Below are 72,089 nucleotides of genomic sequence, written 5' to 3'. Positions count from 1 at the left end.
AGGCAAGGCAAGCGGAGCTTAATTACGAAATCCAATGTTATAAGCTTTTTTTCTACAAACAGTGCACTTTTTTTCATAATAGACTAATGTGCATGCTGTCTAGATTGGGGTCGACGACGTTTCGATCCTATTACACGGATACAAGGATCATCATCAGGACGAGACAATGAACAAGCCTGGTGTTTAGAGAAATTGCCTGAGGAAAATCATGAAAAAATGAAAGGAAGGGAGAAAAGAAAGAAAATTAAGAAAATTTTAAACCTGAATATGGCAGCGCGGGATAAATATCCGTAATAGTGTTCAGTGCACATGCCACATGTGACTTCATGCAGTTGCTAGAATGCAAACGAGTGAGCTAGTGAACTAGATGGGACGATCTGATATCCAAGGATTGGCAGGCATTAGTTTAGCGCCGGTGGAGGAGTACTCTAGTTAGAACGTAAGGCCGTGGCGTGGCGAGGCGTGGAGTGTGTGGCCGCAATGAATATAAGCAGCCGGTCTCGAAGTGTGCGCTTACCAGGGACTTTCGGCGTGGTCATGTGCCGGAATAAAAATCACGTCTGGAGGTGCCAAGAGGTCTGGAGATGCTGGCGTGTGCGGCTAAGACCGCAACGATAGCTGGGGAAGGAAGGGAAGCAAGTGAGGCAGGGGAGCGAGTGAGAGGGTAGCGCCAAGGTGCCGGGATGCGGACAGAACAGGTACCTGTTAAATTATGTAGACGGGCAAAGGGGATTTCTAGCTCCGGTCCGTGGTCAAAGTGAACAATCTGCGAATCCGGGGTTGACAAGCAATCATAATAGAATTGCGGGTAAGAGGAATCCGTGGAAATACACTAGAAGGGAAGGTTACAGTTAACTCAAGGGATCAAAAGTGAGAAAACCAATACGGGGTGGAGGTTCAGGTGCTTACCGTGATCAAGTGGCGTCCTCAGTTGACAATGAACGAGTGACGGGGAGGGCCAAAAAAGCGCGAAGATATACATGCAACGTGTTCGTGTGGTACACTAGAGCGTGAAATTACGCCGCCATGATGGAAGAGGATAGTAAAAATAGAGGAAAGATTGACCAGAAGCGGACAGTTTGAGGGTACATAATTACTACGAAGAGACAATTTTTGCGAATAAGACGAAAATACAATTAATTATAAAGCGAACCAAGGCTCATCAGCAATATGTCATAATTACTTGGCTGAACCCAAGGAAAGCAGTGAAACAGAACATAAGGAAATAATAAAGTGCGAACATCAAGAGCTGTGAGGAGTGTAACAACGAAGCAATCACATTTCCGTTATGTTCGAGTTAAGTATTGTGTGGTGAGAGGCATCATGTGACATTTGTCATAGCAACCGGCGTTCCGATTGAATTTTCTCAGGAGACAGTCTGAGAGAGAATATGGGATCAAAGTTTGTTGTTCAAATGAGATTAGTCCAGTCCTCATTCCGATTGAGACCATCCTTGATGCTGTTCATACGAATGATCATTCTCAGCTCTTCTTTATTTAGAATCTTGGCGATGTCACCGCCCCTTGGGGGTAGTTTGACGCTCTTGATGATTGTCCACTTAATGTCATCCTCGGTGTGTCCCATTTCAGAAAAATGTTCAACAAGAGGAGCATTGGGGGTTTTACAGCGCAGTCTGCTCCTGTGTTGGCCAATGCGTAGTTTGATCTTTTGGGTAGTTTGGCCAATATAAACTTTGTTACAGGGACAGGAGATCAGATAAATGACATTACTGGTATTGCAATTAGAAAATGAAGTCAAGGTGATAAGTACATTATTAAATAGAAAAGTTTTTCCTTCAATAGTCATGCTACACACATTACAATTTCCACATTTAGCATGACCAATGAGGGGCGTGAGCCCCCAATGTTCATCCAAGGTAGTCAAGGGACGAGTGGTTGGCAGGGTGGCCCTTACCAAGTGATCCTTGAGATTGCGGCTCTTTCGGAAGGCAAACAGGGGTCGCTCTATGGAAAGATTGCCCGCATTTAGCACTGGCCAGTGTTGCAGGATAGATTTTCTGATTCGATTGGAGGCGGGGGAGAAGGTGGTGACACAGACTATGCGGTCCGTGTTGCTTTTGTTTTTAGGGGAAAGAAGGACTTCCCTAGGGCAATACCATGCTCGTTTTTTCGCATTGCTTACAAGTCTTTTGGGATACCCTCGGTCTCTGAGTTTGTTGCTAAGGGTAGTGGCCTCAAGGAAAAAATCTTCCTTGGAGTAGCAATTGCGTCTAATGCGCAGAAACTGCGAGTATGGTAGTGAGTCTCTTAAAGCTCTGGGGTGATGACTCTCATAGCGTAGTAAGGTGTTTCTCTCCGTACTTTTCCTGTAAAGTTTAGTGAGTAATTCACCATTACAATGATATATGGTAAGGTCCAGGAAAGGAATGTGTGATCTGTCATGTGTATTGGTAAAATTGAGGCCTGAGCAGTTATTGTTCAACCAATGATTGAACTGACAGAGTGTTGCTTCATTGTGATGCCAGATTAGAAAAATATCGTCTATGTATCGACGCCAGAGGGTGATACCAGAGAGGAAAGGGTTTGTAGGGGAAAGGATGCAGGACATTTCCAAGTGATCCATATACAGAATGGCCAGATTCGGCGCGAAAACTGCCCCCATCGATGTACCCTTCACTTGTTGGTAAAATTCATTCTCAAAAGAAAAGAAATTGCGAGTTAGACAAAGTTCTAATAACTGGATAATGAACAATGTGGGGACACAGTGAGGGCGTGGTCTGGAGTCTAGAACCTGTTGGATTACAAGGAGTGCTGGGATTTGTGGAATATTGGTGTAGAGAGATTCTACATCCATGGTGCATAGGAGATCATTGTCAGGATCAAACGGGTGGTGTTCAATAAGGTTAATCATGGACATGCTGTCTCTGATATAGCACTCAGTGAGGGGGACAAAGTCCTTAATGAAATGGTCTATATATTGGCCAAGAGGTTCGAGAATAGAACCGCAACCCGAAACTATGGGGCGTCCGGGTGGGTTACACTGGTTTTTGTGCACTTTTGGGAGAGTGTAGATGACTGGGGTACGTGGAGCCTTAACATTAAGGAAAATAAATTCCTTGGGACTGAGGAAGCCCTGTACTTTAGCTTCAGTAGTAAGTTGGAGAATTAAGGTCTGTAATTCCTTAGTAGGATTAGTGAGCAGTCTGCAATAGTGATCAGTGTTTGATAACTGTCTCAGAATTTCAGCTGTATATGCTTCCTTCTCTTGCAGCACGATACCACCGCCCTTATCTGCTGATTTGATGATAAGTGATTGGTTCAACTTCAGCGAGGAGATTGCGTTTTTCTCGGGAAGAGTAATGTTATAAGGGATAAAACGTTTTTTAGATTCCAAAGTGGATAGATCTCTTAGAACCAATTTCTCGAAGGTGGGGATTTCACTCGGTACCATACTCGTGGAAGGGGAGAAGGTGGAAGGAGGCCTGAAGGGAGTGTTGCCAGTGGGTGGTGTGGAAGGATTTAGAAGAAAGAAGGTGTGTAGACGCAGTCATCTAAAAAATCTGAGTAATTCAGTGTGCAATTCTAGGAAATTCGGATGAGTCGTGGGGACAAAGGACAACCCTTTGCTCAATAAGGAAACCTCAGGGTCAGTGAGTACATGCTGGGACAAATTGAAAATGGGTATGCATTGTGAATTAACCTCATTTACCATTGGTAGAATTTTTGGCGGGTTTGGCGTTCGCCTGGAGGATTGTACCATCTTTGGTGTTGTTTGACACGGCCACGTTTTGGTGGTTCGTTGTGGCCTCGGCCTAAAAAATTGCTATTGGGACCAGGGTGGGAAGGCCCAGGAGGGCAATTTGTTCCACTGGTGCCCTCACCTGGGTCTGAGTTGTCTGAGGATTCTGCCGATGTATCGGAAAAGCCCACTAGATTTTGGCGTCTGTTGTAGCGTCCCCAGGGCCTGCTGTTTTGTGGATTAGAGTATGCCCTGTTTGTGTAAAAGTCTTTCTGGAGGTATGGGTAGGTGCGTTCAGTGTTGTATGTTCTGATATCTTTACGAACTTTCACTGATTTCTTGTTTTGTTCTATTCTTTGAAAGTCATCAACTGTCTTTTGAATTTGTTCAAGTAATTTCTTACTGTCTGCAATCGAACTAGACTCTTTGATTTGTTTCTCAATTTCAGAAATCTCTTCAGCTAATTTCTTAAGTGACTCAATGGCGGTGTCAATACCTAGAACCAACCAATGGCGGGAACAGGTGGTACCTATATAACTGAAGCTGTTGATGTACTTGGGAATATCGGTGAATATACCAGGAATATTACGCACTTGTAACCCAGTTGGAATGATTTCAGCTTTCAAATATTCAGTGAGCATCCGAACCATAAGTTGAAGACGGACCTCTTTCTTTTTACATTTTTCTAGTTGTTCATTAAGTGATGCATTGGCAGTGGAAGGGGATTCTGTTGTCTCAGAGAATAAAGAGGGGCCTTCACAGATTTTCTTGATGTACTCGTCAGAGTAAAGGGGTGCGTGATCAGACATAACAGGGGAAAGTGGAGGGAACAAATTGGGCAGGGGTATGGACGGACATAAGAGGAAGGGAACCCACTTACTGGTAAAGGGATAGGTATCCTAACCCTTGCAATCCAGCGATTGCGCTTAACATATTTATACAGAACAAGGGAACCCAATAGGTAGTTGAGGACCTTGGGTAATTGTTAATTTTAAGCAAACAGTGGTCCTCAATTTAAGGAATGAGGGGGATGAATATAGCACAGAATCGGAACTATATTTTAGGAATGTCCAGCCGGACATCCAATTTAATTCTTCAATGAAAAAGATAACAATAATAAACAGCAAAACAAAGGTGGGACACAGTCCTGTATCCGTTGGGGGAAGAAAACAAATACAAAGCAAACAAACATTACAGGCAAGGCAAGCGGAGCTTAATTACGAAATCCAATGTTATAAGCTTTTTTTCTACAAACAGTGCACTTTTTTTCATAATAGACTAATGTGCATGCTGTCTAGATTGGGGTCGACGACGTTTCGATCCTATTACACGGATACAAGGATCATCATCAGGACGAGACAATGAACAAGCCTGGTGTTTAGAGAAATTGCCTGAGGAAAATCATGAAAAAATGAAAGGAAGGGAGAAAAGAAAGAAAATTAAGAAAATTTTAAACCTGAATATGGCAGCGCGGGATAAATATCCGTAATAGTGTTCAGTGCACATGCCACATGTGACTTCATGCAGTTGCTAGAATGCAAACGAGTGAGCTAGTGAACTAGATGGGACGATCTGGTATCCAAGGATTGGCAGGCATTAGTTTAGCGCCGGTGGAGGAGTACTCTAGTTAGAACGTAAGGCCGTGGCGTGGCGAGGCGTGGAGTGTGTGGCCGCAATGAATATAAGCAGCCGGTCTCGAAGTGTGCGCTTACCAGGGACTTTCGGCGTGGTCATGTGCCGGAATAAAAATCACGTCTGGAGGTGCCAAGAGGTCTGGAGATGCTGGCGTGTGCGGCTAAGACCGCAACGATAGCTGGGGAAGGAAGGGAAGCAAGTGAGGCAGGGGAGCGAGTGAGAGGGTAGCGCCAAGGTGCCGGGATGCGGACAGAACAGGTACCTGTTAAATTATGTAGACGGGCAAAGGGGATTTCTAGCTCCGGTCCGTGGTCAAAGTGAACAATCTGCGAATCCGGGGTTGACAAGCAATCATAATAGAATTGCGGGTAAGAGGAATCCGTGGAAATACACTAGAAGGGAAGGTTACAGTTAACTCAAGGGATCAAAAGTGAGAAAACCAATACGGGGTGGAGGTTCAGGTGCTTACCGTGATCAAGTGGCGTCCTCAGTTGACAATGAACGAGTGACGGGGAGGGCCAAAAAAGCGCGAAGATATACATGCAACGTGTTCGTGTGGTACACTAGAGCGGGAAATTACGCCGCCATGATGGAAGAGGATAGTAAAAATAGAGGAAAGATTGACCAGAAGCGGACAGTTTGAGGGTACATAATTACTACGAAGAGACAATTTTTGCGAATAAGACGAAAATACAATTAATTATAAAGCGAACCAAGGCTCATCAGCAATATGTCATAATTACTTGGCTGAACCCAAGGAAAGCAGTGAAACAGAACATAAGGAAATAATAAAGTGCGAACATCAAGAGCTGTGAGGAGTGTAACAACGAAGCAATCACATTTCCGTTATGTTCGAGTTAAGTATTGTGTGGTGAGAGGCATCATGTGACATTTGTCATAGCAACCGGCGTTCCGATTGAATTTTCTCAGGAGACAGTCTGAGAGAGAATATGGGATCAAAGTTTGTTGTTCAAATGAGATTAGTCCTTGGGTTCAGCCAAGTAATTATGACATATTGCTGATGAGCCTTGGTTCGCTTTATAATTAATTGTATTTTCGTCTTATTCGCAAAAATTGTCTCTTCGTAGTAATTATGTACCCTCAAACTGTCCGCTTCTGGTCAATCTTTCCTCTATTTTTACTATCCTCTTCCATCATGGCGGCGTAATTTCACGCTCTAGTGTACCACACGAACACGTTGCATGTATATCTTCGCGCTTTTTTGGCCCTCCCCGTCACTCGTTCATTGTCAACTGAGGACGCCACTTGATCACGGTAAGCACCTGAACCTCCACCCCGTATTGGTTTTCTCACTTTTGATCCCTTGAGTTAACTGTAACCTTCCCTTCTAGTGTATTTCCACGGATTCCTCTTACCCGCAATTCTATTATGATTGCTTGTCAACCCCGGATTCGCAGATTGTTCACTTTGACCACGGACCGGAGCTAGAAATCCCCTTTGCCCGTCTACATAATTTAACAGGTACCTGTTCTGTCCGCATCCCGGCACCTTGGCGCTACCCTCTCACTCGCTCCCCTGCCTCACTTGCTTCCCTTCCTTCCCCAGCTATCGTTGCGGTCTTAGCCGCACACGCCAGCATCTCCAGACCTCTTGGCACCTCCAGACGTGATTTTTATTCCGGCACATGACCACGCCGAAAGTCCCTGGTAAGCGCACACTTCGAGACCGGCTGCTTATATTCATTGCGGCCACACACTCCACGCCTCGCCACGCCACGGCCTTACGTTCTAACTAGAGTACTCCTCCACCGGCGCTAAACTAATGCCTGCCAATCCTTGGATACCAGATCGTCCCATCTAGTTCACTAGCTCACTCGTTTGCATTCTAGCAACTGCATGAAGTCACATGTGGCATGTGCACTGAACACTATTACGGATATTTATCCCGCGCTGCCATATTCAGGTTTAAAATTTTCTTAATTTTCTTTCTTTTCTCCCTTCCTTTCATTTTTTCATGATTTTCCTCAGGCAATTTCTCTAAACACCAGGCTTGTTAATTGTCTCGTCCTGATGATGATCCTTGTATCCGTGTAATAGGATCGAAACGTCGTCGACCCCAATCTAGACAGCATGCACATTAGTCTATTATGAAAAAAAGTGCACTGTTTGTAGAAAAAAAGCTTATAACATTGGATTTCGTAATTAAGCTCCGCTTGCCTTGCCTGTAATGTTTGTTTGCTTTGTATTTGTTTTCTTCCCCCAACGGATACAGGACTGTGTCCCACCTTTGTTTTGCTGTTTATTATTGTTATCTTTTTCATTGAAGAATTAAATTGGATGTCCGGCTGGACATTCCTAAAATATAGTTCCGATTCTGTGCTATATTCATCCCCCTCATTCCTTAAATTGAGGACCACTGTTTGCTTAAAATTAACAATTACCCAAGGTCCTCAACTACCTATTGGGTTCCCTTGTTCTGTATAAATATGTTAAGCGCAATCGCTGGATTGCAAGGGTTAGGATACCTATCCCTTTACCAGTAAGTGGGTTCCCTTCCTCTTATGTCCGTCCATACCCCTGCCCAATTTGTTCCCTCCACTTTCCCCTGTTATGTCTGATCACGCACCCCTTTACTCTGACGAGTACATCAAGAAAATCTGTGAAGGCCCCTCTTTATTCTCTGAGACAACAGAATCCCCTTCCACTGCCAATGCATCACTTAATGAACAACTAGAAAAATGTAAAAAGAAAGAGGTCCGTCTTCAACTTATGGTTCGGATGCTCACTGAATATTTGAAAGCTGAAATCATTCCAACTGGGTTACAAGTGCGTAATATTCCTGGTATATTCACCGATATTCCCAAGTACATCAACAGCTTCAGTTATATAGGTACCACCTGTTCCCGCCATTGGTTGGTTCTAGGTATTGACACCGCCATTGAGTCACTTAAGAAATTAGCTGAAGAGATTTCTGAAATTGAGAAACAAATCAAATAGTCTAGTTCGATTGCAGACAGTAAGAAATTACTTGAACAAATTCAAAAGACAGTTGATGACTTTCAAAGAATAGAACAAAACAAGAAATCAGTGAAAGTTCGTAAAGATATCAGAACATACAACACTGAACGCACCTACCCATACCTCCAGAAAGACTTTTACACAAACAGGGCATACTCTAATCCACAAAACAGCAGGCCCTGGGGACGCTACAACAGACGCCAAAATCTAGTGGGCTTTTCCGATACATCGGCAGAATCCTCAGACAACTCAGACCCAGGTGAGGGCACCAGTGGAACAAATTGCCCTCCTGGGCCTTCCCACCCTGGTCCCAATAGCAATTTTTTAGGCCGAGGCCACAACGAACCACCAAAACGTGGCCGTGTCAAACAACACCAAAGATGGTACAATCCTCCAGGCGAACGCCAAACCCGCCAAAAATTCTACCAATGGTAAATGAGGTTAATTCACAATGCATACCCATTTTCAATTTGTCCCAGCATGTACTCACTGACCCTGAGGTTTCCTTATTGAGCAAAGGGTTGTCCTTTGTCCCCACGACTCATCCGAATTTCCTAGAATTGCACACTGAATTACTCAGATTTTTTAGACGACTGCGTCTACACACCTTCTTTCTTCTAAATCCTTCCACACCACACACTGGCAACACTCCCTTCAGGCCTCCTTCCACCTTCTCCCCTTCCACGAGTATGGTACCGAGTGAAATCCCCACCTTCGAGAAATTGGTTCTAAGAGATCTATCCACTTTGGAATCTAAAAAACGTTTTATCCCTTATAACATTACTCTTCCCGAGAAAAACGCAATCTCCTCGCTGAAGTTGAACCAATCACTTATCATCAAATCAGCAGATAAGGGCGGTGGTATCGTGCTGCAAGAGAAGGAAGCATATACAGCTGAAATTCTGAGACAGTTATCAAACACTGATCACTATTGCAGACTGCTCACTAATCCTACTAAGGAATTACAGACCTTAATTCTCCAACTTACTACTGAAGCTAAAGTACAGGGCTTCCTCAGTCCCAAGGAATTTCTTTTCCTTAATGTTAAGGCTCCACGTACCCCAGTCATCTACACTCTCCCAAAAGTGCACAAAAACCAGTGTAACCCACCCGGACGCCCCATAGTTTCGGGTTGCGGTTCTATTCTCGAACCTCTTGGCCAATATATAGACCATTTCATTAAGGACTTTGTCCCCCTCACTGAGTGCTATATCAGAGACAGCATGTCCATGATTAACCTTATTGAACACCACCCGTTTGATCCTGACAATGATCTCCTATGCACCATGGATGTAGAATCTCTCTACACCAATATTCCACAAATCCCAGCACTCCTTGTAATCCAACAGGTTCTAGACTCCAGACCACGCCCTCACTGTGTCCCCACATTGTTCATTATCCAGTTATTAGAACTTTGTCTAACTCGCAATTTCTTTTCTTTTGAGAATGAATTTTACCAACAAGTGAAGGGTACATCGATGGGGGCAGTTTTCGCGCCGAATCTGGCCATTCTGTATATGGATCACTTGGAAATGTCCTGCATCCTTTCCCCTACAAACCCTTTCCTCTCTGGTATCACCCTCTGGCGTCGATACATAGACGATATTTTTCTAATCTGGCATCACAATGAAGCAACACTCTGTCAGTTCAATCATTGGTTGAACAATAACTGCTCAGGCCTCAATTTTACCAATACACATGACAGATCACACATTCCTTTCCTGGACCTTACCATATATCATTGTAATGGTGAATTACTCACTAAACTTTACAGGAAAAGTACGGAGAGAAACACCTTACTACGCTATGAGAGTCATCACCCCAGAGCTTTAAGAGACTCACTACCATACTCGCAGTTTCTGCGCATTAGACGCAATTGCTACTCCAAGGAAGATTTTTTCCTTGAGGCCACTACCCTTAGCAACAAACTCAGAGACCGAGGGTATCCCAAAAGACTTGTAAGCAATGCGAAAAAACGAGCATGGTATTGCCCTAGGGAAGTCCTTCTTTCCCCTAAAAACAAAAGCAACACGGACCGCATAGTCTGTGTCACCACCTTCTCCCCCGCCTCCAATCGAATCAGAAAATCTATCCTGCAACACTGGCCAGTGCTAAATGCGGGCAATCTTTCCATAGAGCGACCCCTGTTTGCCTTCCGAAAGAGCCGCAATCTCAAGGATCACTTGGTAAGGGCCACCCTGCCAACCACTCGTCCCTTGACTACCTTGGATGAACATTGGGGGCTCACGCCCCTCATTGGTCATGCTAAATGTGGAAATTGTAATGTGTGTAGCATGACTATTGAAGGAAAAACTTTTCTATTTAATAATGTACTTATCACCTTGACTTCATTTTCTAATTGCAATACCAGTAATGTCATTTATCTGATCTCCTGTCCCTGTAACAAAGTTTATATTGGCCAAACTACCCAAAAGATCAAACTACGCATTGGCCAACACAGGAGCAGACTGTGCTGTAAAACCCCCAATGCTCCTCTTGTTGAACATTTTTCTGAAATGGGACACACCGAGGATGACATTAAGTGGACAATCATCAAGAGCGTCAAACTACCCCCAAGGGGCGGTGACATCGCCAAGATTCTAAATAAAGAAGAGCTGAGAATGATCATTCGTATGAACAGCATCAAGGATGGTCTCAATCGGAATGAGGACTGGACTAATCTCATTTGAACAACAAACTTTGATCCCATATTCTCTCTCAGACTGTCTCCTGAGAAAATTCAATCGGAACGCCGGTTGCTATGACAAATGTCACATGATGCCTCTCACCACACAATACTTAACTCGAACATAACGGAAATGTGATTGCTTCGTTGTTACACTCCTCACAGCTCTTGATGTTCGCACTTTATTATTTCCTTATGTTCTGTTTCACTGCTTTCCTTGGGTTCAGCCAAGTAATTATGACATATTGCTGATGAGCCTTGGTTCGCTTTATAATTAATTGTATTTTCGTCTTATTCGCAAAAATTGTCTCTTCGTAGTAATTATGTACCCTCAAACTGTCCGCTTCTGGTCAGTCTTTCCTCTATTTTTACTATCCTCTTCCATCATGGCGGCGTAATTTCACGCTCTAGTGTACCACACGAACACGTTGCATGTATATCTTCGCGCTTTTTTGGCCCTCCCCGTCACTCGTTCATTGTCAACTGAGGACGCCACTTGATCACGGTAAGCACCTGAACCTCCACCCCGTATTGGTTTTCTCACTTTTGATCCCTTGAGTTAACTGTAACCTTCCCTTCTAGTGTATTTCCACGGATTCCTCTTACCCGCAATTCTATTATGATTGCTTGTCAACCCCGGATTCGCAGATTGTTCACTTTGACCACGGACCGGAGCTAGAAATCCCCTTTGCCCGTCTACATAATTTAACAGGTACCTGTTCTGTCCGCATCCCGGCACCTTGGCGCTACCCTCTCACTCGCTCCCCTGCCTCACTTGCTTCCCTTCCTTCCCCAGCTATCGTTGCGGTCTTAGCCGCACACGCCAGCATCTCCAGACCTCTTGGCACCTCCAGACGTGATTTTTATTCCGGCACATGACCACGCCGAAAGTCCCTGGTAAGCGCACACTTCGAGACCGGCTGCTTATATTCATTGCGGCCACACACTCCACGCCTCGCCACGCCACGGCCTTACGTTCTAACTAGAGTACTCCTCCACCGGCGCTAAACTAATGCCTGCCAATCCTTGGATACCAGATCGTCCCATCTAGTTCACTAGCTCACTCGTTTGCATTCTAGCAACTGCATGAAGTCACATGTGGCATGTGCACTGAACACTATTACGGATATTTATCCCGCGCTGCCATATTCAGGTTTAAAATTTTCTTAATTTTCTTTCTTTTCTCCCTTCCTTTCATTTTTTCATGATTTTCCTCAGGCAATTTCTCTAAACACCAGGCTTGTTCATTGTCTCGTCCTGATGATGATCCTTGTATCCGTGTAATAGGATCGAAACGTCGTCGACCCCAATCTAGACAGCATGCACATTAGTCTATTATGAAAAAAAGTGCACTGTTTGTAGAAAAAAAGCTTATAACATTGGATTTCGTAATTAAGCTCCTGTTAGAGTCGGGGATCTCTGGTTGGCGCAAGGTTGCCCTTGTGTCAAGCAGGAACCCTCTCCTCCACGTCAGGGCGCAGGATAACCCCTCGCGAATGACCCTTGCTCACCCTCTAGGTGCGTGGCGTGAGCAGCCAAGGCGATTCCTCAGGCGTTGTTGGTTAAGCACTTACAATCATACACACAGTAAATACATCAATCCCCCCAGAAACGGACACCAGACTTGGATATATATAAAAATACGATTCTTTATGTAAAAATAAGGTATATATATCTCAGCAGACTTATCACAAGACCAATAACGTTTTCGCTATGCCACCAGGTTATACAGCGGGCAAATGTTCGTTGTTCGTAGCTTCAAATGGATACTTCGTAGTCTCTTTACTTGTAGTTCCAGTACTTACAGAGATCGGTTCCTGCGAACGGGGAAATAAGGCGTTGCGGGCCCCGAGCCCGATGCTGGAACTTCTTTCCTGATGTGGAGAGTTCGGCACAGGTCGGTGCGACTCTCAGCTTGGGAAGTGTTCTTGGGTCCTCAATCAGCAGGTGTGGGCAAGTAGGCAGGCGCGGCCCGCGACCCTTTAGCACGGCGGTGCAGGAGGGTCTCCACAGCGGGGACGGCGCGGCCTGAGATGTCCGGGGATAGCGAAGCGGGGTCGCAGGGCACGGTTAGTGCAGCTGGGTGACCCGGCGTAGATCACAGTCGTCGGACGGCTTCCGGCAGGAGGGGTGATAGCGCGTTCAGCGCACTCCAATGGCAGGCGGTGACAGGGATGCAGGCGGCCTGGCCCGGGAACAGAGAGCGGCTCGGGACGGAGCGGGGCTCTCACGGGTTGGAGGCAGGCGAGCTTCTGAGTGTCACGGCCCTAGGAGGGGCGATGAGGGGCGCAGTCTCTTTTCCAGCGGGATGCACACACGGCTCGAATTGGAGGACGAGCAAGAAGCACAGAGAACCCACTGTTCCTGGGGTTCAGTTCAGGGGGCAAGCTCAGATCAAGCCCTTGGAGAATGTTCAAGCACAAAGTAGCAAAGTCTTTTCAGTAAGTCTCTTCCTCTCCTTTCTCAGCAAGGCAGGCAGCAGGCCAGCTCCTCCAGCGTCTCCTTCTCCTTCTAGTCGGGCAGAGGTTCTTTGTGGTAAACAGGATTCTGATTTCTTAGGAGCCAGGCTCCTACTTTTATACCAGGATTCTTTTGTTCTTTAGCGCCAGGGGGCCTAGGCCTGGCTCAGTCCAGTTCTGGAGCACTTTGCTATGGTGACTCTGCTCTTTCCTTTCAGCAGCAGGGCAGAGACATCAGCCGCCCCACAGGGGGTGGCGCCGGCTTTGTGGTGGCAGAGCACAGGTCTATTCAAGAGTCAAGGTGTACTCCTCCCACCCATCCAGGTGTAATCTCTCTACCCACCACCTGGCAGCCAACCTGTCTCTGGGGATCCCCCCACCCTGCTCCTTACTGTTGCTGGGCAGAACACACACACACACAGCAGAGGCGGACTGAGATGGTCAGGTCAGTAAATACTAACTTTCTAAAAGTAGCATTTACAAACCCAGGATACTAAAATAAACTTGACTACAAGAAGTATTTTATCATCCTGAGTTCAGGCATACTAAACTTGACACTTCTACCATGCTCTCTGAGTCCACTGGGGTCACAGCGTTGGCGTGATCCCAGCAGCCCATTCTGGCCTATGGAGAGCAGGTAGCCTTCAATAGTGAAAAACGACAAGGGCTGTAATTCACTACTAAGACATGCCACACACACCAGGGCATGTCTTACCTTATGCCTACAATGCACCCTGCCCTTGGGCCTACCAGAGGGGTGGCTAATATGTAGGTAAGGGAAGGTTTAGGGACTGGCAAGTGGGGGCACTTGCGCAGTCAGCGCGACGGTCCCGGACCGCGCACAGGGTCTGCGGTGGCAGACCCTAGACACATTTTACAAGGCCGCTTCTGTGGGTGGCGCAACCAGCGCTGCAAGCCCACCAGCAGCATTGGCATCCACAAGCCCTGGCACCCCTGGTGCACTTTACTGGGGACTGACAGTGAATCCAATGAACCAATCATGGACACCAATTACAGGTACACTTTACGTAGGGAGCACTTGCACTGCGGCACGGATTAGCCGTGGCGCAGGGCCCTGAGCGGACAACACCAGCAAAACAGTCGAGGCACACCATCAAAAAGTGGAAGGGAAACTCACGCCAAGGTGCCAGGTCTAACACGTGTCCCCTCCAGCTGAAATGTGGGGAGAACTACCCTTGCCCAGGGGGTTCCTCGTCACTAAGGCGGAAATACCTGGACAGACCGTCAGCGTTGGCGTGATCTGTACCAGGACGGTGTTCCACCGTAAAGTCCATACCCTGTAGGGAGATGGACCACCTCAACAGCTTCGGGTTCTCACCCCTCATTTGCATCAACCATCTGAGGGGCCTGTGGTCCGTCTGAACCCGGAAGTGAGACCCAAACAAGTAGGGTCTTAGCTTCTTCAGCGCCCAGACCACAGCAAATGCTTCTCGCTCAATTGCACTCCACCTACTTTCCCGTGGAAGTAACCTCCTACTGATGAAGGCTACGGGTTGGTCCCAGCCCTCCTCAGTCATCTGTGAGAGAACAGCCCCTACACCATGCTCTGAAGCGTCTGTCTGGACTAGGAATTCCTTGGAGAAGTCAGGGGCCAAGAGCACGGGCGCCGTGCACATGGCAGTCTTCAGGGTGTCGAAAGCTTTCTGACAGGTGTCAGTCCAAATCACGTTCCTGGGCTGCTTCTTCGAAGTCAGCTCGGTCAAGGGGGCAACGATCGTTCCATAGCCCTTGACAAACCTCCTGTAGTACCCAGTGAGCCCCAGGAAGGCCCTCACTGCGGTCTGCGTCTTGGGGGGTTCCCAAGCCAGGATGGTCTCGATTTTGGGTTGCAAGGGTGCCACCTTGCCACTCCCCACTTGGTGTCCCAAGTACACCACGGAACCCTGCCCGATCTGGCACTTGCTTGCCTTGATCGTGAGGCCTGCTCGGCGCAGCGCCATCAACACTTCCCAGAGGTGGCGCAGGTGTTCAGGCCAGGTGGCACTGAACACTGCGATGTCATCCAGGTAGGCGGCACTGAACGCATCCAGCCCAACCAGTACCTGGTTGACCAACCTCTGAAAGGTGGCAGGGGCATTCTTCATCCCAAATGGCATGACTCGGAACTGGAAGTGCCCATCTGGTGTAGAGAATGCTGACCTCTCTTTGGCCCCATCGGTCAAGGCGATCTGCCAGTACCCAGACGTTAAATCAAACGTGCTGAGGAACCGGGCAGCCCCCAGCCGATCAATGAGCTCATCAGCTCTGGGGATGGGGTGCGCGTCAGTCTTCGTGACTGAATTGAGTCCTCTGTAGTCCACACAGAACCGGAGTTCAGGTGTGGCTCCCGGCGCAGCAGCCTTTGGGACCAAGACCACGGGGCTGGACCAAGGACTGCTGGAGGACTCAACCACCCCTAGCGCAAGCATTTTGGAGACCTCCTCCTTAATGCAAGCTCTGACCCTGTCAGTTACCCTGTAAGCCTTGTGCTTCACAGGTAAGCTATCTCCTGTGTCCACATCATGGACGCACCAATCTGTGACACCAGGAACCAGGGAGAATCGGTCGGAAAACTGTCCCAGCAAGTGGCGGCAGTCTTCCTGTTGTTCGGGCGTCAGGGTGGGTGAGAGGTTAACTCCATCCACTGACCCATCTTTCTCAGAGGCCACTAAGAGGTCAGGAAGAGGCTCGGTCTCCTCTTCCATTCCATCATCAGTGGCCAGCAGCATGCCCACTTCGGTCCTCTCTAAGTGGGGCTTAAGGCGGTTAACATGTAGGACCCTCAAAGGGTTCCTGGGAGTCTGCATGTCCACCAAGTAGGTGATAGGACTTTTGCGCTCCACAACCTCAAATGGACCTGTCCACTTATCCTGCAGTGCACACGGCTCCACTGGGGCCAAGACCCACACCTTTTGTCCAGGTTGAAGCTCTACCAGAGTGGCATTCCGGTCGTACCACCGCTTCATCTCCTCCTGGCTGGCTTCCAGATTTGCCTCAGCAAGTTGCCTGAAACGCCGAGTCTGGTTTCGGAAGGCCAGCATGTAACTATATACATTCTGGGGAGGTTTCCTGGGAGATTGCTCCCAGCCTTCCTTTACCAAACTCAGAGGTCCTCTTACCGGGTGACCATACAGAAGCTCAAAGGGGCTGAATCCTAGAGACTTCTGTGGCACCTCTCGGTAAGCGAAGAGTAGGCATGGCAAGAGGACGTCCCACTTACGCCTCATTGGACCGTCCAGGCCCATGATCATGCCTTTGAGGGTTCGGTTGAATCTCTCAACCAACCCATTTCCTTGGGGATGGTAAGGAGTGGTGAACTTGTACGTTACCCCACACTCCTTCCACAGGGATTTCATATATGTGGATATGAAATTGGTCCCCCTGTCGCTCACCACCTCTAGAGGGAATCCCACTCGGGAGAAAATTCCCATCAGTGCCCGTCCCACCACGGGGGCCGTCACTGTCCTCAGAGGGATGGCTTCAGGGTACCGGGTGGCATGGTCCACCAAGACCAGGATGAACCTGTTGCCCAGGGCTGTCTTGGGATCCAGAGGCCCCACAATATCAATACCCACTCGTTGGAATGGCGTACCGACCACAGGGAAAGGTTGCAGAGGAGCCTTGTGCTTCCCTCCGCTCTTACCACTTGCCTGGCAAGTCTGACAGGTTCTGCAGTAGGAATCGGAATTCTTATGCATTTGGGGCCAGTAAAAGTGGGTGACAAGCCTGTCATAGGTCTTGTCCATCCCCAAATGTCCTGCTAACGGCACATCATGAGCCAGCCCCAGTAGGAAGGTTCTGAACTTCTGGGGTACCACCAGCACACGGGCTGACCCAGGTTCAGCAGCCTTAGGCTCGGAATACAGGAGGTCACTCTCCCAGTACACGTAGTGTGTTTTGGCCTGAACACCGTTGGCCTGGTCTGCAGCCTGTTGCCGCATACCCACGAGAGAAGGGCATTCTTTCTGCTCCCTGCAGAATTCCTCCCTGGAGGGACCTCCTTCTTGCTGCCAATGGGTCAGCTCAGGCAGATCTCCCAGTTCGGCAATCTGTTCCCCGGTAGGCTCCAGAGCATCCCCCTCAGGGTCTACTTCCTCCTGGGCCGTGGGAACTTCGGGGGCCGGTTTCCCGCGCCTCCTGCGCCTTCTCCCTAAGGCCGGTTCCTGGACCTCTCCCTCAGGCTCCAGGACCCTCTCAACACCCCTACTGGCTGCCATGGACCAGGTGGTCACGCACGCCCAGTCGGGTAGACCCACCATCCTCAGATGCGTGGTCTTCTCCACCTTTTCCCAAGGGGAACTCTCCAGGTCGTTCCCTAGCAGACAATCTACAGGCATGTCAGTTCTCACAGCGACTTGTAGAGTACCAGAGACCTCCCCCCACTCAAAGGGAACTTGAGCCATTGGACAACGACTCTCTACGTTGTCAGCATTGACAACCCTACAGTAGGCATTGGGTACAATCTGCTCTTGAGACACCAGGTGTTGCCTCACCGAGGTCACGCTGGCTCCTGTATCTCTAAGAGCCTCCACCTTCTTTCCATTGATGGTCACCACCTGCCCATATTTCTTAGTGTTAGAGGGCAGGTAGGTTACAGGGACCATCTCACTGTCTCCTAGCGAGACTAGGGTCATCTGCCCGGGACCCCCACCCTCCTGGACTGCTACTTCCTCCCCAAAGTTAACACTAGCTACTTGCCGGGGTGGAGCACCAGTGGGTGCGGTCTTACCAAACAGGCGACACTTAGGATCAGAGGCAATGTGACCCGGATCGCCACACTTATAACAATTGAAGGGCCCCTTTGGAACAGGTCTACCTGTCGGGGCCCCGTTCTGCTGCGGGGTTGGGGGAGGCTGAGGACCCTTCTGCTGGTTCCCTTGGGAATTACTTTGGGGGCCTTTTTGGAACCCCTTCTGTTTACCCTTGTCCCCCCCACTCTTCTGCTGGGGACCCTGCCCACCTTTGGCGGAGTCTCCCACTTGACCCTTGTGGACCCTGGTGCTGAGCCAGCGGTCCGCCTCCTCAGCAAGCTTCCTCGGGTTGGACAGCTTGCTATCAATCAGGTGCTGGCGTAGCTCAGGAAAACATTGACTGGACAAGTGCTCCCATGCAATTAAATCAAGCAGCCCTTGATAATCACTCACTTTGCTACCCTTCACCCAACCATCCAGCGCTCTGCAGAAAAAGGTCACATATTCCACATACGTACTCTCAGGGATCTTCTTGGTCTCCCTGAACCTCTGTCTATATAGCTCAGGAGTTAACCCATACCTGGTCATTAAAGCTTCCTTCATATGGGGGTATGAGGTCTGGACTTCTAAGGGCAAATCTAACAGTGTGTCCCGCCCTTCCGCAAGGAACCTTCCCCACAACCCCGCTCCCCAGTCTTTCTCAGGGACCCGGTGTGAGGACATGGCCACCTCGTAGGCCCTAAACCACTGCCCTATGTCATCCTTTCTGAAATACTCCTTTACTACATCTTTGGGGATGTACACCTTGGACTCTACCTGCGCTGGTGGAGTGCTGCCACCAGAAGGAGCGGTGTCCAAACTTTTCGCCTTCAGCTCCAACTCCTTCAATCTGATATCATGATCCATTTGGCGTTGTTGTGCCTCCAGGGCCAACTTCTGCTTTTCCATTTCCATTTGTCCTGCCAACTTTGCCATCTCCATTGCATGCGCCCTGTCTGCTGCCCTGTCTGCCAGCTCCTCTGGCGACCGGACTCTGCTGGGCTCCTTAAGGTTGTCGGGTGGAACGATGTCCCCCGCATTCCGTAGGTCTCGTGACTCCTTCCAGGCTCTCAACGCCTTGGTGTACTGGGTCTTCCTCTTGCATCCAGCATGGGGGACTCTGAATTGTACACTGTAGCCTTTCAATTGCTCCATCGTGTAGCCTTCCAGTCTCTCCCAATCCACCTCATCGATTCCAGAAATCACAGAGAGTGCTCTCCCAGCGGAGTGTGAGCCAGGCATGGTCGCAGTAATGGCAGATGTCTCAACAAAGTTCAGAAAATGAAAACCTGTGGCTGCGTTACTTGATCTGCTCTCACTATCTGGTGATTAATAATTCACTGTATGCAAATTACAAGTGCCAATCCGAAATCCCAACCGCTGCCAACAATGTTAGAGTCGGGGATCTCTGGTTGGCGCAAGGTTGCCCTTGTGTCAAGCAGGAACCCTCTCCTCCACGTCAGGGCGCAGGATAACCCCTCGCGAATGACCCTTGCTCACCCTCTAGGTGCGTGGCGTGAGCAGCCAAGGCGATTCCTCAGGCGTTGTTGGTTAAGCACTTACAATCATACACACAGTAAATACATCAATCCCCCCAGAAACGGACACCAGACTTGGATATATATAAAAATACGATTCTTTATGTAAAAATAAGGTATATATATCTCAGCAGACTTATCACAAGACCAATAACGTTTTCGCTATGCCACCAGGTTATACAGCGGGCAAATGTTCGTTGTTCGTAGCTTCAAATGGATACTTCGTAGTCTCTTTACTTGTAGTTCCAGTACTTACAGAGATCGGTTCCTGCGAACGGGGAAATAAGGCGTTGCGGGCCCCGAGCCCGATGCTGGAACTTCTTTCCTGATGTGGAGAGTTCGGCACAGGTCGGTGCGACTCTCAGCTTGGGAAGTGTTCTTGGGTCCTCAATCAGCAGGTGTGGGCAAGTAGGCAGGCGCGGCCCGCGACCCTTTAGCACGGCGGTGCAGGAGGGTCTCCACAGCGGGGGCGGCGCGGCCTGAGATGTCCGGGGATAGCGAAGCGGGGTCGCAGGGCACGGTTAGTGCAGCTGGGTGACCCGGCGTAGATCACAGTCGTCGGACGGCTTCCGGCAGGAGGGGTGATAGCGCGTTCAGCGCACTCCAATGGCAGGCGGTGACAGGGATGCAGGCGGCCTGGCCCGGGAACAGAGAGCGGCTCGGGACGGAGCGGGGCTCTCACGGGTTGGAGGCAGGCGAGCTTCTGAGTGTCACGGCCCTAGGAGGGGCGATGAGGGGCGCAGTCTCTTTTCCAGCGGGATGCACACACGGCTCGAATTGGAGGACAAGCAAGAAGCACAGAGAACCCACTGTTCCTGGGGTTCAGTTCAGGGGGCAAGCTCAGATCAAGCCCTTGGAGAATGTTCAAGCACAAAGTAGCAAAGTCTTTTCAGTAAGTCTCTTCCTCTCCTTTCTCAGCAAGGCAGGCAGCAGGCCAGCTCCTCCAGCGTCTCCTTCTCCTTCTAGTCGGGCAGAGGTTCTTTGTGGTAAACAGGATTCTGATTTCTTAGGAGCCAGGCTCCTACTTTTATACCATGATTCTTTTGTTCTTTAGCGCCAGGGGGCCTAGGCCTGGCTCAGTCCAGTTCTGGAGCACTTTGCTATGGTGACTCTGCTCTTTCCCTTCAGCAGCAGGGCAGAGACATCAGCCGCCCCACAGGGGGTGGCGCCGGCTTTGTGGTGGCAGAGCACAGGTCTATTCAAGAGTCAAGGTGTACTCCTCCCACCCATCCAGGTGTAATCTCTCTACCCACCACCTGGCAGCCAACCTGTCTCTGGGGATCCCCCCACCCTGCTCCTTACTGTTGCTGGGCAGAACACACACACACACAGCAGAGGCGGACTGAGATGGTCAGGTCAGTAAATACTAACTTTCTAAAAGTAGCATTTACAAACCCAGGATACTAAAATAAACTTGACTACAAGAAGTATTTTATCATCCTGAGTTCAGGCATACTAAACTTGACACTTCTACCATGCTCTCTGAGTCCACTGGGGTCACAGCGTTGGCGTGATCCCAGCAGCCCATTCTGGCCTATGGAGAGCAGGTAGCCTTCAATAGTGAAAAACGACAAGGGCTGTAATTCACTACTAAGACATGCCACACACACCAGGGCATGTCTTACCTTATGCCTACAATGCACCCTGCCCTTGGGCCTACCAGAGGGGTGGCTAATATGTAGGTAAGGGAAGGTTTAGGGACTGGCAAGTGGGGGCACTTGCGCAGTCAGCGCGACGGTCCCGGACCGTGCACAGGGTCTGCGGTGGCAGACCCTAGACACATTTTACAAGGCCGCTTCTGTGGGTGGCGCAACCAGCGCTGCAAGCCCACCAGCAGCATTGGCATCCACAAGCCCTGGCACCCCTGGTGCACTTTACTGGGGACTGACAGTGAATCCAATGAACCAATCATGGACACCAATTACAGGTACACTTTACGTAGGGAGCACTTGCACTGCGGCACGGATTAGCCGTGGCGCAGTGCCCTGAGCGGACAACACCAGCAAAACAGTCGAGGCACACCATCAAAAAGTGGAAGGGAAACTCACGCCAAGGTGCCAGGTCTAACAGCTCCGCTTGCCTTGCCTGTAATGTTTGTTTGCTTTGTATTTGTTTTCTTCCCCCAACGGATACAGGACTGTGTCCCACCTTTGTTTTGCTGTTTATTATTGTTATCTTTTTCATTGAAGAATTAAATTGGATGTCCGGCTGGACATTCCTAAAATATAGTTCCGATTCTGTGCTATATTCATCCCCCTCATTCCTTAAATTGAGGACCACTGTTTGCTTAAAATTTACTATAAGTTGCCTGCATGGTGGTACGGGAGTTGCTATTTTGGGATTGTATTTCCAAAAATTTACCACGTAAAAAGAATCACTGGAAGCAATGAAAACGCTAATGGACTAACATTAAGAAAGAGAGCTAGTTTTTCAGAAATAGTAGGTGACTTATTTGGTGCATTGACTCCTTCAGTGGGAGTCATCTTAAATTCACACAGAATTTGTAAATTATCAACAGTAGTTGATCGGCTTTCGACAGATACTGCTGTTTTTTTTTTTTGATGATTAATACAGAGATGGTTGCGATTAGAACTATGGCTTTGCATAATCGACTTGCGCTTGATATCTTATTATCAAAAGAGGGCGGAGTATGTAGAATGTTAAAAGTGCAACATTGTTGTACTTACATTCCAGATAAAAGTAAGGAAATTAGAGGGTATATTAAGAATATTACAAAATTACATGAGGACTTGACACCACTGGTGGCTGACAGTGTATGGCAGAGACTAACAAAAGGTATCTCTTCAATAGGTACTTGGGGGCATATTATCAAGCCAGGCGATAAAATTATCGCCGCTTTAGCGGCAGAAAACTGCCGCTAAAACGGCGATAATGGGCTTGATAATATGCTCTATGGAATTCCAATTGAAGCCCATGTTAGATGTGAAGGACATCTAACATGGGCTTTAATTGGAATTCCATAGAGCATATTATCAAGCCCGTTATAGCAGTTTTAGCGGCAGTTTTCTGCCGCTAAAGCAGCGATAATTTTATCGCCTGGCTTGATAATATGCCCCTTGGTTTTCTGATTTACGGAAAAGTATTTTAGGTCAAATAATTCTCCCAGTAGTAGGAATCATAATAATAGACTTTACAATAATGATTTGGTGCAAATGTTGCAGAAACAAGGGAAAAGGAAGGAAATATGAAATTAATGGAAAGGGAAGGAAAAGGAAGAGGGAATTTGATGAAATACAGATGGAAGAAATGAAAGGGAGAATCTACAAGAAAACGAGAGATTTTGAAAATAAAGATGAAACCGAGAAAGTAAAGGAGGAGAATGAGAATAAGTATTACTAAAAGTTTGCATCTGGTTTGGGATGGGTAATTTAGTGATGGCTTAAAATGCCATCAGAGAGGGGATTGATGGAGCAAGAACTCGTAGAAAAGAGACTTGCTTGGATGCAATCTGCTCCTTTAACTTACTAACAAGTTATTACGTTTTTTTGTCTAAAACTAATGCGCACCACATAAAACGAGGGGTAGCGAAGCTTGCATATGTGTTTACTAGCAATTATAGAATGAACGAAGGACTAAAACGCTCTAAACGGGGATTCTTTACTGCATATGCGTCAACTGCATCTACGTAGTATGACGTTGTAATGCTTGGCGGGAAATTCTTGCGCATGAGCAGAAGGCACTAATATGGAAGCTTGAAAGCTTGCGTGCATGGCACCTGCTTCGCTGGAAAGAAAGCAGGCTCTTATACTAATGCTAATGTGAGGAAAGTATTAATAAGTGAAAGGGAATAGAGTAGAGGTGGGTGGTATACAGTGAAGCCATTTCTTTTTTAAAGTAGCATCTGTCTTTCTGACTTTATTATTAATGCATAATTAGGCCTCTCATGAATGTCTGAAGTGAGCCGAGCCACATGGGTTCCACGCATGCCTATTGAGAATGAACATGGAAGAATGACAGATGGGTCAAGAAGAGGACAAGGTTGCCGCGTACTGGAGCCTGAGAATTGGCAGTGAAGACCCAAGATAAATGAGCTCCTATGTTACATTTTTACATTTGTTACAGTGTAAATGTGAATGCGGATTGGAAAATAAAAATTGAATAAAGAATTAAGGGGATGGGTTTGTAAACAATGGGCTAATTGAAAAAGTGATATGCAAGCATGGTGTGATGATCATCCTCCCTTGCCTGACAAATGATAGATCGGATTTTTACGATATTAAAACATTAATGGGTGGAACAATCCTGAACGAAAGGTATAATTGAGGTGACTTTAGTTAGGCAGATTTGAGAAGATTTGCTGAATGCTGCAGAGGGCAGATGCTGTCGGTGTAGCGTGTGATGCTGATGCTGAGGAGGATGCTGTGAGATGCTGATGAAGAATCGAATGCAGAATATGAAGCAGAACTTACTTTCCTAATTTAATTGGGTTAGAAGAAGACTCGCGGAAGAATCTCAAGGAGGAAGAGAGTGTCAGAGAGGGGTGCGGCGAAAGCGTCGGTATTAGAGAGGTAACTATCCTGTCCTGATTCCTGCCCTTAAAGACTTTGTTTCCTGAATCTATCTCAGGGGACCCTCACCTGCCCTTTGGCCAGGGGGTTGGTTTTCACACCATTCTTGGTAAAATATTTTTCTCGTTATTTGAATGATCTTCTCTCTCTGTCCTCTGCCTTTCTATGCATTAATCATTGCTTAAATTTGTGATGAATATTGATGTTAATATGATCGAATTTTCTTTCTAATGAGTGAAAATGTTAATATATTGTACCTTTGAAGTGGTTCACATGCTTAAAATTTTAGATAAAGATTTAAAATGCTAAAGGAGTCTGTGGTTATTCCAATTTACAATATAAGTAAGTTAGCTTTATGTCATTTTTATCATCAACGAGTTCAACTAATGGTCCATCGACCAGAGGAAAGAACTTTTTGATCTGTGAAGGGTTAGTTGAGGAAATTAAAATTATTTGAACTAATCATAAACAGTTGTGAAATTCATAATCTCGACACCCAGCGGTTTTACTCAATTTTGTGTTTGATATGCCCAGGTGAGTATATGGTAGTAGAGTATCTGTTGTTGGTAAGCCGCTGGATCAGTTGCACAGTCAATATGATCTGAGCGAATGATGTGAGACATCAATCCATTGCAAATGTAAGGTACCCAAACTATCAAAGACAAAAAAACAATTAGATAAAAGTTATAAAAGAGAAATGCTTCTTATCTCTTGTGTGAAGTTCACAAAGTGCTCAGGGTAGGGAACTTATGTGGTATTCTCTGACATACTCTAGTGGGCCCTTTCTTTCCTCCTGCAAAACATACAACATATAAAATGAAGTTAAAAACCGTGAACATGCAGTGCAAGTCTTCCAGCAGGAAGATAAGGAGAAAGAAGAGAAAGAAAGACACAGAAGAAAACACTGGATGTCTCCATACTGGCTCAGGGTGGGGGAAAGGAAAACCCAATCCTCATGGAGGTGTATGGCAAGTTCCTCATCCATGTTGTGACCCCCAGGGTTCTTTGTTTCAAGGTCAGCAATTTACCGGGACTCCCTTTTCCTAAGTTTGAGTACTCTGTAACATACTCTAGGATCAGTGTGTACCTATTCGACTGCAAAGAATCTTAATTTGGAGCAATCGGAAAAGTGGTGGGCTTGAAAATGTCTAGCTATGGGGTAGTGTTGGTCTTTATTGGTAATGGCCCTCATGTGTTCAAGGATTCTCTTTTTGACCATAAAGGTGGTGCGCCCTACGTACCTCAGATTTCATGGACATTCCAGGACTTACACAACATAGGTCAAGCTCCAGGTCAAAAACTGCAAGATTTTACTATTAGCGGTGCCTGTAGATATGGAATACTCTTTCCTCATGAGACAGCAGGCTTTACAATGTCTGCAAGGAAATAAATCCCTGAAGGTTGTGTCCTCTGGTAATTTTTTTTTATTTAATTATTTTATTTTTGCAAATTTCAGTACATATACAACCAAAAAACAAAGGTATTGGCATATTTGTGGGCATACGTTATAAGTAGTTAAAGTAGCAGTGTACATCAATCGGCAATAGTCGGTATCACAAACCTAGACATTAGTATAATTGTAATTGTAATTGTAATTGTAAAGTACTTGTTAAGCGCGATTGCTGCCCGAAAGCGTCCAAGCGCTGAGTAGAAGCAGAGAGTGATCTAGAGGACAGTCTAGGAGAGGTCGGATTTGGCAAACAAATGTGTCTTTAGATTTTTACGAAATGAGAGGAGGTCAGGATTGGATCGAAGTGAGATGGGGAGGGCATTCCAATGTTTAGCGGTGTTCAGGGAGAACAGCCTGCCCCCCGACCTGGCTCGCTTCACTCTGGGGACAACCACAAGGAACGCATCCGTCGACCGGAGGTTCCTGTTGGGTTGGTAAGGAGTGATAAGGTCGGAGTTGATGGCAGGAGCTGTTTTCCAGACGGCGTGGTGTGCAAGGCACAGTGCCTTAAAGGTGACCCTCTGCCTCACTGGTAACCAGTGGAGAGTTTTCAAAGCAGGTCTGGCTGACTGAGTGCGCGGGATTTCCAGCAATGTGCGAGCTGCACAGTTCTGAACGACCTGCAATTTTCGGAGAGTTGTCTCCGGTGCCCCTATATATAAGGCATTGTTCGAGTCCAGGCGAGACTGGATGAGGCCTTGCATCACCACCTTTTTTGCCTCGAGGGGGAGTAGCGGGAGGACCTTCCTCAGGATCCTAAGTAGGCCGAAACAGATGGAAGACAGTTTTTTGGCCTGAGTGGAGAAGGAGAGTTTATTATCCAGCCACACCCCCAGGCTTTTGACACTGTCCTTGGGGGTGGGAGGAGAACCCAGAACACTAGGCCACAAAGAGGTGAGGGAAACCGGAGAGGGAGGGCCTAGGAGCAGAAGCTCCGTTTTATCACCGTTTAGTTTTAGGGAGGAGTTGGTCATCCATCCCTTGACGTCCATCAGGCAGTTTAACAGATCGGCTGCGGAGTGCCTATTGTTCTTCGTGGCCAACGAGACCACAAGCTGGGTGTCGTCGGCATATGACACAATTTTAATGCCATATGGTTCGACAACACCCGCCAGCGGCCTCATATAGATGTTGAACAATACAGGGCTCAGAGAAGAGCCCTGTGGTACTCCGCAGCTCAAAGGTTTACTCGAGGACACCATCTCTCCATCGAAGATCTGAAACGATCTCCCAGACAAGAAGGAGTCGAACCACTTTAGCGCGTCACCTGAGACTCCGATGTTATGGAGACGGTCCAGCAGGGTGGTATAGCTGACCGTATCGAAGGCGGCACTTAGATCAAGGAGGATCACTGCCACTGATCCTCCCTGGTCCAGTATCCTTCGAGTTTCTTCCGTGACGGCTAGCAAGGCGGTTTCAGTGCCATGCTTTGGTCTGAAGCCTGTCTGGGATGTGTGAAGTAAGGAGTGGTCCTCCAGAAACTGGACCAGCTGCGTGTTTATATGCTTTTCTAGCACCTTGCTGGTCCAAGGGAGAAGTGAAATGGGACGATAGCTGGAATGATCGTTTGGGTCCAGGCTGGGCTTTTTCAGCAGTGCCCGTACCATGGCCTGCTTCCAAGCAGTGGGGACTGAGCAAGCGGAGATAGAGGTATTTAGCAGATCCCGGATGACAGGTAGAGTGGCTGGGCTTGCCTGTAATAAAACTTCTGGGGGGGCGGGATCACGGGGGGAGCCAGATTTTACTTGCCGTGCCACCTTGCTTAAAATGTCAAGATCCAAGGGAGCAAAATGCTCGAGGAGAGGCTGATTGGGGTGCCGAGGTGCTTTAGGGGGGGGAGGGTGGAGTGTATCCAGAATTATGTCTGAAGTGGGGAAGGTGGAGTAAATTGTTGTGACTTTATTATAAAAGAAATCCGCAAGCTCGTTGCATTGATCCTTGGTTTTGTTGGGTGGGGGTGCTGTGTTGGCGATGGTGCAATGTTTTATGATTTGGAAAATTTCTTTTGGTTTAGATTTTGCTTCTAAAATTCTCTCAGAATAGTAAGTTGCCTGGGCCTTTCTGATCCCTTCTTTATAGACTTTAATCGACTCTTTGTAGGAGGCCTTTTTGTCTGGAAGGAAGTCTAGGCGCCAGGCTCGCTCTCGTTGCCTACAGAGGCGTTTTAGTTGTTTTAAAGAATCGGAAAACCAAGGGGCAGATTTCTGTGGTCTATTCGAAGAAGATTTGCGGACCGGGAGGATCGAATCTAGTGAGTGGATAATCCAATTTTCGTAGTGAGAGTTGGCCATATTAGGATCTGGGCCAAGTGAGGGGAGGGTGGAGTCTAGTTTCAGCAGCCAAGGCTCCAAAGGAAGTTTGGACCAGTTCCTCCTAGAGGAAACTTGAGGAGGGAGCTGGGGGGTTTTGTATTTGACCCAAGTGAAAGGGACCAAAAAATGGTCCGACCATGGGAGGGGGGTGGGTTGACCAACGATTAGATCTGTGCAGTTACTGAATATGGGGTCGAGTAGATTGCCTTTTTCATGAGTCGAGGCAGCAACCAGTTGGGATAGTTGGAGGGCTTCCAGATCCTCTAACAGATCCTGAGCGATGTGGTCTGAAAGAGAATTAAAGTGGAGATTAAGGTCTCCTAAGATCGTGTAGTTGGCGGCAGAGAGGATTCTTCCCGCTATTGTCTCAGGAAGAGACCTATGAAACTCTTTTACAGGCTCCGGGGGACGGTAAATCAAGGTACCCGAAAAGGTGTTATTGGCGCTGAGCTCTATACAGAAAGCTATACTCTCACATTCAGGAATAGTCTCAGCTGTGGTATAACATCGGTACTTGTTCTTCAGAATGATTGCCAGACCTCCGCCTCTCCCTACCGATCTGTCTGCTCTGAGGATATAATATCCTGCGGGTAAGGCTTGAACTACGTCTGGTTCAGAGTGTACAGTGAGCCACGTTTCTGTCAGAAATACTGCGTCAGGCTTGTGTTCTTCAAGCAGCATGGCAATCTGTGTACTGTGTTTGGGCAAAGATCGGCAGTTTAACAAGTACATATGGTACGTTTGTGTAGTGGCTGACGGGGATTTATGGAAAGAGTGCATGCACCCTGGACAGCGGGCGGGCAGTTCCAACGGCGCGAAAGTGTGGGAGCACTTAGGAGTAACAATCCTACCTATGCTGTATAGGGCCGCGGCGCCGTAGGTCACGGTGTGGCTGTCATGAGAGCCAAAGTTTATGGCCCCAGGCCCCGGCAGGTCGCGGACGGGCGCAGACGGGCTTGCCTTAGGCGCGCCTTCGGCGTGCCACCGGCGCGCCCGCTGCGCTCGCCCGCTGCGCGTTCTGAAGTTACACATTTTGGAGGAGCCGTAAGGCGGGAAGTGAGCGTGGCCTCAAGGGGGCGTGTCCAGCGGCGAAGGCAGCCGGTGCTCAGGTCACGTGAGCGCTAGGTCTGCTCTGCCGTGCCCTGGAGTGCGAGTGTTTCCAGCGGAAAATCACAGTTTAAAAGGTGAGTTTTGGGTTTAAAACAATGCAAGATACAAAAAAACAACCTCTCCCGGCTTCCGCCTCAGGAGTCTAAGCTTCAACACAGGGCGCTCGTAATTCAGCGCTTTGGAAGGCGGGAAGTGGGCGTGGCCTCACGGGGGCGTGTCCAGCGGCGAAGGCAGCCGGTGCTCAGGTCACGTGAGCGCTAGGTCTGCTCTGCCGTGCCCTGGAGTGCGAGTGTTTCCAGCGGAAAATCACAGTTTAAAAGGTGAGTTTTGAGTTTAAAACAATGCAAGATACAAAAAAACAACCTCTCCCGGCTTCCGCCTCAGGAGTCTAAGCTTCAACACAGGGCGCTCGTAATTCAGCGCTTTTGAAGGCGGGAAGTGGGCGTGGCCTCACGGGGGCGTGTCCAGCGGCGAAGGCAGCCGGTGCTCAGGTCACGTGAGCGCTAGGTCTGCTCTGCCGTGCCCTGGAGTGCGAGTGTTTCCAGCGGAAAATCACAGTTTAAAAGGTGAGTTTTGGGTTTAAAACAATGCAAGATACAAAAAAACAACCTCTCCCGGCTTCCGCCTCAGGAGTCTAAGCTTCAACACAGGGCGCTCGTAATTCAGCGCTTTTGAAGGCGGGAAGTGGGCGTGGCCTCACGGGGGCGTGTCCAGCGGCGAAGGCAGCCGGTGCTCAGGTCACGTGAGCGCTAGGTCTGCTCTGCCGTGCCCTGGAGTGCGAGTGTTTCCAGCGGAAAATCACAGTTTAAAAGGTGAGTTTTGGGTTTAAAACAATGCAAGATACAAAAAAACAACCTCTCCCGGCTTCCGCCTCAGGAGTCTAAGCTTCAACACAGGGCGCTCGTAATTCAGCGCTTTTGAAGGCGGGAAGTGGGCGTGGCCTCACGGGGGCGTGTCCAGCGGCGAAGGCAGCCGGTGCTCAGGTCACGTGAGCGCTAGGTCTGCTCTGCCGTGCCCTGGAGTGCGAGTGTTTCCAGCGGAAAATCACAGTTTAAAAGGTGAGTTTTGGGTTTAAAACAATGCAAGATACAAAAAAACAACCTCTCCCGGCTTCCGCCTCAGGAGTCTAAGCTTCAACACAGGGCGCTCGTAATTCAGCGCTTTTGAAGGCGGGAAGTGGGCGTGGCCTCACGGGGGCGTGTCCAGCGGCGAAGGCAGCCGGTGCTCAGGTCACGTGAGCGCTAGGTCTGCTCTGCCGTGCCCTGGAGTGCGAGTGTTTCCAGCGGAAAATCACAGTTTAAAAGGTGAGTTTTGGGTTTAAAACAATGCAAGATACAAAAAAACAACCTCTCCCGGCTTCCGCCTCTGCAATTAGCAGAATATCAAAATACAGCAAAGGACATCAGTCAACATTCATGGTGAGCAAATAAGATGTCAAAGGACCCCATATGTCACGAGGCTTAGAGGCGCTCGCTAGGTAGTTTTTCAGCGTAGCAGGTAAGTTGGTCCCGGCAGAACACCTAGTCTTGCAGCCTTTGCTTACGTGTCGGCACGGGCCTGCCACCTCAACGTATAACAACCCTTTGCTTAGCCAACAGCAGCGCTACAGCCACCAATCTTCTAACAGGAGCTTGTATAGTGGAAACAAGCCCCAATAAACACATTTGCGGAGTACATGCCACAGGTGTCCCAACCATCTCCGTCAGACTCCGTGTGACCTGCATCCAGAATTCTTCAACCTTCAGACAGGTCCAGGCCAAATGTTGAAAATCTGGCAGATTCTCGCAATCCACATTTATATAGCAAAACAGGCGTATAATACACTTGATGTAAATATTTAAAATGAATCAATTTAAGATTACCATTGGCAGTGAGCTGTTCTGTCATTTTGCAACTTTCATACCAATCATCTTGAGACAGTGGGTCAGAGAGAATTACATTCCATTTAGCCAGCCACCCCCATGATTATCCCCTCTCTCTGTGAGGTGTGATGTAATCGTGTGATAAGTTGGGATTTTGTTTGAGTCGTATAGATGAGTTGTAGTGCATCTAGTGTCGGTGGCACCGCCGGAAATTGCGGGTATAGTGTGCGTATAGCAGCGCACAATCAAGTGCATATGAATACCCCATTGCAGCATTTTCCCCGTCCCCTAGGAATTCTGTGGCATGTACAAATTTCCCATCTGGAAACACATCCCCCATCGTGTGTACCCCTATCTTATGAAGGACTTGGAGTGCACCAGCTTCATCAGATACTGAGATTGAGGAGTGTTGCAAGAGTGGCATGTTCAATGCATAGAGTGGAAGCCTCTGTGCCCGTCTCCCGAGTTCCTGCCATGCGCTAACTGTGCATTGCACCATATCTATTATCCCTTTCCCGAATACCGAATGGGTGTTTACAATCATAGCCTGGAGCGGTATTGGATGCACGGCTCCTGCCTCCACCGCCATAGGCGAAATATAAGCCGGTGCTTGCTGCCAATAGCACGCATAGTGTGCCTGTGCGCATAAATAGTACAACTGCAAATCCGGAGCTGTAAATCTGCCCATATCGTATGGAAGGCTTAAGACTTCCCACTTCACTCTAGGCTTTTTCCCTCCCCATGCAAGTGTAATCAACAAGGAGCAGAGCGTATCAAAGAAATTTTGGAATATTAATGAATAAGTATAAACATCTAGGAAGTACGACCATTTTTATTAATGCTATCCTGTCAGCTAGCGGTAATGGTAATTTTATCCACCTAGCTACTTGCTCTTCAAGCCGTGTGACTGCTCTACCATAATTCATTTGAACGACCGCCTGTGCATCCCTATGTTTCCACATCCCCAGGTATTTTAACTGGTCTATGCTCCATTCTAATGGATAACCAAGATCTATCCGTTTTGTGCTGTCAGTCAGAGGCATGACAATGGATTTGGCCCAGTCTATTCCCAACCCGGCATGCCATTCAAACTCTATATATTCTCTGATAAGTTGTGCTAGATACGTTTCCGGTTCATGAACGTAAAGCACCATGTCATCGGCGTACATGGATACTCACAGCGGTCGCTGATAAAATCTCAGTGAGGCCCGTGTATATCGTTGTCGCAGGACACATGCTAATGGCTCCAACACCAACTCAAATAGTAGGGATGACGTTGGGCACCCTTGTCGTGTACCACGTTGTATCTGCAATGCGCTTAACATAGGTCCGTTCATCCACACACATGCTATAGGATCCGTGTATAATAGCCGGATCCAGTTTGGAAAAATGAAGGGGTCACCCATGCGATGCAAAACTGTAAACAGATAGGTCCAGGAGATCGAATCAAAAGCCTTGGCAGCATCTAATAGGAACGCCACCACAGGCAAAGTTGGCTCCAGCACATGGAGCACAGCAAACAGCGTACGTAGATTGTGTGACGTCGAGCGGGCAGACATAAACCCAGACTGATATGGGAGAACCATAGTAGGGAGGAGCAATCGCAGTCGGGCAGCCAACACTTTTGCCAAAATCTTAACATCCGTATTTATTAGTGCTAGAGGCCTATATGATTCACAACTATCCGGTGCCTTACCAGGCTTCAGCAGCGTTGTGATCAATGCTTCTCGCAGAGTGGCTGGCAGATGCTTTTCCTCATATGCCTCGAGATACATCTCATGCAGACAGGGTGCCAGTAAGTCAATGTATTCTTTATAAAACTCTGCTGGCAACCTATCTGTGCCTGTTGCTTTCCCATTTGGTAATGCAAGTCTAGTATCCCGTATTTCATCTATCGTTAGTTGATGCATTTTTGCGGTCCACGCGAAAGCCAGACCAGCGCAATATCATCTAGGTATTGTGCAATTACTGCTTCCCCTGCCGACCAACGACATGCATACATGGTCTGGTAATATTGCACAAACGTGTTAAGTATTCCTGCCATGTAATAGTGTACAGTGTCATCGTCTGCAACGATCTTGACTATATGATTTCTACCCCAAGGCTCTTCAATTTTATTGGCTAATGCCCTTCCTGGTCGACCCCCTCATCGTAATACTTCGCTCTCCATCTGCGAGACATGTGACGCACATCTTGGTCCGCCGTATCATTATACTCTGTGACCTTACTCCTTATATTTGCCAAGGTAGTGGGGTCTGCTGTGACTTCATACATGCGCTTTAGCCGCCCTAACTCCTGTTATAACATCCTCATAGTACCGCACAACGATCGGAGAAACCCAGCTTGTAAACTTATACAGACACCCCGTATTGTCACCTTGAAAGGTTCCCAGATAACCCCCACACTCTTCACTGACCCTCTATTGCATGCAAAATAATCGACAATAGCTTCTCTCACTCCTTCACAGAAAACTTGATCTAATAAAGATGAAGGTTGTAGATGCCTTTGAAACTGCATGGGCGAGTGTGTGGGTATGGTCATACTGAGCAAAACAGGGGAGTGATCTGATAGTGTCTTGGGCAAATGCTGAATAGCAGTGGTCCATGTATTTACATCAGCTGTTGCTAGCCAGAAATCAAGACGCGACCAGGATTGATGCACATATGAGTGACATGTGCCCTCCTTTAAGCAAGGGAGCTGCAGCCTCCATATATCCAACAGTCCTAAGTCCCTCATACCATTAGTAACAGAGATCGCTGCTTTTTTAATTGTGAACTCTGCTGATGTCATGCGATCTTCTTCTGGTACCAATACAACATTAAAATCCCCCCCACAGACAATGGCAGATGGAGTCAATTTGTGTATTTTACCCCATAGCATCTCATAAAAATGTGGGTCGTCTATATTAGGCCCATAGGGATTTGCAATTGTCACCTGTGTACCACACAATATCCCCTGCACGAGAATATATCTTCCCATATCATCCTCTTCAATATGTAGAGTTTCAAAAGGGATACCTTTCTTGATCAATATCATTACACCCCTCACGTAGGAGGAGTAGGAAGGTGATAGTCGCACTGCCGCCCACCTAGTGGCCACTGCCTCCGCTGCATGTTTGGTAAGATGGGTTTCCTGCAACAGTGCTACGTGAACATTGTGGCGGTCTAAATATGCTATAACGTGCCTTACTTTCTTAGGATTGTTAAGGCCTCCATCATTCCATGTCAATCATGATATAGTATTAGTCTTAATCTCTGCCCTTCCTCTCATTGTCTAGTGTGTTAGCCTGTCACTTCATATTGCCCAATCTCGCACATGCCATTGTCAACCACAACAATGTGCCCAACTCATTGTTATATATGTATAGTTTCCCAACTGTCCCTCCCTCCCACTTCAGCATCCCAATTATGCTAAGGATCCCACATTGAACAACAAACCCACAATCATGCATCAGCATGTTTTACATCAAAAGAAAAGCACACCAACGGTGGTGCCCAAAACAACGTAAACCAAAGCCGCCATTCCCCGAGACAGATATAGGGGGGTCAAGGTATGTATGAGATCTGCCCCATCCAGGGATAATCAATAGTATTGCATAGTCAAACATGAAATATTGCAGTCCAGAATACTACTATACAACAACATTATGAAGGTCAATACACCAGAACTCATATGAACACATATATAGTGTGCTTGATATAAAAATGTGTGAGTAACAATTAGCAACACATTAAACATTGTCTCCTCAAATCAGCTATGCTGGCAATCCAGTCCCCTTATGTGCAGCAGTTAATAGTGAGCGATGCCAGCATTTTGTCTTTATTAAATAGCTCACGTGTTCAGCCCTCAGTGTCTGCATCATCGCCAGCCGCCTGTGACGTCTTGTGCTTCTAGAGCTGTTGTACATACTGCAATGCTTCTTTAGGTGTTGTGAAGACCTTGGCCTTTCCTTTGTGTTGGATTCGGAGGCATGCCAGGTACAGCATTGCATATTGAATCTTCAGAGTCTGCAACCTCTTTTTCACAGGATGAAATTCTCACCATGCCTGCTGCACCGTCGCTGTAAAATCCGGGAACAGCGCAATTTGCATACCTTGATAGGAAGTAGTGCCTTTTTCTCTGGCCAGACGAAGTGCCACATACTGGTCACGATAATTGAGCAGCCGGGCAATGATGGGGCACGGCGGTGCCCCAGGCCCGGGCTTGGCTGCCAGGGATCTGTGCGCATGCTCCACGACCATCATGGCTGAAAAGTGTTCCGCCCCAAGCATGTCCTTCAACAGGTTCTCGATATACAGTTCCATAGTGCCCGTATTAGTTGACTCAGGCACCCCATAATCCGTAAATTGTTGCTGTGCGATCTGGCTTCGAGATCTTCATTCTTACCCTGTATTACTATCAAGAGTTTTTCCATAATAGAGCAGGATGCACTGAACAGCTCCATCAGGTCTTCAGTAGCAGAGATACGCTGTTCTGCCTCAGATAACCTTGAATCGTGTTTGTCAAGTTTCGCCGACATGTTATCCATCTGCAGATTAAGATTACCATTCTTGCTATCTATTGACTGCAAACTGTGTTGCATAGTGAGCATCATTCATTCCAGTCTGCTCCTAGCACCCACACCTAACTCCAATTCAGTATCCGAGGTGGCCAGTGCCTGAGACATCGTGAGGCGTTGAGTTTCAAAGTTAAGTTTAGCCTGTTGCTTGTCTGTTTTGCCCATGCTGTCCACTGTTCGTGTGTGTGGCGTGGTAGCACCACCGAGGTCAGAGCATAGCCTTATCAATGCACCTATAGCCAGGGAAGTCTAGCAGCCCATATGCACCAGCACTCACACAGGCAACGCGATACTGCAGATAGACAACCATTATGCAAGTGCCTATGTGCTTATTCTAGTGTCGCAACCTACCACTGCTTGAAGAACAAGGTATTTTGCAGGCAATCCGGCAAAGGTTGACACTTTATACCATTTCACACGCCGTCATGCAGTGCCATAATCTTAGCCAAGCGGTCACCCAAGCATCACAAAGGAGCGTAAGCAGGCTGTGGGGCACGCTCCCAACCTCTGCGCCACCGCCTCAACACAAGCATGCGTAGGTGCTCTTCACGCACTGCCAACAGTCACCCGATCATCCATGGGGTATAGTGTTCACCAGGGAGGAGCTAAATGACAGGCTGTAGACCGCCTCGCCTGGCCCAAGCAGTAAAGATGAGCGCACATGTGTGTAAACGGTACTTACAGTCAGCCAAGCAAGCAGCTAGTAGTGCAGCAGCAGTGGTTTGTCTCCCACCAGCAGCAGCAGCAGGGGCAGATTGGTGGGAAGTGAAATCCAGTGGATTAGCGGTAGGAGTCAATATAGCAATCCTTTGACCATACTGTTCTAGGCGAATGCCGATATCAGCGGTGCCACCATCAGCCCCCCACACTATGGTGCATCGGGCGCTCTTCACAGAGCCAGGTGAGTCGTCTCAGCAGGGGCTACAGCAGACCGGAACGGAAAGGCGTCATGCTCGTATCTGGTCACCGCGGTGCCCGCAGCAGCAGCTCTCATTCCTGGTCACAGCCGCCAGGCCAACGCTGATGGTTGAGCTTCAGTGGGACTGCTCTGCTGGTATTGATGTCGCAATAACACAATGCAGTATGGGCGTTGGCGGCCACTTCGCCTCAGGCCGCTACATACCAACACCACAAAACTGTGACCCACAATGCCGCGTATCAAAGGGCTATGGCATACACAATAAGAGCTTGTCCGCTACTCCACTACGATGCGCTCGCAGCCGTATCTTCGTTGCAGTCGAGCTGTGCGGCTGGCCCATAAGGGTGCATTAGGCGGAAGGCGACCTTGCACCACACGGTATTTCCCACCAACAGCTCGGGTCGACGGAGCGTACTTAGCACAGCGGCAGCCTCTTACCACATCTCTGCAAGGGGATAGGAGATGCGCTGAAGTTTCACTTCTTGTCTGACAGCAGGGCACCGGGTAGCAGCTCCATCAAACCCCCAGCCGAGCCTGCAGCTTCAAATAACGATCCATCCGTGGCTGTCTCGCGGGAGCCGCCATCTTGTGGAACAAACGTGTCCGCTGATAATAACTCACAACAGGCTCGGAGAGCAACGCATGACCCAGCAAAATGTTCCTCTTTTCTAATGCAGCCCAGATATTATCTGTGTTCCACTGGATGGTGGCAATTTAAGCAGGATATTCACTGGATTGTTACCTCGACCGGTAGAGCAGCACTAAGGTGCGGCCATCTTGCATCGGGCTCTCTAGCGCCCCCCCTGCCCTCTGGTAAGTTAGTTGAATGTGCTGTCCCCATGAACCAGAATGTCCCTGAGGCTGCAACCTTTCCTAAACATTATTCTGGGTCTACTTTGAATGGTGTGCCCTATATTAGGATCACTGGTCAAGATATCCCAGTTTTTGGATACGTATCATTGTTAAAGGTCAGCATGAGTCTGGTTGTCTCTTCACCAGTTGCGGTGGTTTTTTGCTGGTGATCCGCCAACGTGGTGGCACTGTCCACCATACTGACCTTCTCAAGTGCTTTTTTGAGGACCCACGCAGGATAGTCCCACTCCATGAATCTGGTGATCATAGTAGAGTGCTCAACTTTGAAAGAATCTTCGGTCTTGCAGTTGTGTCTGGCCCTCTGAAGTACCCCCTACGGGATACTCCATTTCAATTTATCCGGATGGCTGCTGAGTGCATGCAAGAAGCTTTTGCCAGCCATAGCTTTGTGGAACAAGTGAGATCATAAATTGTTGTTGTCAATTTTAACATCAAGAAACTCAATGGTGTGTCTGCTCATCTGACTAGTCAGGGTAAGATTATGGTTGTTGTGATTGAGCTTGTCAATGAAAATCACAGCCTCTTCTTCAGTACCCTTCCAGATGAGGAACAGATCTTCAATGTAGCTGAGCCGCAAGACCACCCGTTCCAGATCTGGTCTGAGGTTCGGATTCATGGAGATGTCGTTTTCCCATGTCCCCAGAAACAGATTGGCAAAACTGGGGGCAAAACAAGTTTCCATGGCAGTTCCGAGGACCTGCCTGCACAGACAACCCTCAAACATAAATATGTTATTATGTAGGCAGTGTCCAATCATCCCTGAAAATATGATAGAGTGTTCCAACTATCTGGCAGGCCTTCTCGATAAATAGTATTGGCAGGCAGCCATGCCCTGCTCATGGTCAATGATGGTGTAGAGTGAGTTCACATCAAGAGTGAGAAGCAAATGCATGTTACTCCACTGTATGGCCTCAATTTCGACAAGTAAATCTTTGGTGGCCCAGACATGCGATGGAAGGGTTGTGACGTGATCTCTCAAGAAATGATTAACATATCTTGATATGTTTTCTAGGGCGTTGCCACAGGAGAAAACAATCAGGTTGCTATTGTTTTTCTCAACCTTAAGGATCAGGTATAAGATGGGTAACTTGGGGTAGTCACATTTTAAAAAAACAGTACTCCTCTCATTAGAGTATGCCGCTGTCTCTCCAATCTGTCAACTTGCTCCATATATCCAGTACTCTATTGGTGTAGCTCTCTTTATTGATTTTCATTTAATAGAGTGGATCACTGAGTTGTCTAAGTGCTTCTTGGGTATACATATCTCTACTCCGCAGTAATATATTGCCTCCCTTGTCCACAGGGTTAATAATAATACTCTTGTCCTCAGAAAAGGATTTAATGGCTAGTTTCTGTGTACTTGTCAGATTGTGTTTCATGTTATTGTTGAACCAGGGTCTGTGTCTGAACCTAGTGAGTTGTTTTGCCACTGTGCCGTGGAAGGTGTCCATGTTGTCTTGTGGCATCACAGGAAAGAAAGTAGATCATGGTTTAAAATCAGAAGATGCTGCTTTATCAAGTATGATGTTGAGATTGTCCAATACAGTGTGTAAGCCAGTTGTCTTCTCTGTCCCTTCAGATTTTAGTTCATGAAGATTAAGAAGTGTGTCAATATCACCAATGTTTAACTCACTTTGGAGTGTTGTTATGGAGGTGCTGTCACCTTTCTTTTTTTTAGTTGTTTTTTCTGGTACTCGGCTCAAGCAGCATACCAAGATGGCTGCCAACACTTCCTGGTTTGGAGTGTTGCTAGCCAACCAGATCTCAGTTTGAGATAGGGAGGGGTCGCTGTTCCACTGCAACCCTATATATACAAATTTGGATTTTGGTTATTATTTCCAAAACTACCAAACGGATTTGCATCAAATCACAAAAGTCACTTCCCTGGACAAGCATCTACCTTCCTGTCAAACTTGGTGTAATTTCATTCAGCAGTTCAGGCTAAATGTCCTTTCGGAATTAACATGGTAAACACACATTTATTGACCCCCCTTTATCTTGGCACCCTCTTGACAGATCACCACAAAACGTTCCATGCACAACAAAAATCAGGAGGGCACATTTTTGGGTGAGTTTTGTGAAGATTATTCAAATGACGCCAAAGATGTATCCAAGTCAAAAAATGCTTTTCCTATGGGAACTAGGTCCTAGTCGCCAGTAGGTAGTTATAGAAAGGATGTAGTTTACATAGTAAGAACGTTTGTTTCATTTGCCAATAACTTTGGCGGCGTTTGATGAATTCTCACAAAATGTTCAAAACTAGTATGGCACTCACTTGATCTGATGTCTTGAAATTTTCGTAGTGATCGGTCAGGCGGGGGCTGAGAAAAAGGGGGGGTCCTAAAACACATTTTCCCATTGTTAATTCCCATAGGAAATTTAAACACTGATAAAGCCCAAACTGCTGAACAGAATTACACCAAATTTGGTAGAAAGGTATATATTGGTCCAGGGAAATGTCTTTCTTTGATTTGGTGGAAATCTGTTTAGTAGTTTTAGAGATATTAACCCAAAACTAAATTTGGATTGAGGTGAGGATCCGCTGTTCAAATCTGATTGACATACATACACATTATTTGATAACCCACATACAGACATGTTTTGGTGCCATGCCTTTATCAATATCATGGATTATGCCAAGTAATAAGAATTAAGGCCACATATTACATCTCTCATGACAATGTCAGTGAATTCACTGATGACATCGAGTGAGTGTAAGTGTTTTAAGAGTTTATAGGTGCTAAATATATATTAACCTATTACAAAAGTTAGATTAGTATACTAGGTGTACTACTGATGAATGATACTATCTCTAACTCTTGTGATCTGAGTAGGTGTGTGAGTACTGTATGTGTGTATGAGTGCATGCATGAGTGAATGGATTCTGACTACATCTTTAGGTGTGTGCGTAGTTGTGTCAGTGGTTGCATGGGTTTTTGAGAGGTATCTCCTTGGCTTTAGGGGTGTGTAAGTGAGTGTGTGAGTGGTTATTTATATATATATTATCTACAGGTGGTCACCAATAGGTAGTTATAGACCGCCACCTCTCTGGGGCTTCAACAAAAAAGAATGTGGGTGGCTACGCGGCCCCTCATCACCACGGCCCACCACCTCCACAGGACCATTATAAAGAAAGGAGGGTGCCCAGTGGCCCTCCTCATGGAACGCTAGATGGTCTTTGTTTTTTCCACTTTTCATTTCTTTAGGTCTCGCCTAGCGATGCAGCACGAATGGGCTGCCATCGCTTTGCGAGGCATGCAGTATACATTGTAGTGTGGAAGCTTCGTGGAAGCTCCGCTCACTCTCTGTCCATTGGCTTTTGTCTTAAATGCTGCCTTCCGATTGGTTTGAGGCTTGTTAATCCCTCCTCAGTCATCATTTGTTTCCTTCCACGGCTACTGGCCCCTTTACTAATAACACTATTTTCTTTTAGGTCTCGCCTAGCGATGCAGCCCGAATGCGCTGCGATCGCTTTATGAGGCATGCAGTATACACTGTAGTGTGGAAGCTTCGTGGAAGCTCCGCCCACTCTCTGCCCATTGGCTTTTGTCTTAAATGCTGCCTTCCGATTGGTTTGAGGCTTGTTAGTCCCTCCTCAGTCATCATTTGTATCCTTCCACCGCTACTGGCCCTTTACTCCTAACACTATTTTCTTCCCTGTCTCCCTACAGCCCCCTCCCTCAGTCTGTGACTTCTCGCCCCCAACCCCCCACTCCAGTTCGTGTCTTTTGGTGTCTTCAATGCAATAGGACTCGTGTAAATCACGACGTGCTTTGTTTACGTTTAGCGTGCCATGCCACTGTTCCGACTCCCTGTCGCTGTCTCAAGCCGTGGGGGAGGCTGGCCAGTTATCGTCGATAAAGAAGGAGCTGGGAGGGCAGCCCATTGTTTAGCACCTTTGCCACCATGCCACGCCCCTGCTGAGAGACCAGAGGCAAAAGGGTCGACCTCTGAACAATCAGCCAGTGCTGCCGGTCCGCTGAGGCAGCTGTGACCAAAAACGCCTGCTCCGAAAATCCTCACATGTTTAGTAACTCGAGAACTGGCTGCGGGAGGGGTTAGAGTGGTGGATTCACTTGGATGCAATCATGCCCCGCATATTATGGCTCAGAGTAAACTTGATTGATTAATTGAAACATAGACTAGGAATTGGATGGAATTGAGAAATATGAAAGATAAAATACCAGTAACAACATCCATTGGTGCGCTGCGAATTGACTTTTCAATAGCACATTGGCAGCATTTTTGCTAACGGTTATCTTTGAAATGCTTATGATGCTATGCTTGTGCCCTGGGATCTCTCCATATCACCAATCATTTTTACTTCTGGAACCCCAATTTTGTGAATCAACAACATCTGAAATGTTTTTTCATACGCGGTGATGTCTCCCTCCCTACAGAACACGTTGGCTTCCTTGCAAGGGCAAGGTGTTTGAAAACAGCGTGAGGCCCGATGATTGTAGAGGGCCCCATTACAGTCCATGGGGGAGGGGTGGAGGCTAAGATTTTGTTACCCCACTGACGCATTGGTGTAACTTGGAACAGCATGCATGCTGTGTTCATCGCACATTATTCCTCTGTGGTGTCACCCAACACAGAATTGAAGGCAGAAGATTTACGCGCATATTTGAGTTAGCACTTATTTTGTGACTTAATAACACACTCAGCAAAGACCTCCACGTGCGATATTTAGCGGTATAAGCTCGCAATTACCGCGTCATTCATAACAAGCTGCTTAGATTTCAGAATGCTTGGGGTGCTTTACTGTACAGAGCTACCAGTGCAAGTTTTAATTCTGAAGTTTGTAGAATGTGTTCCATGACCCCACTGTGCAAAATGTAAGAGTGTTTACAGGTTAGAACATTATTTAAACTGCACAATTTCCTGTATGGCTTGGAGTTCAAGCCGCTCATGCAAAAAGATGACTTAAATCTATACAAACAGGAAACTCTGGAGGTGTTAAAGCCAGACCTAATGTCGTTGCCAGTGCTTGTTCAACCTTGACATTCCAGCGAAGGTTAGCTCGATCTCAAACCATAACAAGTTTTGCACATCATATTTGTTTCGCAGATCATATTTCAAGTTCGGCTCGTGTCTTTCTTGAGTACAGAACATGCTTCTGTTTCAGTTTAGCTATTGCTCATGATCAGTTTCTGTTTCATACAACACTGTTCTTTACCTCCACATTCCTCTGCTGCTCCACATCCCTGACAAAGCAACACAAGCATTTGCAAAGCTAGCTGGTCCGACTTATGCTGCCAGCCTTTTGACTTTGTCTATGCATTAGCTTTGTCAATGTATATTGGTTTTTGTAAAACTTTATTGTTTGGGACTAACAGTTACCTTAACCCCTTTCCATGGCACCCCACTGAGAACAAATGCTCTTTTCATCCAGTTATAGCAGTTGTGTAAGGTTAAATGAGAAGAGTTAATATAACACCCAGGATAATGTGCTGCATGGCTAAATACTTTTAAGATCCTAAAGGCGAGACCGTTGCATTGCAAATGCTTGTTTTTTTTGTTGCTGAAGCTGCACAGTATTAGTCAAAAGCAATAGCCAAGCATTAGGTTGAAAAAGTGAAACTATTAGCCTTCACAATGCTTGTAATTGAGGAGGAAGTGATCTGAATCTGTTGGATCTGTTTGGTAAGGCTGAACATGATCCAAGGGAGAATTGTTTCACTCACATTTCTTATTTCTCTACATGTTTCAGTGGTAACTCATATTCCATTGCCTCACAAACCAATGACAGGTCTGTCAAGATTACCAGAGTTAATCTTCCCTGATGTATGCCAAGAAGATCTCAGTTTTCCTGAATGGTTTAACCATGGCTGGCAAGCACAATGGGTGAGTAGATTTCCTTCACATCTTTGACATTCTGCCTGAGTTCTATCCCCTCAATTTACATAATCTTGCTGTTGAAAGGCTGTTAGCCGATGGATTACTTTAGCACCTATTCAGGGCATAAGCATAAAATGCAGTATAAGAAAGTTATTCTGTACTTGCAGAACCTATTTGGAACTATTCTGGGGAATGCACACACTTTTCTGGCCCTTTCTTAACAGTCAGTCTAACTACTCCTTGGAGCAATGACACGTTCTAGGTTCACAAATGCTTAATGTTATAGATTCAAACTACCATACTACCTTACTATACAAAAGTGCTGTTTTTAAACAAGTGCTCAAGGGTTAGCCTACTTAGGGCAGTTATTCTTTGTTAAAGGGTAACCCTATAAATCTAATCCAGAAACTGGAGTAAATACATGGAGTGATCTTCTTGAGAGCACAATTCTATTCTTAATAATCAATAACCACTAAATTAACAAATAACTTGCTGCCCAGCATAAAACACTCCAGTGCCTCACCAGAAGTAGTAAGTGCTATATAAATGCAGTTAAATCATAATAGAATAATTTAGTAGGTTTGAACTCGCCACACTACATTAACTATAACTCACCTCATCTCCATGCACTAGCTAGAGGACGACTACAAGCAAAACCTTTTGGACTTAGAGGTGTCTAGGGCCAACACCCACGGGAGCACCGGAGTACTCAAGTTACCTCACCCAGGGAAGCCGGGTGCATAGGTGTCTTTTGGTGTCGGGTCGCGGCGTCGTTTTCAATGGAAGCTGGCAAAGAAGTGCTGCTGCCGTGAAGAGGAGAAGTGTCCGAAGTGATCCAAGCCTGGATCGAGGATATAAGGAACCTGAAAGCAAAGGGGACAGAGTCTGGGTCGCTTACCAGTGACCAGGGGCACAATAGTCCAATGACCACAGATGTCGGGTGCTTCAGGTGAGTTGAAGGGTGTCTTGACTCTTCAGCCACGTGGTCCAGGAGGCGTCGACGACAAACAGGAGCTGGATTCGAGCTGTCCCACAAAGTCTGTTGAGTGCTACAGTGTCGGTGACCAGAATGGACCCAACAAGCCTTGGCAACGGCAAGTCAAGTGGAACTAGAAGAAAGACGTCGGGGCAGACCAGCAAGGTCTGGGGGACTCACCCAGCAAGGGTAAGTCAGGGCACATCTGGAGCAACCAGGAAAGCCCAAGCAGAAGAAGAGTTGCCTTCGTGGGGACCCACTAGCCAATGGGCTAGCGATCGTGTAGGAGCCTCAAGCAGTCGTACTGGAAACTGGCCCATGGGTCATTCATGGAGAGGAGGCCAAAGATCTTCGGTGCTGTAGGTGCCCAAGGCTGCGGCTACTCGGAGCCCAAAGCACAACTTCGAGAAAGACCAGGAAGATGATGTACCGGTAAAAGTTCACGGTGTCCAGGGGTCACGGTTTCACATCACCCATGATAGCCACGAGCCTCAGCTTTGCTGGGGACTCAGGGTAGCCTCGGGGAAGTCTGGATATCCACCTCTGGTGATGCCAAGCAGGGGAGTCACTCTTTGACCCCAAGGGAGATTTCTTCCATCTTCTAGTTGAAATAGAAAGTCGAAGGTCCAGGATATATGTTGCAGAGTTTCGTTCAGGGTAATCTGAAGTCTGAAGGACTCGGTTCCTATACTTATACTAAGATAGGGGGTTGGACATACTCTGGACATACTCTGGGGACCCACCTATGGGAGGGATTGGAAAGATGGGTGGTTACACCAATTTCCTTTGTCCAGTTTTACACCAGAGCAGGGGCAGGTAGCCCCTGCAACAGGTTTGAACTGGACTATGCACAGGGACACCAAGTGTGCCCCCAGTGCAGGACTTTAAAGCACCAGAGAGTGCTCACGCCCAGCCCAATACACATCTGCCTGTCTGGGGATGTGGTTACACCTCCCTGTGACAGGAAACCTATTGTCCAGGCCTCCTCTGCCGGAGTTTCGGTCAGCAGCAGGAGGTCAGACCCGTGTCTGTGGCAGTGGCATCCATTTTGTGACGCCAGGTCTCAATAAAGTCTTTACCGGGTAGACCAGTGTAAACATGTCTCTTCCTCTAGAATGGTGCAATGCTACCCCCGCCACCAGAACTGGCAGGGGGTAGTATTCCAAAGTGTTTGACACCAAACACGACATGTTTCCGTGCAGCCAGTCCAAAGTTAGCATTTACCGCGAGGCTATAATGCACTTAAGAGAATATGGTCAGGCTGCACCACAAACAGCATCAGAGGAGGTACTCCAAATGCTGCAGAGGGGCCCTGCTCATGCAGGGGAACCCTGTCACATAAAAACCAAGCACTCTGCCCTCAGGATTGTTAAGGCCTGCCATAGGAGTGACTTATAGGTTTTATATGTGTGTGGAATGGTAGTGATATATGTAGCCTATACCACAGTAAGGGGTGCATGCACCACCTTACCCAGGCTGCAGTAGCAGACCTGTGGTGTCATTTTGGAGTGCTTCCCAGGGGTGGCATAATACATGTTGCAGCCCCTGGTAGGCCTCTGAGGTACCTATGCCCTGGGTACAGAGGATACCATATACTAGGGACTGATAAGGCACTCCAGAATCCAATTAGAGATGTACTTAATGTACATGGACACCATTTTAAAGAGGAAGCAGCTAGGCTGGGGTCCTGATTAGCAGGGCCACAGCCAGACTAAGGTCGAAAAACAGTGAAACACCAGCAAAAAGTGGGGGTACCCATGTGAAGTAGATCCTACTTTCCTACACAACCCCTTACCGCCTTATTTTTAACCGAGACCTGGCTTCATGAAGGATCAGGTCCGGACGTTGCCATGGCCCTCCCCCCGAACTATGCTATTGTAAGGAGGGATCGGGTAGGACAAATAGGAGGGGGCATTGCTATTATTTACAGTAGAGACTTTGTATGTAACTTCGAACCTGTAGACATCCCTAACTGCGAAGCGGCATCATTTAAAATTTTTCTCAGTCCCAATTTTACCTTTTCTGGCGTATTGGTCTATCGACCGCCAGTAAATAATCCTGCCTGGTCAGATTATTTGGTAAATTCTATCCTACCCGAATATCTGAATGCTCAAAACTACACGGTCCTTGGAGATTTAAATCTTCACCTTGAAGACGATAATAATAAGACCTGTAAGAACTTTATAGATGATTTCACGGTTTTAGATATGACGGTACGCAACAAGGGTCCTACGCATAGAGCTGGACATTTGTTAGACCCTATCATAACAAACATGAAGGAACTCTCTTGGCTTGACACTACGCCCGTTCTCTGGTCTGATCATTTTCTTTTACGTTTTGCCATCTCACTTAAACCTATAAATCGTCCTGTTACGACCGAGCTAGAATTCCGTAGGAGAAATTGGAAATCCTTAAACTTGGAGGATCTTAATAATGCGCTGAGGAAAGACCATCCATGCCTAGATGGAGACATGGAAAGCATAGCAGAAGCCACACAAAGATGGCTAAATGATGCAGCGGACTCTTGTGTACCCTTATCCCGCTGTAAAGGGAAAATACATCGCCCTCCTGCCCCCTGGTATACTGAAGCTCTCAAGAAAGAAAAATCCATATGTAAGAATCTTGAGAGGCAGTGGCGAAAAAACTATGAACTCCATCAAAAAGAAGTCTACCGTAAAGCCAGAAATAGCTATCACTCAGCTTGCATGAAAGCTAAAGCATGCTATGTTACCACCAGCATTAACATGGCCGTAAATAAATCTCAGACGCTCTTCAATACCGTAAGAGAGCTGGCTGGTGAAAATTCAAGAGTGGAACCTACCCCTCTTAACACCCAGCAATGTCAAGACTTGGCTTCATTTTTTACTGACAAAATTGATAACATTGTCTCTAACATCAAAAGGGACAGTATAACCACGCATAAACATTTCAACATCCCTCAAGTTGTCAGAGCAAATTGTCATCTCGGGGCCTGGCCTCCTATTAATCTGAATATACTGAAGGAACTCTTAAAATCGATTAAATCAGGCTCCCCACGTGACATTATTCCTATAAGTATTTTATGTAAATTAGAGGACTCGGCTATGGTCCCCATAGCGGAAATACTGAATGCCTCCATTGAGCAGGCCTCAGTTCCTGCACTATGGAAACATGCTATGGTCACTCCTCTACTTAAAAAGCCGGCCGCAGACCCTTTGATACTGGCCAACTACCGCCCAATTTCATTGTTGCCTGCCTTCTCAAAAATCCTTGAGAGGCACATCCACAAAGCACTCTCATTCTATGTGGAAAAAAACGAGCTTCTTCACTCGTCCCAATCTGGCTTTAGGAGTGGTTATTCCACTGAGACGGCCCTACTTGGGGTCACGGAAAAAATTAGGGAGCTCATGGACGATGGCCAAACGGTAGCACTGGTCCTGTTGGATTTAAGTGCGGCCTTCGACACCATTTCTCACTCCATACTGCTTGACAGGCTGGGGGAGAATGGTGTCGAGGGCAAGGCACTTGAATGGATTAGATCATACTTATCCCTCCGCACTTTTCAGATCTCTTCCTCGGAGGCATGCTCTGAGATATTCCACTCTCCTCACGGCGTGCCACAGGGATCGATACTGAGCCCGCTGCTTTTTAATTTGTACCTTCGTCCATTAGCAGATCTTGTTGAAAAATTTGGCCTTGTCTTAATGACTTATGCAGATGACTCTCAAATTCTGTTCTCTCTTTCAAAATCCGATTCATCTGCTCCATCTGCACTGAAAATAGGCCTCCAGGAAATACTTAATTGGATGTCAGTTAACCAACTTAAATTAAATGGGGAAAAAATGGAGGTCCTCCTTTTGGGAAATAGCAAAGAGCTTTGGAGCGATCCCCACTGGCCATCATCGTTTGGTAAACTTCCTCCTCCTGCTTCTCAGGTCAGAAACCTTGGAGTCATCATAGATGATAGTTTATCTATGACGCAGCAAGCCAACAAAGTGGCTGGCACATGTTTTGCCATTCTTAAATGGCTTTGTAAAATTGCCTGGATGTTACCCCCTTCCACCCAGAAGATCGTAGTCAATGCCTTAGTGACATCTCGGCTTGACTACGGAAACATCTTGTACCTGGGTTCAAATAAAGTGGTAATAAGACGGCTGCAACTGGTGCAAAACGCCACTGCCAGACTGCTTTGCAGAATTCCCAGATCCGTTGGGATCACCAAATATCTTAGGGACCTGCACTGGCTCAGGGTCGAAAACCGGATTCGGTTCAAAACCCTGATTTATCTATTTAAAATCAAAGCTGGTATCGCCCCTAAATATTTACAGGACCTTGCTAAACTCTATTTTCCCAATCGCAGCCTCCGTTCAGGCACTGCTGCGAATTTTGTGGTACCTAGGTTCAAGCGGGCTAGAATAGGCGGAAGATCGTTTTCCTATTTGGGCCCAACTCTGTGGAACACCTTACCCATCCATATACGTAAGGAGAAAAATTTCATGAGCTTTAGAAAAAGCATAAAGTCCTGGTTGTTCGATAAATAATGTGCTTCTAGTTTGCTCCTTGTCCAGTGGATGTTTGTACGTGACGCTGATCCGGCGCCGGGAAACCCTTTGTGGGTAGCTGTGCGCCTTACAAGTGTTATAAAATAAATAAAATAAATAACCCCCCCCAAACGCAGGGACATTAAACTAACCTTGACAAGTTGAGTCTTCATGTTCTAAGTGGAAATACCTAGAGAGTCCATCTGCATTGGCATGGTTACTCCCAGGTATATGTTCCACTGTAAAGTCCATCCCCTGTAGGGAAATGGACTACATAAGCAGTTTGGGGTTTTTACCCTTCATTTTTCTTAGCCATAAGAGGGGCTTATGGTCTGTCTGAACAAGGAAGTGAGCACCAAACAAGTATGGCCTCAACTTCTTCATAGCCCAAACCACAGCAAAGGCCCCCCTCTCAATGGCTGACCAACGTTTCTATCTAGGGGTCAGCCTTCTGCTTATGAAAGCTACTGGCTGACCCTGACCTTCATCATTCAAATGTGACAGTACAGCCCCTACCCCCAATTCAGATGTATCTGTTTGGACAATGAACTTCTTGGAGTAATCAGGACTCTGTAGAATGGGAGCATTGCACATGGCCTGCTTCAGGTCATTAAATGCCTTTTGACAGCTAGCTGTCCACTGAACCTTTTGGACATTTTCTTAGACGTTGAGTCATTCAGGGGTGTCACTCTTGATCCATACCCCTTGACAAATCTCCCAGAGTACCCAGTCAGGGCTAAGAAGGCTCTCACCTGAATCTGGGTGGTTGAAGCAACCCATTCCATGATGGTCTGGATTTTGCTCTGCAGTGGTTGAACCTGGCCTCCACCTACAAGGTGGTCCAGGTACACAACCTGACTCTGCCCTATCTGGCACTTGGTGGCCTTGATAGTGAGGCCTGCCTTTTGCAGGACCTCCAAAACATTCCTTAGGTGGACCAGGTGATCCTCCATGGTGGAGCTAAAGACAGCAATATCATCTAGATATGCTGCACTGTAGGCTTCCAGGCCTGTGAGAACTGTATTCACCAACCTTTGGAAAGTGGCAGGTGCATTCTTCAAACCAAAGGGCATCACCACAAATTGGTAATGCCCACTTGGGGTCGAAAATGCTGTTTTTTGGCTTTGCATCATCAGCCAGTCTGATTTGCCAGTAGCCAGCTGTCAAGTCAAATGTGCTAAGGTACTTGGCTGAGGCCAATGTATCTATAAGCTCATCTGCCCTTGGAATTGGATGGGCATCGGTCCTAGTGACTGCATTGAGACCCCTGTAGTCCACACAAAACCTCATCTCTCTTTTTCCACCACTGGTGTAAGGTTTTGGCACAAGGACCACTGGACAAGCCCAAGGACTATCTGAGGGTTCAATAACTCCCAAATCCAACATTTTCTGGACTTCTGTCCTGATACAGTCCCTGACATGGTCAGGTTGCCTATAAATCTTATTTTTAATAGGCAGACTGTCCCCAGTGTCCACTTCATGAGTGCACCAGGTAGTCTGACTTGGAGTCAGAGAAAACATGTTTCTGAACTGATTGAGCACCTGTCTGCAATCAGTTTGCTGCTGGGCAGTGAGGCTGCCTGCCAAGGCCACACCGTCAACTGACCCATCATCATGGTTCTGTGAGAGGAGGTCAGGGAGTGGGTCACTCTCTTCCTCCTGTCCCTCACCAGAAGCCATGAGTAAGCCCATGTCAGCCCTGTCTACATATGGCTTTAGCCTGTTGACATGGTGTACCCTGTGGGGACTCCTGGGAGTTCCTAGGTCTACTAAGTAAGTAACCTCTCCCTTCTGTTCAACAATAGTGTGGGGTCCACTCCACTTGTCTTGGAGAGCTGCTGGGGCCACAGGCTCCAACACCTACACTTTCTGTCCTGTCTGGTAAACAGTCAGTACAGCCTTTTGGACATGCCAGGCGTTTTGCAGTTCCTGGCTAGCCTCAAGGTTTTTAGTTGCCTTTTTCATGTACTCAGCCATTCTGGAGCGGAGGCCAAGTACATAGTCCACTATGTCTTGCTTTGGGGGCTAGAGAGGTAACTCCCATCCTTCATTCACCAAACACAATGGACCACTGACAGGGTGACCAAACAAAAGTTCAAAGGGGCTGTAGCCAACCCCCTTTTGTGGCACCTCCCTGTATGCAAACAAAAGGCAGGGCAAGAGAATGTCCCATCTTCGCCTGAGCTTTTCTGGGAGCCCTTTAATCATGCCCTTTCAGGTTTTGTTGAACCTTTCAACCAAACCTTTGCATTGTGGGTGATAGGGTGTGGTGAATGTGTAAGTCACTCCACACTCCTTCCACATTGCTCTTAAGTAACCAGACATAAAGTTGGGTTCTCTGTCTAATACTACCTCCTTAGGAAAACCCCCTCTTGAGAAAATTCCCAAGAGGGCTCTTGCCACCACAGGTGCTGTAGTGGTCCAAAGGGGAATAGCTTCTGGGTACCTAGTAGCATGATCCACTATCACCAGGATAAATCTGTGCCCAGACGCTGTTTGGGGATCCATGGGACCAACAATGTCAATCCCTACCGTTTCAAAGGGCACCCCTCCACAGGTAGTGGTATCAGGGGGGCGTTTGTAGTGCCACCTGCTTTGCCACTGGCTTGGCAGGTTACACAGGAGTGACAAAACTCCTTTGTGTCTTCAGACATGTGGGGCCAGTGAAAGTGAGGGACAAGTCTGTCCCAAGTCTTGTTCTGGCCCAGGTGACCTGCTAAAGGGATATCATGGGCTAGGGTCAATAGGAAGCCCCTGAACTTCAGAGGTATAACCAACCTCCTGGTGGCACCAGGCTTTGGGTCTCTACACTCTGAATACAGGAGTCCATCATCCCAATACACCTTATGGGGACCACTAGCACTCCCAGCAGCCTCAGAAGCAGCCTGCTGTCTGAGGGGTTCAAGAGAGGGGCAGCTCTGCTGCTCCTGGCTCAGATCTGCCCTGGAAGGGCCTCCTGTCCCCAAGAACTCAATCTGATCAGGCTCAAGCTCCTCTGGGACAGTTCCTTCTTCAGGACCGTGATCATCTCCCTCAAGAGACTGATCCTCCTTCTGAGTCAGGGGGAAGGCTCTGCCTTAACCCTTCTGCTCCTCCTCTTGGATGGCACTTGTTCCATTATTCCAGAATCCAAGGCCTGTTCAATTTCAGACATTTTGGCCTGTGACCTGGTCACAGCAAACACATCTGCAGGGATGCCCAGCATTTCTCCATGAGTCCTGATCTCTACTTCTTCCCATGCTGAATTCTCTAGATCATTGCCAAGCAAGCATTTGACTGGTAGGTCTGCACTCACCACAACCTTCTTAAGGCCAGTTACCCCTCCCCAAGAGAAGTTAACAACTGCCAGAGAATGGTCTGTTCTGACGTTGCTAGCATTGTTCACTTGGTACATTTCACCAAGTATAATCTGCCCAGGATCCACAAGATCTTTTGTCACCATAGTGACACTTGCTCCTGTGTCCCAGAATGCCAAAGCCTGTACTCCATTGATTAAAGGCTGTTGCCTGTACTTGCCCAAGTTACTGGGACTCACAGAGGGGGGCATATCCCTGCCTCCATCACAGACAAGAACAGCCTGAGTGGTTTCTCTGAATAGGCCAGAGCCCAACTCAGAACCCAGGGTCAACCCTACTAAACCCTTGGCTTGTGTACTCCCACCACCAATTGTAACTGCACTAGGCGATGCAGGTGCCTTAGGGGCATTGGTGGGGGTTGGAGTATTCTCTTTGGACTTGGTGCAATCACTGGTCCAGTGTGTCTTTTGCTTACAGACTTTGCACCATGGTTTCTTTTGGCCTTTCCCTTTGTTAGACTGTGAATCCCCACCTGAAGAAGATTTCTGGGGCCCTTGTGAAGACTTCTGGTCTTTACCCTTGTCCCCACCCTTGTCAGAGTTCTTAGAATCTTGCTTCTTAGGGTCACCACCTTGGTTCTGTACCTTCTGCCTCACCCTGGTTCTGACTAACCCCGGGCGTAGCACTACGCTTCGCCCACGTAGTGTACGTAGCGCTGCCTGCTTCGCACTTTCCGAAGTAGGCGAAGCAGGGCAGCGCTACGCACACGCCGAGGGCGAAGCGTAGCTGCTTGCCACCCGCCACCCACCTCCCGCCTGCCCTCCTTTTAATAATATAAGCATTGAAAAATAAATTAAAGTAAGTCGACTTACCCGTAAGCGCGGCGTCTCCGGGGCTCCCTCTTTCTGTTTCTGATTTCTTCTGGCAAATGCGCATGCGCGGACACCCGCGCATGCGCATTTCTCGCGAGAAATGCGCATGCGCTGGCGTCCGCGCATGCGCATTTGCCAGAAGAAATCAGAAACAGAAAGAGGGAGCCCCGGAGACGCCGCGCTTACGGGTAAGTCGACTTACTTTAATTTATTTTTCATTGCTTATATTATTTAAAAGAAGGGCGGGCGGGAGGTGGGTGGCACGTAGTGGGGCTACGCGAAGCACGTAGTGTGCGTAGATTTGGGCACACTACGTGCTGCTTCACGTAGCCCCACTACGCCCACTACGCCCACCCTTAGTTCTGACCCATTTGTCTGCCTTCTTTTCCAATTCTTGGGGAGAGGTTAGATCTGAGTCTACCAGGTACTGGTGCAACAGCTGATTTTGACAGTTATTAAGAATCTGCTCCCTCATTATCATATTGAACAATCCTGTGAAGTCACACACCTTACTGCCCAATAACCAACCTTCCAGAGCCTTAGCAGAACAGTCAATAAAGTCCACCCAGTCTTGATTTTGTGTAAGGGTGGGCGACAATTTCCGTTCCGCTCGTGGAAATTGCGAAATTTCGTCATTTTCGCGTTCCGCGCGGAACGCAAAAATGTCGAAACTTCCGCGATCCGCGGCGAGAAGGAAATATGCAGGGCAGGATTAATTCTGGCACGATGCTCCTGTCATTTTAAACCTCAGGAAGCACTTACAGATTTAAATAAAGCAGGTGCCCGAGTTGAAGGTCAAATTCAGTAACGCATTAATGTAAATGTAAATGCGTTTGTACTTATATAGCGCACAGCTACCCCGGTCCGGGGTCTCCCGGCGCTGTACTCATACCGCTAGGGAACCCTTCCTGGCTTTTTCCCTGTGAAATGTCCACTCCTGGGCATCCCAGGGTGAAGCCAGGCATCCCCAGCGCTGTGGGGGCCGTTGTGGAGATTAAGCAAGCTATTGCCCAGAGTTGCAGCGTGGGACCCTTGATCAGAATAAGCACTGATGCGAGAATATCCGGTCCGCGGAATTTATAGCCCGAAACCCTGCCGCAACGGGAATCGAACCCTGGTCCCGGACCAGTGCTCTGCATCGAGGTCTCCCGCTCTAACCATTGAGCCACACTTCTCCACAGCACAACCCTCTGTACTTTACAGGCCCTCTCCAAGGCAGTTATCCATTTGTGGATGTCATCCCCACTCTGGTAGGGAGGGACAATCCTACTTAGGTTTCTATGGTCATAAGACCTCTCCCTATCTCAAGGGAAATTGCTGCCACCAAGGGACTCCAGTCCCTCCTTTCTTCTAGCTCTGTAGAGCTCTAGGGCTTCCTTATCTATGGCCATCTGCTGCTTTCCGAGGTGAAGCTGAGCTTGCTCATAATTTAGCAGTCTCTCTCTTCTCTCCTGGGAGGTTTCCCTCCCTCTGTGAAAAGAAATAGAGGTCCCTACTGATGAGGTAGACTGGACAGACTCCCTTGAGAGAGATCTATCCCTTCTAACCCTACTTTCAACTCTTCCTCGAGGGAAAAAGAGGGGAGCATTGCGCTCATTCTCATCATCCTCATCCAGTGGAGCTGGGTTATCCAGACCCTGATCATTGTCATCAGTCTTGTTAGCAGCAGAGGTTGAGCCAGGGGGATTTCCCCCCCTAGGTCCACCTTCAACTGCTGCCCCACCCACTCTGCCTACCCCTTCAGGCCCACTAGGCCCTGAGAGATCATCCAGCCTGAGTATCTCCAAGAGATGCTGGGTGGTTGGGCTTATGCCTGTCTTCAGCATCCTAATAGAACATAAGGCCCTAAGCTGAGCAAAGGTGAGATCCTCATACTTAAAGGGGAGAAGCCCACTGTCTTCCGGCAGGGACCCACTTGTTCCTGGCTGATTAGACATTACTAGTGTGGTGTGGTGTATTGCACTACCTACACTAGTGTGGCCTACTAAACTCTCTTGAGTTGTAGAAAGGGTGTGCTAAGACCTTGACACACAACTCTAAGTTCAGTAGAACTTACTGTATACTAAGCTTGATATTATATGTACCTTAGGTACCTTTAGTGGTTTTCAGTTGATCAATTCAATTGAGATTATCTGGTAAAACAATAGCAAGCTGGAATCCCACACGCTGCACACCAATGTGAGAAGTTGGCCTGGTATATGCTGTCCACTAATTAAAGTGGGCACCTTGTACCAGTTCAAACAACACTGATAGGTAAAAGACCTTTATTGAGCACTATCCTAGTGGTAGCTATGGAGAGCAGCCTTCAGGCTAAGTCTTGAAGGAATGTAAAGCAGCTTGTTTTACCAGTCTATAATCTCTTGAATGACCAAATGAAAGGACAACCACATCAGGTATATATTCAAAATATATGTATTTAAGATAAAACACACCCCTCTAGTCTCTTTATGAGGCTGGAGTTCGAAGTACTTAAGTTACAAGTCAGTATTCAACAGTAAAAGCACAAATACACGTTTGGGACCTAGGGGCGCACCAAACCATATACCAATAAAGTGGTATAAGAACCACGACTGAACTAGACACAAGGCCTAGTGCCTTTAGAAGCATTTGGGCCCCAAGGAACCATCCAAGGTAGTGACGTAGGGGACCCACGGGGGACGCGTGCAGTGTTAGAACACAGGCGCGAATCGCCATTGACTTCTATGGGGAAAGTCGCGGTTGGAAAATTACAAGTTAAGGACACTTAGAGGACGACTACAAGCAAACCCTTTTGGAGTTAGAGGTGTCTAGGGCCAACACCCACGGGAGCACTAGAGTACTCGAATTACCTCACCCAGGGAAGCAGGGTGCATAGGTGTCTTTTGGTGTTGGGTCGAGGCGTCGTTTTCAATGGAAGCTGGCAAAGAAGTGCTGCTGCCGTGAAGAGGAGAAGTGTCCGAAGAGATCCAAGCCTGGATCGAGGATGGAAGGAACCTGAAAGCAGAGGGGACAGAGTCTGGGTCACTTACCAGTGACCAAGGGCACGATAGTCCAATGCCCACAGATGTCGGGTGCTTCAGGTGAGTTGATGGGTGTCTTGACTCTTCAGCCAAGAGGTCCAGGAGGCGTCGATGACAACCAGGAGCTGGTTTCAAGCTATTCCATAAAGTCTGTTGAGTGCTGCAGTGTCGGCGACCAGAATAGACCCAACAAGCCTTGGCAACGGCAAGTCAAGTGGAACTAGAAGAAAGACATCGGTGCAGACCAGCAAGGTCTGGGGGACTCACCCATTGAGGGTAAGTCAGGGCACGTCTGGAGCAACCAGGAAAGCCCAAGCAGAAGAGGAGTTGCCTTCGTGGGGACCCACTAGCCAATGGGCTAGCGATCGCAAAGGAGCCTCAAGCAGTCACACTGGAAACTGAACCAAGGGTCACTTGTGGAGTGAAGGCCAGAGATCTTTGGTGCTGTAGGTGCTCAAGGCTGGGGCTACTTGGAGCCTAAAGCACAACTTCGAGGAAGACCAGGAAGATGATGTACTGGCAAAAGTTTACGTTGTCCAGGGGTCACGATTCCACATCACCCACGATAGCCACGGGCCTCAGCTTTGCTGGGGACTCAGGGTAGCCTTGAGGAAGTCTGGAAATCCACCTCTGGTGATGCAAAGACTTCGGCGTCCAGCGGGAGCTTCAGAGTTGCAGACCGGACAGTTGCTTCTTTGGTGCCTGCCAAGCAGGGGAGTCACTCCTTGACCCCAAGGGAGATTTCTTCCATCTTCTAGTTGAAATAGAAAGTCGAAGGTCCAGGATATATGTTGCAGAGTTTCGTCCAGGGTAATCTGAAGTCTCAAGGACTGGGTTCCTATATTTATACTAAGATGGGGGTTGGACATACTCTGGGGACCCACCTATGGGAGGGTTTGGAAAGAGGGGTGGTTACTAGCCATTTCCTTTGTTCAGATTCGCGCCAGAGCAGGGTCAGGTAGCCCCTGCAACCGGTTTGAACGGGACTATGAGGGACACCAAGTGTGCCCCCAGTGCAAGACTTCAAAGCACCAGAGAGTGCTCCCGCCCAGCCCCAATACACATCTGCCTGTCTGTGGAGGTGGTTACACCTCCATGTGACAGGAAACCTATTGTCCAGGCCTCCCCTGACGGAGTTTCGGTCAGCAGCAGGATGTCAGACCCGTGTCTGTGGCAGTGGCATCCATTTTCTGATGCCAGGGCTCTAGAAAGTCTTTACCGGGTAGACCAGTATGAACAAGTCTCTCCCTCTAGAAGGGTGGAATGCTACCCCCGCCACCAGAACTGGCGGGGGATAGTATTCCAAAGTGTTTGACACCAAACACGAAATGTTTCCGTGCAGCCAGTCCAAAGTTAGCATTTGCCGCAAGATTATAATGCACATAAGAGTATATGGTCAGGCTGCACCACAAACAGCATCAGAGGAGGTACTCCAAATGCTGCAGAGGGGCCTCTGCTCATGCAGGGGCACCCTCTCACATAAAAAACAAACACTCTGCCTTCAGGATTGTTAAGGCCTGCCATTGGAGTGACTTATAGGTTTTATATGTGTGTGCTATGGTAGTGATATAGGTAGCCTATACCACAGTAAGGGGTGCATGCACCACCTTACCCAGGCTGCAGTAGCAGACCTGTGGTGTCATTTTGGAGTGCTTCCCAGGGGTGGCATAATACATGCTGCAGCCCCTGGTAGGCCTCTGAGGTACCTATGCCCTGGGTACATAGTATACCATATACTAGGGACTGATAAGGCACTCCAGAATCCAATTAGAGATGTACCTAATGTACATGGAAACCATTTTAGAGAGGAAGCAGCTAGTCTGGGGTCCTGATTAGCAGGGCCACAGCCAGACTAAGGTCGAAAAACAGTGAAACACCAGCAAAAAATGGGGGTACCCATGTGAAGCAGATCCTACTCTCCTACACATGACCTTTGGGTCTCGGGAGCGAGCGCAGTGTGCCAGCTGGATTATTTGCATTCTTGGATCATGTTACTAATTGACCCAGGCTTTCTTTTTTCTCAGCTTTCCCTTATCTTACAAACTTGTGACCTCCGCTTCTTCTCTCCCCTCTACGTAATGGGGCCCTTCCTCTGCCCTCTTCTTTCCTTCGCATGCACCCCCTGTCTCCACGCCATGAGACACCCTCTGTTCCTATTTCATTTCAGCCTGTCCGTTTTTTTTTTAAACAGTCTGCTTCTTCTCTCCCCTCTACATAATGGTCCCCTTTCTCTGCCCTCTACTTCCCTTGTCACCAAACGTGATTCCATCTGCGTATTGCAAATATTTAGAAATTACACCATAGTATTTAATAGTGTGTGTATAATAAAGGTACATTTGCTTTTTGAATACAAAAATAATAACTGAGTCCATTTTTTTGTCTATTATTACTGCATAATAGTAGTAGCCGAAACAAACTCCCTTTAATAGGCCTTCAACTACACAACAGTAAAACAGTAAACTGCTACAGGTGGGTACATATATTTCATTCACAGAACACTTTGCAAATTATAACTTATGGACTCCTCATATACAGCAAAACTAATTACACCTCCCAAAGGCGACACCTATTGGCTATGCCAATTATTGTTTTTCTTTACTGTGCTCCTATTCAATTTTCAAAGTCAGCTATCTCTCTCTCTCTTCTGACAAGTTTTGTTTTCCCCTGCTGCTGACAGTATTCATTTTCCATTGTCCTTATTTGGCTCAATCCTCAAAATAGATTGAAAACTTATGTTTAAATTTGGTGCACACTTTAAATTCTGATAATTAGACTTACTGCTCGGGAACATCTGCTAGAATAGTATATATTAGCCGGTGTATTACAATTTAGTTCCCCATGATGGGGCAGGCAGGTGGCAAATCGTGCGTCAGCACTGGCGGAAGGACTGGAATGCACATAATTCATAAATATGGTGCATTTCTGCCCTTTCACAAGCATAGGGCAGCGCAGCAAGAAGACTTGCTGCGCTGCCCTGCGTCAATTCCCCATAAATGAGGCGCCCTGTGTTTTATTGTATTGCATTGGTATTTGCATAGCTTTTTCATTCATGGCCAAGCGTTCTTTGCATTATCCTTCACATTATGAAAGCACACACCTAGTTACTTCAAATAAATGGGGAGGGTAAGAGGGCGGAATTTGCAACCCATGTTTACAGCCAGTAATGGTCACCTTTGTTGTAGTCAATAATTCACAAAATGAAATCTCGTAAGTGTAAATAGCTTTGCTAGTATGGGTCGCTCCATCATGAATGTGGAGAAATATGCAGACGTAAATGCCATGCAAAGGGTGGGAAGTGGGAGAAACAAGGCATGGTTAGCCTTGGAAGTTTCTGCACACCCAAACATGTTACGTTTACGGGCAGTCGTAAATTGAAATCTTTCCCCTTTCCACCCTGGAAAGAGTTATAGAGGATTTGTACCATAGGGACAGTTTCTACAGTTCTACGCAGGGGCAATAGACAGCCAACAAATGTGACATTATAGGTGCAATAGTAAGTTTCTTTAAATCTGTGCCTAGCCTGGATTTTTAGGCATACTATTGCGACTGTTCTGCGAATAGCAAAAAGAGTGTAAAAGTGCGTTCATGTATAGTCTAGAACTCCACCTGTACATTTAAAGTTATCTTTGTGAATACGCCCAGTGTACTACTAGAGTGGGAAAGGGTGTGCTACACACCCACATTTCATGGGTGATGTAGAGTTAGTGGTTACCCTACCTGTGAAATGTTTTCTTCAAGAAAATATAAAAAAAATTAACTTCATGAGCTATTGCACCTGTCCACTGGACTTCCTCAGTGGGTTGCCCTCCAGTGCCGGCTCCTCCATTAAGCCGGAGGAGGGTCATCCCACTGCTTTCAGCAGTGCAAAGAAGGAAAAATAAAATGATAATAACACGCTGTTGTTTTCATTTTATTTTGCCCTGCTGTGACAGTTTTGCAGATAGGGCGGGGTTAGGCTGCTCATAGAGCAGGGGGAGGAGTGGTTTGTACTCCTTAATTGCGCAGGACTGCTTGGCTGGCGCACTCGGGCCGGCCAAACAGTCATGCGCACTTTGCATGTTCCCCAACAGGCTGTAATACACAGTCTGGTAGGGAACATGCACAGGCTCCCTGTCCCCGGGTGGGCACCAAACCACAGTGCTCAGGCCAATCACAGCACTACATTGTAGCGCTGTGATTGGTTTGGGGAAGCCTGTGTTTTCCTGCTTCATTCCAGACTCGTCGGAGGGAAGCAGAGGAGTGACATGCCTGGCGAACAGATAAGTCATTTTTATATTTTTTTACTGCCCAAAATTACCCTGCCACCCCCCCTTCCCCTCTCCCGCCTACCACCCCCTATCTGTGCCAGCCGCCACTGTTGCCCTCTCTGGAAGCAATTCACAGCGGTCAGAATGGGACAGTTAATGTATGTATGGAAATCAATGATTTGAGAAAATTGCAAAGCACAATCCTGGAGATTTTTGTGAATTTCTTAAAAGGCAAACATCTGCCCTGCATTTTTAAATTCATTGACTTTCTGTGAATCTGGCCCATTAGGATTAGCTTCATGTAGTAGAGTTGTTTTTACAGGTTTCTCAAACATTTAAAGGGTTCTTTTTATATGAGACATATAACCTCTGTCTTAAAATATGATTTGTATTTAAAGAGCTGTAATTTGCTGGAGCAACGCAACGAAGTTGTAAGAATGTGAGGCTGAAGTCTGCATTTGGAGCTGAACAGAGCTTTTTATAGCAGCAGACCAATCAGAGAAAATGGCAAAAACAGGCAAGCACGCTGAAGATAAACATGTGCAGATGGCATTGGAGCGCGTGGATAGGGAGCAGTGCAGTGATGCTTGACTAAAATAGAATGAACATCCAAGTTCCATGTTCATTGGAACTTCATGTCCATAGAACCTGAACAGGATTTGCTTAAAAGGGCTTCTCTGCCAGACAAAGTGACTCATGCACTGCCACAATTGAAATATCAAAATATCAAAAGTACGTGCATTGGCTGGTCCTAAACGCGAAAAAGTGCACGATTTAGTCGTATTTAGAGGAGGGAAGCGCACACTGGTATTTTTAAATGCCAGTTTCAGATTTTAAAAACTCAAATTACCGTGAAAATGTCTGGTCTGGTGCTCAACTGCACCACAAAACACGATATTTGAACGCTGCTTCATGGTCGAACCTCTACCCAGTCCTGGCCTCCAATCTCGCAGTACAAAAATTAATCCTCTTCAGATTGAGATAATTTTAGTAAAACACGGCTCATTTTTTTTAAGGGTACATGCAATGTAAATTACATTTCATGCCAGAGAATACTCTGCTAATGGAAGATTATGATCGGGACTACTGGAATTATGCAGCAATAGCAAGACAAATTATGAGGCATGGTTTAAATATGCTCCAAGAAAAGGCAAATTATGTGGAAAAATGCGGCAGAGTCTGTGACACTGGTATTCCCTTGTTTTGTCATTTCAACACGTATTGATACTGTTTGGACAAAGTTGCACTTCATTAGTACCAGTTTAGCGCCTCGATTTAACAATAAGGAACTGAAGGGTCATTAATTAGCCTTTGCAATTTGTTTGATGAAGTACGCAAATTATGTAGCAGATGATGAATTATGTGGCAAAAATAGCAAATCTATAACTATGCGGAAACACCACAGCCACAGAATAATATATCAGTAATAATACTGCGTTAATCTGAATCCAGTCTACATACAAAAAGTACCGTTTATTGATAAAATAACCTTAAAACTGTAAACGCTAAAGTGCATGAAAGTAATGACAATGAAACCTAGAACATGTATGTAAATAGTCCACATACAAAGGTACACAGTAAATTAAGAAAATCCTATGTATATTCTCGGAGCAAGACGGTAAATGTATAGTGAAGGCTCTCTCGTAAAATTTATACAGTGTTGAATCTCACAGGGCAAAGTACGCGCTTTATAAAACAAAATAAATAAAAATAGCCTCCACTCATATTGCCACAGGTTTTCTTTCTTCCAATAAAAAAAATAATAATACGGGGACTTTATTTAAAGAAAGAGTCAACTAGGAGAATTCCTTGGCTTGTCAGCTGTCGTTCGCAGCGAAGCTGCATTGTCACTCCACATATTTAGAGAAACATCATGAATTGCTTACCCAAACGCAGCACCGTGGGACACTTTGCTAATTATCAACAGGTGTTCGACTAAGATGCCAGGATGTTGTTTTTGGCTTCAGCAGTCGCACAAATTGGAGAACAGGCACTCAGACAAATCGTTTGCAAAAAAACCGTAGCCATTGTTTTATCTCACGGGTTGGACTTGGCAAAAGATTTTCCTATATTAACAGGCCCCGGGAAATGTGCAACTTTACCCAAACACACTGTGAATTTTCAGACACATGGATTCAGTGCTGTAGTAAAGCACGGTACGATTATTGATAGAAAGTGCCCTTTATTACTAAGGTACAGAGCGGAAGGAAACACGGTCCTTCCCACACAATGTCATCCACCTACTGTCCCATAGATTTCCCCAAACATTCATGCAGACATTCCTAGAATTAGATCGACATACAAGCAGCCGTGGCCAGTGCATGTAAGAGTGGTGGGGCGGGGTGGGGGGGGGAGTCAAAAGACGATGACGAGGATAAAAAACAAAAAAAGAAAATCACTTACCTTGCACTCACTGCAGCGCCGACTCTGCGATGCGGCAAGCACAATGTAAGGGTTTTTCTTTTTTAAATTTTTTTCCCCTTGTTGTCGTCTGTCGACTCCTCCCATCACCGCTCTTACCTGCAGACGCCACAGCGGCATACAAGTAATAACATGGCACAGGCCAGGCGCAAGCCACAACACACCCCCCTCCTTTAAAATACATTGGGGCAGATTTACAAGCCCCTTGCGCCACTTTTGCGTCACTTTTCCCATGTTAAAAATGACGCAAAAGTGGCGCAAGGGGCTTGTAAATCTGCCCCATTGTCTTTGTTAGCATTCACACCTACCCCTCCTTGTACATAACACAAAACAATACATAACCTATCTGTTAACATTCTAATAGCTTGAATAGAATATACTCCTGAAGAGGAGAAGGGGAAAAAAACGACACAATACAATAAGAGAAAAATAATAATGATAATAATAATAATAAAAATAATAAGACTTCATTTACAACATTCATGGATGTAATACTCCAACCATTTGGGAGGTTTCCTCATCCTCTTATCTCTTTTGTCCTCTTCCATACTGGAAGATGGAACATTCTTGTCCAATGTATACTCGCTCCTTGTTCTGTTTCCACAACATTGCTAGAGGTGCATGACAAATTGTTCATAGACGAATCTGATCCTTCAACAATATCACAATTAACACCAGTTTGTGTTTTAAAATCAACTATAGTTTCATCCCTGTCCAACCAGTCAAATCCACCACTCTCCTGATTACCATCACCCCTCCATTAAAATTGCTCAACGCTACCCTCCTGAGATTCCAAATCTTACCATTGTCCAAACGGACTGCACTGTGCAAAACTTCTTCTGGCTCACAGAACTTACTGTCTCCTTTGGTGACAAACGCTGGTTTCTTTATGCAAGCCCAGTCACCAACTTTAATACGCACGGTTCTAGTACTATTGTTGAAATCGTAATAAGCATTACTTTTCTGGTGCCTTCTTGCCATGGAGCCTCTGACTGTTTCCACCAACCAAGGTTCAACACATTCACCAAATAACCCTCCTGAATTATAGATGGTCCTGCGATTCCTGCCCCTCATAATCAGGAAAGGAGATAACCGCATGGTCTCATGTCTAGTGACTCTATGGGCCCAAATGGCTTTCATTAATTGAACCTCCCAATCCTTACTACTAGCGCACGCAGCCTGAATTACGCCTTTAAGGACACGGTGCAACTTCCACTTGGACTGCAAAGGGAAGTCGTTTTTAATTTCACTCCAACCCTGTCACAGTATTGATTGAACGCATTAGAATTAAACTGCACTCCTTTGTCACTCAATATTATATTTAGAATACATTCCACACTGAAAACCTTATCTAAAAATACTAACACCACATTGGTATCAGCATTCTGCACCACTTCGACCACAGGCCATCTAGAGAAAAGATCAATAATCATATAATACATTTTTGTGATGCCACTACAAGTCCCATGATGTCTATGGCTATGGCTTCCCACGGATTCCTTGGAAGATGTCTCTCACTCATTGGAGGTTTATGTGACTGTAGAGACATGTCCACTCTGGAGTATTCCATACACATCCTGATCATGCGTTTGATCTCAGAATCCACTTCTGGCCACCACAACAAATTTCTCACACCGCATTTGGTGTGTCCTATGCTAAAATGGCCCTCAGGGCACAACTACAGTATGCATTTCCTACGATTAAAAGGAGGAACAATTCTTCCTCCACTCAAAATCATCTCCCCCATCAACAGATAACTCTGAATGTACCTTCCAGAAAGGTTTAACCTTTTCTGCTAAGTTCTTTTAACTGGCCCTCTGACCTCTAATAAATGTAACAACTTCCTGTAACAATGTGTCCTCCCTATACTCTCGCTCCCACTCTTCCCTTTTAATAGCCGGAGATCCACTATCATGTATTAATGCCATTTGAAATTCGTTCCATTTATCATCCTCGTATTCTTACAGTTGAATAGGCATTCGGGATAGAAACTCCACCACCACATTATCTTTCCCTGGCATGTATGTGACTTTATATATGAAGTCCTGCGTGCACATTGAAATCCTAGCTATTCTAGGCATTAACTGTACCTTCAGTAGTCAATAACCTCAATAGAGGTTTATGGTCGCAATGGATTCTGAATGGTCGTCCCCACACAAATGCTCTGAAATGTTTTAGGGCCCAAACGTGTGCTAACGCCTCCTTTTTAATAGTAGGGTATTTTTCTTCAGTAGGTGTTAACGGCCTTGAAGCGAAAGCTATTACAGCTTCAATACCTCTGCAATTAATTTGCATCAACATGGTGCCCAAACCTTTATTACTGGCATCAGTTGTTATAATGCTATCAGCAGTTGGGTCAAACCTACCCAAATTTGATTGCACTTGAAATACAAGTTTTTATAATCACAAAATCTCTCTCACACTGTTTTGACCATATAAACTTGCTTCCATGTTTAAGAACTTGCCTAATATGGTAAAGTTTTTCTGCAAACATTAGAATAAAGTAAGTGCAATAATCTGCGAGTTCCAAAAAACAACGTACATCATCCTTAGATTTGGTTGTGGCTGCATTTTTGATGGCTTCAACTAAAGATGGCTTAGGCCTAACACTTTATTCATCAAGGACATGTCCCAAATATGTTATGCTCCCTTTTGCCAACTTACACTTAGAAAACTCTGTGGTAAACCATTTAGATCCCAAAATATACAATGTATTTGCCAACTTGGTATCATGTTCTTCCTTAGTTTTCTCAAACATCAAAATGTCGTCATGGAAGAAAATTATGCCCCTTCTTTACCAAAAAGGTTAGACTTTAGCTTCTGAAAAGCTCTGCACCCGAAGCCAGTCCAAAAGGCATCCGTTTAAACTGGAAGCAACCATCAGGGGTAATAAAGGCAGAGTAAATTATAGAGTCAGGAGGAAGGGAAACCTGATGGTACGCTGTTGACAGGTCAATGGTTGAGAACCATTGTACATCCTTAAGCAGTGCGCCCATTTCATTTACTTTGTGTAAAGAAAATCTATCAATAATGATGTTATTATTCAAGTGGTGTAAATTGACACATAATCTGATTTTTCCATTACTATGCCGAGCTATCACCACCGGAGAAATCCATTCTTATGCTTCTACCGGTTCTATTATGCCAGATCAAACTAACTTCTCCAATTCTTTAGAGACCTCATCCCTAACTGCCTTAGGTACGTTTCTGACCTTATGCACTTTAGGACATGTCTCCTCTTTCAGTCGAATCTTATAAGGTTACCCAATTCTTGCTTCAACACTGTAGGGAATTTCCTAAACAAAACATCTCCAATGGCTGTACCTTCATCCAGAATCAAGACTTGTTCCTTGCTATTCAGGTCTTGAATAATATGCAGTTTGTTTTGATCACACCAACCCAATACAGCTGGCCCTCTTTTAGCAACATAAAGTTTACCTTGCGATATTCTATATTTAAACTTAAACATAAGCCAACCAAAACCTAACACTTACATTTTTTATCCTTCTGGATTTATGTAGATCCCAATAAGAATTCACCAATTTCCCCAACAAACTTTCTTTCCACACATCCTCATTAATGATCGTGTAAGGTGAACCTGAATCAGCATACATGGTAACCCTACACCGCCAATTGTCATCCAACATTCTGGCTTGCCTTTGCATGCATCATCACTCACATTTAAAATATTTTTTTCCTTGACATCCATTACTATATTAAGATTATCATCCTCTGAATCTAGGTCTAACTAATACTACGCAACATCTCTGTATTCATCATGTACAACTGTTACACATTGTTTTCTTAAACACACTTTTGCGTAGTGTCCCTTTATACCCCAGTTACTACATTTCTTATTCAGAGCTGGGCAACTTTTGCTGTACGCAAGGTGATCCTTGCTGTCACACCTGTAACATCTACCCCATCTGTTTCTTCCTTTAACCCTATCCTTATTCTGAGACATATTGCTTTTAGTCCTGTAACTTTTACTTTCAAAAATCCTGTTTACTGATGTGGCCTCTTTGTCATTTTGTTTCAATGCACATGCACTTTTTTTCAGAAATTTCAGCTTTTCTTACAATTGCAAAAATATTTTTTAAAGCATAGTCCCCATTTACCCATAACCTTTCCTGCATGGCAGGGTTGCTGGCATGCATCACCACCTGATCCCTTATTAAATCATCCTCATCCACTGTCTCAGTTTTAGACTGTTTACGCTGAAAAAAATGATATCGGCTAGTACCAATGCAAGCTTTAGGTGCAAAATGTTTATCTAAATCATTCCGCACTGCCGTAAATACATTTATGTCCCCTACGACAGGTGTCTTAGTAGCACAAGAGTACATTTTTAACCCCAAAGGAAATAATAAATGTAACAGAATCCTCTTCTTCTGTGCATGTGACATTTCCTCTACATCATCAATGGCCTCAATATAATTTGTAAAGCACTCTTTCCATTCCATCCATTTTAATAGAGGTTTCAGACCAGAGAACCAAAACTGCTGAGAAGGGCTTCTGTGGAAAGTTTGGGTATTCATAGTTAAAATGGACTAGTTCAGTGGTACTCTCTTCCTTCTGTTTTTTTCTTTCCACTGTCGATACGTCATCATTAAAACTATGCCCAAACAAAACACTTACTTCCTGGCAGAACAGTTGTTCCTACTAATATTGTCACATAGTTACTAATAGTGCTAATTACCAATAGCAGTTACTGTACTGGCACGTCGGTTTCTGCAATCAATGAATTTCTTTTTTTCCACCTTATTGCCCACAAGGAAAGTCAGTTTGTTTCTCAGGACCCTCTGATGCTTCCGTGTGAGAGCGCGTAAAAAACAAGATGGCACTTACATTGGGTCATGCACAGTGACCTTGGAATGCCTTGTGATGTCTATGCCTCCAGAGTTAGCTCCTCAGTGCATGCACGCACGCAACACATGCATGCGCATGAGCTGTTTACGAGCTCCACTCCTCTGCATGGCAAGGAACAGCTGGTTCCCAACAGGACATCACAAAATTCAGTACAACCATGAATGCTGTTTCCTTCCTCTGCCTGGCAACATGCAGTGTTGCCGGCAACTGGTGGTTCCTTAAGGAAGGGAGGTGACAGTCTAGAAATGCCAGTCTCCAGTAGTAATCAGACAAAGTAGGTCAATCCAGTGCAATTGGTTTAAAGTGCACCTTAGCGTCGTTCTCATCATCAAATTATGTAAAACACAGTACAATTCTTGATAGAAAGTTCACATTATTACTAAGGTACAGAGCGGAAGGAAACACAGGGGCAGATTTACAATAACTGACGCATCTCTGCATATGAGCAGGGATGCGCCAGTTATTGTGCGGCAAGGCTCCGCCACCATGGATGCGCCGCATTTACAATGCGGCGCACCATGCGGCAAAAACGGACAGATGCGTGACGCATCTGTGCCGTAAAGGCAGCGCAATGCTGGAGTTGCGCCAGCAAGGCTCTGGGGTGCCCTATCTTTACAATGCTGCGTCAATCCTTACGCCTGCTTCAAGCAGGCGCAGGGTTTTGACGCAGCATGGGCTCTAAAGTGACTGAGTGAAATCTTGTGGATTTCATTCAGCCACTTTTGGGAGGCGTTCCTGCGACGGAACGCCCCCCGTGTGCAGCAACGCCTACTTCTGGCGCAGGGCCTTACAACGTGACGCATCTCCCATATGCGTCACGTTGTAAATACCCCGCAGCATGGCACTGGTTTTACGCCGCCGCTGCATCACAAAAGTGACCCAACAGCGGCGTAAAAGAGGCGCAAGGGTTTTGTAAATCTGCCCCACAGTCCTTCCCACACAATGCCACCCACCAAGTGCCCCATAGAATTACCCCAAGCATTCATGAAGACATTCCTAGAACTTTAACAACATACAAGCAATAGCATGGCGTGGGCCAGGCACGAGCCACAACAAGTATTTTGTTTCACTTTTTTTGTAAATGTCAGATCACAATGTGCTTTAGAGTGACAATAAGCAAAAAGAAGGCATTTAATGAAGCACATTAAACTAATTTATCAATGATTCTAAGGAGTTAAATTGATTTTCTGCTCATAGTTGCATTCAGGTTGTAGAATATAAAACATGCTAAAAGTCTTTTAATTCCCAGTGAACTAAAGGGGGGGGAAACAAGCCTCTAAACGGAAAATTGCATGGTTCCAATGGCTTTTTTTCCCCAGTTTTGGCACTAAGAGTATGAATGTATTATACATACCAAAAACACGCATAGTTTGCTTAAAGTGATTATTTGTATTCTTTTCAGGTGTAATTATTGGTTCTTGACCTGTTCTAAGGACCATGATGTTCATAGCTACCAAGTTTCCCAGGTCCATGCGCGACTAGTTAGTATAGTCAAGGTCTTATCCTACAATTATGCAACTTGTAGCCTTATTTCATTTTACACTGAATGAAACCAAGCCTACAGATCCTAGAATTGTATTTCTAAGAAAAAAATTGGACTGGCCTAACCAGTCAAGCTTGAACATTTGAAACTTTGCAGCTATGCTTTTTACCTTACTGTTAAAGTAAGCGACACTACCAAACTGCACACGTCACTTTGACGCAACTGAAAAGGGTATTTGAAAGGGAAGTGACATTAATTCCATATGCAATGGAGACAAGATAGGGTGTAGAATGATAAGTAGCAGATGAGAAGTGTCGGTGAAATCAGCTTTGAGGAGTGCCTCCAGCATGTGATGGTTAACTGGTCTAGAGTTGGGCAATGAATACACAGGCCTGGAAATGTATGAATTTTTATCAAAAGGCATGTCACACATTTTGATTGGAGATTATAGATCACTTAATATTTTCTGTTAGAATCTGTGCAACTGTCTGTGCTACAAATTAGACCCTAACTAGGCATAGGCCAATTTTGCAATTACCGTGGAGTCATGTGTTTAATTTCTGGAATTTTGCATTGCAATTCCTGAATTTGTCACTACGTCTCTTTGTGCAATTATGGCACACGCAAATGACATTATTGGTACGTGTGTTTATGGCGCTATTTTCTCAGTGCAAAATGGAAGAAAGAATGCATTTTGTGCTAAAATATAGCAAATATAAGCAGACTTTGCAAATTTCCTACCCTAATTATAACTTCAGTTATCATCAGCTAGATACAACTATTATTGAACTAACTACAATTGTACATAGGTAAATTAAGGGACATATTCATCATTGTTGTTGCGTGGCCCTTGCGCCAAACAAGGGAACGCAAGGGCGACACAAAAATAAAGTCAGATTTATCAGGCCATGCAAGGCCACCTTGCATGGACCTGCATGGCTTGATACATTCAGAGTATGCATTGCAGCTCAAATTGCTGACTTGCGTTACTCTGCCCCAGGGAGGTGTTCCATGAGGGAAGTGTGGGTGTTCAAAGACATCCACTCATGCATTTTGGTGCTTTCACAGATTGACCATCACTGGTAGACCTGGAAAAGCGTCAGAATGGTATGTCTCCCCATGTGAGGCAGAATGAGGAGAAATATCTTTATTTGTTCCTTCCTCTTTCTATGGGGCCAATTCCGATGCTGTCAGAAATGGCCCTGACCATCGGTCGGAGCAGTTCTGACTGCATCGGAACGTTCCATTCGGATTCCTTTCCGACCCACCCATTTTGATGGGGTAGGTTGGAAAGGAATCCGGACCGGATTTCCAAATGGCTTCCGACGGGCTCGGAGAGCCCGGCTCCAAATTGGAAGTCCTCCATCAATCCCTCGGGCGTTTCTTTCCGGCCGAGGGATTTCGATGGAAGTTTCGCACAGCCTTTCTGTGCCGGCCTTTCCGAGACAGAAAGGCTGTGGCAATCCTACTTGGGGGCCCCTATCAGTGCCCCCCATTAGTGCAAGGCCTCTGAATGGCAGCCTATGGGGGCATCTATGGTACCCCCTTGTTGATCACTGTACCCCGTTAGTCACCTTAAGATGCCTGCCATGGTGTGCAGGGATGAACTACACCTCTGCTCTTTGCAATGAGAACATGCATTCCGTTCAGAATGTATGCTCCATTGTAAAGAATAGGATAGCGACTGAACAAGGTTCGGTCACATCCTACTTTCTGGGCTGGAACCGATGACAGGAGGTCGTTCGGTTACAGTTCCCAAACGATGTTGGACGGACTCCGGTCCATCCAACATCGTATTCAGGCACTATATGTGCTGCATTTTGCAGCACATATAGAAAGAGGAAAACTTCTCAGTGGATTGTTTTTGTACAGGAAGTGGCACTTTCCTGCACAAAAACAATCCTGAATACAATGCAGGCACACTTGCACCATGGTGCAAGGGTGTCTCCATTGGCTCTAGGCAGGCAAGAGTGCGCCAGCACATGGCAAGGACAGGAATGCACCTTTTGATGTTAAATATGGTGCTTTCCTGTCCTTCCACGCAGTGCAGCAAGGTGGCTTGCTGCGTTGCCCTGCATGAAAATTTGATAAATGTGACCCTAAGTCACTTTACGCTGTGACACTGAGGAATCGGGAAAAGGAGCTTATCGTTGCAGTAGTAACATTTCTTCAGCTATTAAAGAGAGCAGGGAAATGGAGAACACTGAGTCTTACTTGTCTCTGGTCAAAAAAATGTTGGGATGGGACACCTACAATTTTGCTTACATACTGTCAGAAACAACATTTATTTTCTTTTGGGGCAGTTTGATTATGAGTCCACACGATAGGGCATTTCATAAAAAAAAAGAACTAATGAAGATTTAAAAGCGAACATGTATTTCCTATCCTTAAAATATATGGGGGCAGATTTGCAAGCCCCTTGCGCCACTTTTGCGACACTTTTAAAATGGGAAAAGTGACGCAAAAGTGGCGCCAGGGGCTTGTAAATCTGCCCCATGGTTTTTATCAGTGCAAACCGGCATTTTACTTCTTGCATATGTTATCCAACCCTACTGTCTGTCCCTACTGTTTGTCATTAGGTTTCCTAAAAATGCCATACACAGGTGGAACACAATGAAATCTTAGCCTTTATCTTCAACTATAATTATTTTTATATGACTGTTTTATGTTTTTGACGTAATGTACTGCAATTGTAGCCTCTGCTAATGTTTGTCTGCTATTATGACAATTTGAAAATAATCAAATGAAGTTCTTACTTCGGCTTCATTGTCATTCATCAGGTGTCTTGAATATCAGACTTACATTTGTGGATAGTTACTTGCTCTGGAAAAAAAACAAATTGGAGAGAAGTCATTCAACAGAATTTGAGGTCTAAAGTTTGCTGTGTGTGGTCTTAGTAAGGAGGAGCTCCAGTGCCAAGCAAAAACGAAGGACGCATGGATATACTGAAAAGCTGCAACAGAACTTAGAGCAAGAATGGGAAGTAGTACACTGGAAATACACCGTCCAGCTTTGAGGGAGATTTCACTTTTATGTGACTTTGGCATTGCTGTGGAAACAACGTGCTTTGCTTAGTAAGCATTGATCATTAACTGATTGTTTTTGTAGCTGTTTTAGTTGTTGAGTGCCTGGTGGTTTGCATTGTCCAATACATTTTATAACAAAAGAACTTCCCGTTGTTGCTGAGCTATGGAATCAATTGTTATATCGATGTAGTTTATCCAACT

Source organism: Triturus cristatus, chromosome 2_2 (assembly GCF_964204655.1).
Source record: "Triturus cristatus chromosome 2_2, aTriCri1.1, whole genome shotgun sequence".
Classification (NCBI taxonomy): Eukaryota; Metazoa; Chordata; class Amphibia; order Caudata; family Salamandridae; genus Triturus; species Triturus cristatus.
This window is presented reverse-complemented; position numbering follows the sequence as displayed.